The 60,948-nt window shown below is 41.8% G+C and overlaps 2 protein-coding genes across 2 annotated transcripts; one reads left to right on the top strand and one right to left on the bottom strand.

Moving 5' to 3' along the window:
- Positions 1–3,011: 3,011 nt before the first annotated feature.
- MBD6 (methyl-CpG binding domain protein 6) lies at positions 3,012–21,298 on the top strand. Its single transcript, XM_015822615.2, has 11 exons — positions 3,012–3,124; positions 3,220–3,322; positions 4,523–4,688; positions 5,887–7,140; positions 9,692–10,239; positions 10,837–10,978; positions 12,125–12,306; positions 17,651–18,142; positions 20,613–20,662; positions 20,771–20,846; positions 21,224–21,298. The coding sequence occupies exons 1-11, from the start codon at positions 3,012–3,014 to the stop codon at positions 21,296–21,298; spliced, it is 3,201 nt and encodes a 1,066-aa protein (XP_015678101.2).
- Positions 21,299–24,739: 3,441 nt separating this feature from the next.
- DCTN2 (dynactin subunit 2) lies at positions 24,740–40,340 on the bottom strand. Its single transcript, XM_015822614.1, has 13 exons — positions 40,257–40,340; positions 35,564–35,660; positions 34,879–34,940; positions 34,479–34,577; positions 34,104–34,264; positions 33,512–33,665; positions 32,173–32,238; positions 31,295–31,333; positions 29,973–30,050; positions 28,852–28,923; positions 26,956–27,058; positions 26,677–26,768; positions 24,740–25,246 (listed from the first exon to the last, which is right to left on the bottom strand). The coding sequence occupies exons 1-13, from the start codon at positions 40,338–40,340 to the stop codon at positions 25,160–25,162; spliced, it is 1,194 nt and encodes a 397-aa protein (XP_015678100.1). The 3' UTR covers positions 24,740–25,159.
- Positions 40,341–60,948: the final 20,608 nt, after the last annotated feature.

Raw genomic sequence — 60,948 nt, 5'->3', positions numbered from 1 at the left:
TAATTGGGCTATCATTTTCAGTCAGTTTTTATGACTGCAGTGAAGAGAAATATAATATGTTGTATCCCTATTGTTTAATCCTTGGCTAGCCTGATGAGTGTAGATTTTTCAGCGAATGTGAGATTCAGTTTAGACCAGAGATGTCAAACTTGCGACGTCACATGACGTTATGCAACGTATCGGGACGGTTTTGCCATTGCCAGCAATGGGGTGGGCGCGGTTTCAGGATGATGCGTCCAGCCCTCAGGCTGGCAGTTTGATACCCCTGGTTTAGACTAAGCTAGAAAGCGGGAGACTCTGAGTTCAAGTCCTGCCTTAGCCATAAAAGCCAGCAAGGTGACTTTGGGCTGGTCATTCTTTCTCATCCCAAGCTACAGGGTTGTTGTTGTGGGGAAAATAGGAGGAAGATGTATTGGATATGTTCGCAGCCTTGAGTTATTTGTGAAAATAATAAAGGAGGGATAGAAAAAATAAATAATGTTCAGAATTCTAAATAAGCATTTCTTCTAATCATTTTAGGTGACAAAGTTTTACCTTTGGCCAATCAGCCAAAGAGCTTTCCAAAAATAAATGCTTAGTTGTCTGTATAGGCTAACAGGTTTGTGTATGTGGAGATGGGCCACTAGCCCACAGGCATTTTGTGGGCTACTAACAAATGAATGTATTTGTAAAGCTCCAGTCCATTACTCATACTCTCTGAATTTTTCATCCCTAAGCTTCAGCCAGCATCAACATGTTTCTATAGAAGCTTTTTTTCTTTGTGGCATGGGAGAAACCAATATCTTGTCTACATCTTTGTATCTGCCTAGAAATGCCACTCTTATGAATAAGAAAAATTAGCATATGATTTAGATGTGCAGCCAAAGCAATTGGCTATTGGTTCGCTTTTATGCCAGTCATTATAAGTCATGCACTTAGGGAGGAGTATTCCAGATTAATAGAGATGATTTCAGGATTTTGCATGCAACATGGAATGGGCTGGATTGAAAATCTTTCCTCTGATTGGTTAAATGTTTATTTGCTAGGAGGAATATAGGAAGTTATTTTACATTAAATCAAGCCATTGGTCCAACTAACCAAGTACAGTATTGTATTATCAACATGGACTAGTAGTGTTTTGCCAATATTTTAGGCAAGATTTTTTCTGTCTGAACATGCCAGAGGTTGAACCTGGATTCTCCTGCATGTCTACTTAAGAGAATCTGCAGTGATGTAGTAGTCTAGTCCAAGAACTGGAGGTAACCTGGTGGTTCCCTCAAGATGCTTAGGGCTATAATGCCCAGAATCACTGATTTTGGTCATGTTAACTGGTTGTGTGGTATATACAGGAACTGTTACCCAAAATATCTGTGTATTCCAAGTTGACTGTCTCTTAAGGATTTACTTTTGTGCAGATTATGCTCAGAAAGCGTGATCCAATGGTGTGCAATATGTATCATATGCATCAATACATGCAGGTCAGTTTCCCAAGGGTTGCCACGGCCTTATATGTTAAGCTCTGTCCTGCTGTTACATTAAAGTTGGCAAATACTCAATTTTTTTTCTTTAAACTGGGATTTTAATCCTCCATAATAATTGGGAATCTAATGGTAGGCCTTGTTTTCCTTGGGCGTCTATCTACCACTTCCTTGTACCACACCAAATAGTAAAAGGTGATTCATTTTAAAGTAACAAGAACTTTTACTAACTCAGACTGGAATAGTAACACATTAGAATGGTGTCCTAACATTAGCCAAAAAAAGAAGTATTTGACCCAGATATTTTTCTATCCAAAAAATGGCAGAGAATCTTATCTCCCCTCTTTTTCCTCACTTGTGTAGTCTCAACCTCATGTTCTCCTTCCTTTCCAGGCGTAGGCTAGTGTGGCTACTGAGTGGCGTGAGCTTGCTGGACAGGTCACCATCTGGATTCTCAGACAAGAGGCCACTGGACTGACCATGAGTGCCTCAAGGGAACCCACCCAGTCTTAACATCGCCTGCCGCGAGGTTTGCAGCCATGAGCAGGTAGGAACCATCTGCATAGCAGAGCTGGATTAAAGGATCAGCCAGCTGTTTGCTGTTTTGTGGCTCTCTCCTGATTTTGTTTAGTAGGGCAGAGCTGCCCACTCAATTGGGGGAGGAGAGGGCGAGGGGGCTTGGATAATGCAGATCTGTTTACTCTCACTCCCTTCAGATCTTCTGCTGGTTTAAGTCATGTCTTACTAGTGTCCTAGTTCATGCAGTGCCACTTTTCTGTCTCCCTCTTTTATTCTCTCCAGCTACCATTCATGGCCTGCTTGCTGTCTTTCTTTTGAATGACCCCCAACCTTTGTGCCTCTCCTCATAATCTTAGAATAGAATCCTATGAGTTAGCTCTTCTATGACTGTACCACTTTGGACTGTATAAATTAATAGGGAGTTATATTGGGAGTTGTTATTATCCTTTTTTTAAAAAAAAATCCATTGTAAAAGAAAACAGGACTTCCACTTACCTGGAATCTGAGGTGGTGTAGTCCCCCAAGTGTGATTCTGTTGGTTTGTGTAGCTTGGCCTGAAGCCATTCTGTTGCTGGCTCAGCTAATAATAACTCTTACCCATGACACAAAGCCTCTCGCAGTCCTAGAGCTAATCTCACCTTTCCCAGATAGGAAAGGCTCAGTGGCAGGCTGTTTATTCTGCCAAAGGGTTTACCTGGGGAGTTGGGAGATTTAGAGGTAGGGACCCAGTTTCAGATGCCAGGCTTTTGAGCAAGGCTGAAATCTTATGTTTTGTTTGTAAAGGTAGTGAATGCCTTAAGCAGATGCCTTAAACTCCTCAATGCTGTCAGGCCTGTAAAAGTAGGCCTCATCCTTCTCAACTTAGGATATCCTGAGCTCTTGGAGCTAAGGACACACATCTCTTATGTTTTCATCCCCACTAATACTAGCTAGGATCCTCTCCTACTGCTGCTCTCAATGCTCTTTGACCACTGTGATGCCTGCCATCCTAACAACCTCGGGTTCTTCCAGGTGCCCAAGCGCTGAGGGAGCACAATGAATGGCGGCGATGATTGCTCTGGTGTGGATCGAGGTGGGCGCTCGGCAGTCACACCTGTGCCTGTGGGCTGGCAGCGCAGGGTGGAAGAGGGCAGAGTGTGCTATATCAGGTACAGCATGCCCCCAACCAATATATTTCCTTCTCCTCTGTTCTCCACTGCTGCTTTTGTGCTAATCTGGCCTGTCTCTCTTTTCTTTCTCCTAGCCCTAGTGGGACAAGCTTGGCTTCACTGGAGCAGACTCGTGCATATCTGCTGGCGGACGGCACTTGCAAGTGTGGACTGGAGTGTCCCCTCAACGTGCACAAGGTAGAGGACTTAAAAGAGAAACTGATTAGTATCTGATGTTGAGAGAGATTCTGGGGTAGAATTTTTTTTATTTGCCCGCGTGGAAACAAACTCAAGTAAAAGAAACTAATAACACCTTAACAAGAAAGGTAGGAAACTCTTAACAGCAAATCAGTGGGTCCTGCTAGGTTTTCTAGCTGGCTGATTAGAACTTTCTAGTTTCAGCCAGGTGTCTTTCTCAGTCTATGTGCAGGTGGCAGGAATGGAGCCTGGGAACATTTACATGCAAAGCATGTGCTTTATCACTGGGACATATTTCTTGCTAGTCAGGTGATAGATCAACTAAGAACATGATTTACCACCTTAGCGTTCCAGCTTCTGTTGGCTAGGCTGGTTTGGTATATATAGAAACTGAATTATGGCACATCTGGAGGACATTGTATGTGCTTTGGGAGGTCTTGTTATTCTCAGCAGGCCTGACATAGACTCCTTCACTCATTATATACTTGTTTTGGCAATTCAAGTCTGTGGGAGAGGCTCTTTTAAAGTACACACACACACACACACACACACACCACTCTAAGTCTCTTATAGCTGGCCAAAAAAGTCTGAGTCTTCCAGGTGGTGGAATAGAGTTTTTGAACAATTACAGTACATTTACATCCCCCTTCTTTCTAAGAGCAATCAAAACGCACTCTTCCATTTATCTTTTAACTGTCGATTTTAATCTCCTTTCTTTAATGGTTCATTTTATGCTGTGTTATTTAATTACAGTTAGCTACCATAAGTACAAACTTGTATAGAAAGGCAAAATGCTTTGGTTTGTGGTCCTGCACACTCTTAAACCCATGGGAGGCAACTTCTTCCAGGCCAAGTATCATACTTGGTCTTCAGGTAGCTTGCTGTGGCTTGCACTCAAAAAAGTAAAGGTTGAAGCCTAGACAATACTCAGTTGGGTTACATTTCATTCAGATTAAAATTAAACACAAGTTTAATTGATCATACATGTATTATCAGGGGCTGGAGATTGTGCTCCTCCACTTAAATCCCCCTGGAATCAGTGGAATGTCCTGCTGAAAAACTCACGAGGTTTCTGATATTCAGCTACAGTCCTGATTCCAACTAGAACCAAAAGAATGGGCAAATTCCTGCCGTAGCACCTTTTGTCAGCTGAGGGAAGGGCAGATGTTCAGTCATTAAACCTTTCCCCATTATGGTTAGGTTTTCAACTTCGACCCTGCAGCAATGGTGATTGGGAGTGAAGGCAGCAAGGGAGATCAAGACATGACCAAGCTCTGCAATCACCGGCGGAAAATAGTAGCAATGGCGACACTTTATCGCAGCATGGAGAGCCATGGACCGCTGGGCCTGCCACACCTGGGGCCAGGTAACTGTGTTGTTTGATGAATGCCCTGATTTGTTTTCTTGTTTGTACATCTCTTCTTCAGCTGTTCTTTGTCCCAGCGCTTCTCGTCTGGCCTCTTGCTTGGGGCGAGCAAGAGTCTGAGTAAGAATTCTGGATTAGCCTTCTAAACAGAAGCCATAGCAAGATCTTATTTATTTATAAAATTTATTTCTCGCCCATCTCATATCCAGCGATTCTGGGCGGCTTACAATAATCTTATTTATTTACTATGGCAGTGTAGATAGCTGTCCATCTTGCAACTGTGGTTCTGGGTGGCAAGCCTAGGATTAAAAGCAACAAGCAACAAAAATAAAAATAAATAACAATGATAGAAACACTGATAGAAATAATTCCACAATAATGGCATAATGACACGATTGTAAAAAGTATGTCTTAAAACTGGGAACAGATATGTATCTGAAGATGTGAAATGTGGTTAAGATTGGTTTTTTCTATCTTACTGCCAAGGTGGAAGAACTTGGAAGTTTGATTTTTAAATTACTTTTTTTATATATACCTACTATCTAATCATCATGATGTAAAAAAGATGTTGAGACTCTAGAAAGAGTACAGAGAAGAGCAACAAAGATGATTAGGGGACTGGAGGCTAAAGCATATAAGGAACGGTTGCTGAAATTGGGTATGTCTAATTTAACGAAGAGAAGGACGAGGGGGGACATGATACCAGTGTTCCAATATCTCAGGGGCTGCCACAAAGAAGAGGGAGTCAAGCTATTTTCCAAGGCGCCTGAAGGCAGGACAAGAAGCAACGGATGGAAACTAATCAAGGAGAGAAGCAACCTAGAACTAAGGAGAAACTTCCTGACAGTTAGAAAATTAACCAGTGGAACAACCTGCCTCCAGAAGTTGTGAATGCTCCAACACTGGAAGTTTTCAAGAAGAGACTGGACAGCCATTTGTCCGAAATGGTATAGGGTTTCCTGCCTGAGCAGGGGGTTGGACTAGATGACCTCCAAGGTCCCTTCCAACATTATTATTATTATTATTATTATTATTATTATTATTATTATTATTATTATTATTATTACTACTACTACTACTACTACTACTACTACTACTACTACTACTACTACTACTACTACTACTACTACTATAAATTGGGGCTTTCTGTTTGTCCTTTCTTTTGGAGAATAATAATCACCTTTTCCTCTATTTACAGGGGCTGGAATGACTCTGCCATCTCACCCGGCCATGCCAGGGCCCAGCACTTGCCTGCAGCAGACTCTTTCCAGCAAAGCTCCAACCAGCTTGCCCAAGGGGCCGGATCTCTCCTTGCAATGTCCCTCTGATCGTTATGGCAGTGCCTGGTCCAGTCCAAGCTCTTCCTTTCCCCGCCATCACAATGCTCTCTTTGGGGATGTCTTCCCAGGTCGCCTGCCGGCCACTGTCAATGGCAGCGCCCGCCCGACTTTCCCGTCTGAGCTGAACGCTGCCGGGGGTTCTTTCCTGCCCAGCAAGACCTCCGCAGATACATCACCCCGGCCCTATTCATCCAGCAGTTTCCTCTTCCCCCTGCTGGATGAGGTGGGGTCTGGTCAAGAGGGCAGCCCCTGGAGTGGTCGTTTCATCCCTCATGGGTCGCAGGCGAGTGCTGCCGGCTCGCCTGCCCCCACCAGCTTCTCCTCCGTTTCCTCGTCAGCAGGCAGCGCTGAGCCTTCTCCCCAGCGGTCCCGGCACTCCTCTGCCTCCTCCGAGCAGGGCCCCTCTGGACACCGCCTGGCTCCCAGGCCCTCCAGCTTGGACCCAATACCTCCGACCAACGCCTTAACCAACCAAAGCAGCAATAACCTGCCCTCAGTGCCCTTAGGAGCTGTTCCGGAAAGCAAAGGACCGCCTGGCCTGCTGCTCCTTCCTCCACAGGGCCCAGGCTCTTTCCCAGCCAGCAGTCTGTTGAGTGCAGCCGCCAAGGCCCAGCTGGTCGGCAGGGGGCGTCCTGACGAGCTGGCTGCCAGCACTTTACCCAACCGCTTGCTGCTGTCAGTGGTGGGCGGGCGGACACCTCGGCGGCAACGTCGCTCCCCCACTGTCCTGCGCCTGCTCAAGGATTCCCACGCAGGACAGACAGGGGTCACCCATCCTGAGGAGACACTGACCCGACACCCCTGGCCTCGGGACCAGCCCCCCGTAGGAGAGGCCAAGAATGGACCCCCAAGCTCAGCCACCCCGGTACAGCCGCTGGCCTCTCTGCTCAGTCTACTGGCTCCTCCCGGGAGTTCACCTGCGCCAGGCCTGCCGCCACTTCTCCAGGCCCCTGCTGGCGACAGCCCCAATTCTTTGCCCCCCTTCCAGGACTTCAACAGCCAACTCCTCAGCCTCTTTGGTCAGCTGGCCTCCACGTCTTCCGAACAGATCTCAGGGAGTTACCTGCAGCCAAAACCTCCCACCTCCCCGCTTGCATCCCAAGGACCCCCAGGTAGGTTTGTACATAGAGGTGGAGGTGGCTTTCATCATGTTTGGTCCTTCCCCAGACTGGGAGCTGCAGCTGAGTGACAGTCCTCTGAGGGGCCTGGAGAGTTTACTTCTTTCTTCTCTTCAAGGGGAAAAAAAAAGTCAGGGAATTGCCAGCCCCATGGCAGTCATGCCTCCTGATTGTCTTGCCTCCCTTTTCTGGGCCAGGAAAGCAGATCTTATCTCTGCTGAACCAAAAGGCCATGGCCCAGCTGGGTTGCCATCTGATCCTTTCTGATCATGCAACGTTCAGCCTATGCAATCCTGAATTTATAATTAAGGCTTGTCATCAGTTACAGATTCTGGTTAAAGCTTGGGCAAAAGGGCTATGTATTAAATGGTGGGGACTGAATAATCAGAGGTGCCCTTTAATCGGGCATTTGAACGCAGGCCTTTGTTTTATGTAATGTTACGCAGACGGAAATAGCTATAGGAGACGGTTAGTGGTATACCCCATTCTGTGAAAGTTTACTCAAACCAGCCTTTGTTGTGGTACGTGTGGCTTACACCTTGGCGTGGTTTAATCCTTGCCCTTTGCAGTTAGATAAATTGCTGCTTCTTACTGCCAGACTAGATGTGCCGGTTAAATTGTTTATCTTCCCTTCTGTGAAACTTTACAGATTGAGGAATGGAGGAGTAGCAGCGGCGAGGAGAAGCTTAGTCTTGCCATTGACATAATGCCATTACAACTACTATATTCCCCTCTACCTTCCATCATGGGAACTGGTGTAGGAGATGCATTCCCCCCCCCTTTCTGAGCAGTGGCATTCACAGTAGGGAAGAGTTAGAAAAGGAAAACAACATTAAGGAAAAGAAGCTCTCCAATGCTGCCCTGATAACACATATAACTATCTATATCAGTGGTTCTCAACCTATGGGTTGGGACCCCATTTGGGGTCGATCGACCATTTCACGGGGGTCGCCAAGCAAGGCTGTCCGCCATTTTTTTGTCCGCCATTTTTCCCCCTTTTCCGGCGGGTGCCTTACCTCCCTTGGGCTGGGCCAGCTGGTGGTCGGCCTGCTCCGTCTCTGCCGCTTGCCAGCTACGCCTCGGCCGGCGCAGGGGGCGGAACCACACATGCGCGGTGCTCCCGGGCAGGGAAAGCCCTCGACTTACGACCGGTTGGGTAGTCCTCGACTTACGACCGGTTTCATCCTCGACTTATGACCGGTTGGGGGTCGTGGCATTAAAAAGGTTGAGAACCACTGATCTATATAAATAAAAATGTAAATGTTCGTTTGTTCAAAATCTTAAATCTCCGAAAGTTCTTCACCGATTGCTTTGAAATTTTGACGCAACGTTGCATTCGAATACGTGCGTGTTTTTATATACCTACTATTATATAGATGTCACACCTGTGACAGGTAAAAACATGCTTTTTTTGAAAAACAGCGCCACCTGTTGGACATAAAAGCAACACACGCTAACCAGACTGAGCCACAGCAACGCGTGGCCAGGTACAGCTAGTATTATAATATAAAACAAACATTAATTGGATTCATGTGTTCAGTTTTGGTTTAATTAAGGCTTGCTGAATAAACCACGGTCAAGTGGGCTTATACTTTATGCTAACCCCAAAACAATGCTTTTACGAATCAGTGCTGAGAACCAATCCTGTCAACCCAAAGTATTTTTGTTGTTGTTAAGTCATGTCTGACTCCTCACGACCCATGGACCATAGCACGCCAGGCCCCCTGTCCTCTATTATCCCCCAGAGGTAGCTCAAATCCATGTCCGCTATGTCAATGACTTTGTAAACCACTTAGAGGGGGGCTGTAAAGCACTGTGAAGCGGTATATACGTCTCAGTGCTATTGCTACTTAACCATCTCACCCTCTTCCTTTTGCCTTCGATCTTTCCCAACCTCAGGTTCTTTTCCAATGAAAGCAAAGCCTATGATGGCTTAGTTAGTACAATCCGGCCCTTGGATTATGTGAAGTCTAAATATCTCCTCCTAATACCTATAGATGAAACTGCTACTGATGGCTGGCTTAGAAGCTGATGCCTCTTCAGAGGAGAAGCAGACAAGACCGAATGATTGGCTGATAGTGCCTCAGTGGTGATCTGTCTGGTCACAGAAGATTTCACTGGTCTCCGAATGAAATTGTTAGAATTATTCAAGCACAATTCCTAACTCTTGAGGTTGAAGGGTTGAAAGGATAAAACTCCTAAGCCTTTAGCAATTGAACAGCCTATTGGGGAGTTGCACCATGATGAATTTTCCCCTCTGGGTATCCCTTAAAATATACAGGAACACTGGCCCCCGAAAAAAAGTGGCTTGCAAGCCTACACTCTTACTATACACTCTGAATAGTGTAAGGAATTACGTGGAGTAAGTGTCTGAGTGTGAATTGCTGAGAGTTTGGCTACAGATGACACCGGGCATCTGCTCTGGCCTGGAGGCTTCACAAAGGGCATCTCCAAAGTGCAGTGCATTCTGGGAACAAGCATTCCCTTGAGGCAGGGGATGTGGCCATTCCTGTGATTGGTGATGCCTTTGTTTTCTTTCCCGCAGGTGCTGCTGCCTCAGCTTCACTCATGACTCCCAGAGGCCTTCCCACCCCCAGCCCTGTTACTCTCACCACCGGCACAGTGGAAGGTGGGGGTGTGGGCTGCCCGCTGCCCACAGGCACCGATCCATTCCCCTTCCTGGCACAGGAACAAGCACTGCCGTTTGGGAATGCTCTACCTCCTGGGCTGCTCCCCCTGGGCTCCTTCCCCTTCTCACTGACCCTGGGCCCAGAGACACCACTTCCCCCTCTTAACCTGCAGGAGGAGCCAGACGGACAGCCCTTGTTGCCTCTGGTGCTGCCCAGCCTGGATTTGCTACAACAGCCAAGTGGGCTCCTGGCATCACTGCTGGCACTGCCAGAGGCAGCTTGTGAAGGGCAGAGGGAAGCAGCAACCACGGAGCCATTGTTGGAGCCCTTTGCCAGCTTGCCCGAAAGTCTGCAGCCCCTGCTCTTCCCAGCACTTTCCACCCCTTCAGCTGTCCTAGCTTTAAACTCGGCACTGTTGGCAACCGGCCTGGGCCCTTCTGACACAGGACCGAGCCCCACACAGGTAAGAAAGGTTGAGCCAGAGGTCAGTTGCTTTTAGAAGGGTTTCATCTCACTTGAGATGTGGTAGGATTGGATGGAAAGCGTATCTAGTGGACCACCCCTCAGTCTTCCCCTTTATGAAGGATCTTGTGGGATTGGTCACAGATTGAAGGCTATCTTAGGAACGTGTAAGGTTGGGAAGAATGTAGTTGCTGTTAGCCGAGTTTTCACAAGATATATGCGGCTACTATAGGGATAATACTAATCTGTTGACTTCATCTATTAAGAAAGTGTGATTCCAAGGAGACCTTGCCTTAGAGTAGGGGTCTTCAAACTTGGCCCGTGCCTGGCTGAGGAATTCTGGGAGTTGAAGTCCACAAGTCATAAAAAGGCCAAGTTTGAAGAGCCCTGCCTTAGAGTTATAAACTAGTTGTTAGACAATGAGAAAACCAATATTTAAAGAGCTCTGTACCTGCTTTAAATGATAGAAACCCGGTTTAGGGTTAAACGAGGTGGCTGAACCTGAGCAACAGCTTTGAGTTCGCTCCTGAAGTCATCTGAGGGGCTTGTCCTGATGGCTCTGCTTTTGTCTCAGACCTTTCCTGTCTTTCCATCCCAGACTGGCCTGGCTAGCACTCCTGTGGCACCTACCTCCACTAACAACGCACCGACAACTACTGAGGGTACCCCTAGTGCCTCTGGGCGGCTGAATCCCCTATTGCCCCAGCTTGTCAACCCGCTGCTGAGTACCACACTTCTGGGTGAGTTAATAGTCATCTTGTTCGATGCCAAGCTCCTGGGAAGGTAAAGATAATTAAAGCCCAAATGACTGACCCTAAGCAGAAAGAGACTGTCCCCCCCTCCAGCAGATATCCTGTTGTTCTAATGCAGGGGTCTTCAAACTTGGCCCTTTTAATACTTGTGGTCTTCAACTCTCTGGCTGAGGAATTCTGGGAGTTGAAGTCCACAAGTCATAAAAGGGCCAAGTTTGAAGACCCGTGTTCTAATGTTTTGCTCTTAGCTTTCTCCAAGCTGATTCTTCCTGGCAGGAGATAATTGGAGCTATGCAGTAGTCTTCACTTATCAACCACAAGTGAGACCAACAGCACTATTGTAACCGGCTTAGGATCTCATTTCCTCTTTGGTTGTTAAGTGATTTCCCAGTCATTACGTGAGGCATCATGTGACCATGACTTGTGATTTTACTTCTGTGGTCTTCATTAACTCTGCTTGCGAGAACCTGCTTGTGAAGCAAGCAAATGGCAATCATGTGACCACTGAACACTGCAGTGGTCATACATGTACACGACTGAAGAGCCCAAATCACGTGACCGTGGGTTGCTACAATAGTCATAAATATGAGGATTGGTCACAACCACAAACTGGTTTTCTTTACACCATAACTTTGAACTGTCATTAAATGAGGCATCAGTAAGCAAGGACTGCCTATAGTTTACCACCTCTGGAGAGCTGCAGTTTGGGCAAAGGTCTTCCCCACTGTGGACATACCAACAATTTGCTTCTCCCTATCCAGCCCCTGTTGGCATTCCTCTGCTGATACGATTGGGTGGAGAGGGAATAGAGCTATATTTACTGGCTGTAACTTCTACCTGTGCAGGAATTGTTGTAAAGGGATGATTCTTCAATTCAGCTTGCTTTAATCCATTACAAACAAAAGCAGTTGCATGCACCTAGATGCCTCTTTCAGATGCCTTCGGAACTTGCAAAAATTGGATAGCAGATAAAATCCTCCTGACCTTCCAGCAGTTCACTATACGTTTGGAGGGGAGAGAAGAAATGTAGAAAAGCTTACTGCTAGTACCCACAGAAGTATTTGGGATTGGTGCTGATGATAGCTGTATGCCAGCAGCAGAGTTAATGTCCTCCTCGCTTTTGTCCATGTGAAGGTGATCTTCCATCACTGAACCCAGCCTCAGGCCCCTCGTTGATTGGGAGCCCTCTTCTCCATGCCCAGCAGCCTCTTCTGCCACCCAGTCTACAAGGGCCTCTCGGAATCCAGTTTTTCCAAGGACAGCTGCCCTTACTAGCAGGCTCCAACCCCCTGGCCTGCCTCCTCCAGACCTTACAGGTAAGCCGCGTGGCGCTATCAGCTCAGGGTAGATGGATGAGCAACGTTTAGCTCTTCTCTCACGCAGAAAATCCATACTTGGGATAAAAGAGCATGTTTCATTCGTAGATGTGTAACTCATAATAATGCATTTGCCAATTCTGCATGGATTAAGTTCGAAGCAAAAAAAAAAAAAGAAAAGTGTTGATATCCGTAAGGACAATATATGGCAGTTTAGAGGACTTCACTAAAACTATTGATTCCATTGCCAGCTTAGTGGTTGATTCCCTGGGGCTGATGGTACTTGGGGATTTTAACCTTCTCCTGGATGGTATTGAATCTGGGACAGCTAAGGAGCTGAGGGCAACCCAATCGTCCAAAGAACCAGAGGTCACACATTAAATCTGTTTTTTGTCCTTGGGGTAGCTGTGATATGATCTAAGATAGAGTACATTACACCAGTCCTTTGCCATGGTTAGATCACTCTTTGATTGTTATTTTGGTGAGCCTGTGCAATGTTCCCCTCCCACTACAAGAAAGTATGACCTATTAGGCTGTCTACACCAGGCACCTGATGAACCTGAAGGAGTTTCAGAGGACACTTGAGGTTTTTCCTGAGGGTCCGGCAGGTCATATTGTTGGAGACCTCTGTTTATGCCTGGAATGGCCAGGTCATGAGGGCCCTGCACCAGGTCGCTCTATGCAGCCTCTCGCTGCACTTAGGAGCTGTGATGGCGCAGGGGTTAGAATGCAGTATTGCAGGCTAATTCTGCTGATTGCCAGGAGGTTTTTTTTTTTTTTTAATTGAAAATTTTATAACATTTTACAATATAAATCCCTCCCTCAAACCCACCCTTCCGTCCCCCTCCCCCCCCACTTCCCAGAGCCAATCACAGGAATAATAATGAAATAATCATACTCTAAATAATCTTAAACAACTATAAAAATATTAAATCTATAATCTCCTTTAACTCTATCTGAAAACTGCTAAAATGACAAATCTATAACCTCCTTTAACTCTCTTTTCAACAGATATATAATTAATAAACACAATAATAATATCATATTAATAGTTAAAATTAAAAATAAGTACTTTAAAATTCAATTAAGATTCACTTAAACACAATGATATTAATATCATTTTAAGAAATAAAAAATAAAACTAAATCATTTAAGCAACATTAACATTCTGGACTTCACTAAAAAAAACCAAAAAAAAACCACCACTCTTTTAGACCCATATCCAGTTAATAAACACACTAATAATAACAACATCATACTAACAATTAAAAATAATAATAAGTAAACTGTTATAACATTTAAACAACAATAATGGTCTATAATCTACTCTATTATTAATATAATAAATTGCTCCCTAAACAAAATCAATCAAAGAAGAGAAAAACCTTATTCATTCTTCTTGCAGTTAGATTAAAAAGCAGAAAAAATAAATAAATAAATTAAAAAATTCTTATTTCCAAAATTAATATCTCAATTCCTACGTCCAGATTTTTAAGTACTCTCTTTATCATTTAAGCAATAATAACATTCTAAACTTCACTAAAAAAACCCACTCTTTTAGACCCATATCCAGTTATTAAACACACTAATAATAACATCATACTAACATTTAAAAATAATAATAAGTAAACTGTTATAAACAACAATAATAGTCTAAAATTCATAATCTACTCTATTATTAACATAATAAATTGCTCCCTAAACAAAATCAAAGAAAAGAAAAGAAAAGAAAAAAAAACATCCTTCCACAGCCTTATTCATTCTTCTTGCAGTTAGATTAAAAAACAAAAATTTTTTTTTTTCTTATTTCCAAAATTAATATCTCAATTCATACGTCCACATTTTTAACTACTCTCTTTCTTGCATCTATAAGCTGCACGGGTCATTCTTTAAGTTTTCTGATCGTCTCTAACTTGTTTAATTTCATCTTGATCTTGTGATTTTGTCGCACTTGATAATAGTATAACGCCTTCAACCGCTTAATCTTCATAAGTTCCTTCCTTCCTGGTATCTTGTCGGACAAAAGGGCAAAATCTTTTCTTCTTCTAAATACTTTGAGTGGTATTTTCTGCTTATAAAAAAGCTGAATGATTCCATTACGAATTGATTTTCTAGAAGAGTAGATAACAACATCTCTTGGAAGATTTTTCTGTCTTGCAACCCGTAAATTAATTCTATAATTTTTTTCCATTTCTCTCATAATATCTTTGGGCTGACAATTCAGAACCATAACCAAATCTGCTGCATCCTCTTCCTCCGATTTCTCTCGAGGATTTTCTCTTATTATCAAAGCATGTTCCAGTTCTCTATATTGTGGCATAACGACCTCATTTTGAATTAAGTCCACTTTTTCCTCCATTTCCAGTTCAAATTCCAAACTTTCAGCATATTCCTCTACTTCCTCCTCCCCTCCATCAACACATTCTTCATGACATGCCAAGCCTTGAAGGGCAAACAATAAATCTTTTCTCATCTCTGCATTTTTCTCTTCAAATTTCTTATCAATAATTTTCTCCATATCCATTTTAATCTGTCTTACATTGTCTTTCAATACATCCTGTATCTCTTTCAATATAAATACTAAAGTTAGGGGGGGAGGCGGAGGCATATCAAGTTTTGGTTGCTGTGATGTTAAAACAGCTGCAGAGGAGATCGTGCTTTTCTGAGAAGCAAAAAATCCCACACGTTTAGAGGCCATTTTACTTTTCTCTTTCATAAAATCTTATAAAAATCTTAAAAGAAAAAATCTAACAGTCTTATAAGAACCTCAAACAACAATGGAGGAGTAGTAGTTGCCCAAACAATCCAAAGTAGCTAAGTCTGTTACAATAAAATAGTCCAAGAGAAAGTTTCCAAAAAGTGAAAATCTCCTGTATTTCCAGAAAATGAAAGTCTCATAAGTTTCAATCAAACGGAAGGAAACACCCTTCCGCAGCCATATTCCTTCTTCTTCAAATTAGAATAAATATAAAGAAGATTCCAGAGTTAAAGTCCCGTTTCAAACAGTTTTCAAAAAAATCCTGTTAGGCTCTGTCTGCATATTAGATTCTACTCACAGTCATTAGTTTCCTAAAGCAGCAGAGATTAGATGCGCGTCTGGCTTCGTTCTATTGAACGAAGGAGCCCGAAGCACGGAGAAGTCCCCGACTCTGGGGGAGCTCACCCAGCCCTCACAGCTGGAAAAATGCGAAGGCTAAGGAGCTCTACCCCTATCGGGGAAGCTCGCCCCCTCCCCTTTGCCCGGGGAGGGGGATTGAGCCGCGGAACAGCTGTTCCTGCGGCTCTAGCGTGTCCTCGGGGCAGGCAGCCTCGGAGGGAAGCTGCCATCGGCGCCGCGATCCAACCGGAAGTGCTGATTGCCAGGAGTTTGATTCTGACCGGCTCAAGGTTGACTCAGCCTTCCATCCTTCCGAGGTCGGTAAAATGAGGACCCAGATTGTTGGGGGGGGGCTGGCCATAGGCTGACTCTGTAAACCGCTTAGAGAGGGCTGTAAAGCACTGTGAAGCGGTATAGAAGTCCAAGTGCTATTGCTATTGCTAATCCCATGGAGGAAGAATGGGGAGGAGCTAGGTTTTCCAAGAAACTCCAAAAGATGAAATGTCAGAAGAGAAGCCTGGAGAACCCTTGGAGGAAAACAACCAAGTGAACCAGCTGAGCATCATAAGAACCCATTTTAGGGATTAAATTGTTGTGTTAAGAGTGGTGACATTTAATTATTTCTGCGGTTTTATTGCATCGGTTGTTTGCCAACCAGCTATCCTTTTTAGAGTGATTCCTTCCTCAAAATCTTCTCAAATCATGAGCTTGTTTTAAGTCTACAACAGACAGATAATATTCAGAAGTGACTCAGACACTTCTTAATTTACTGAAATATAAATAGAAAGAGGAGGTACTACATAATCAGGCTGGCAAAATTCTGATCTGACACTGACAGATGTTGGGTATTATTGTATTTCCCTCAACAGATGTCGGGTACGGTTGTATTTCCCTCAAAAATTTAAAATATCCTATGGCTGTAAGAAATAGAAATAGGGTGGCCAGTTCCTTCTGATTTTGGTTAAATGAGGAAAGTTGAATCTAAAAACTTTGATTTGTAGACTGCTACAAGACTTTATGTTCTCACTTCACCTGTTTATTCAAGGACACCGAGAGAGATCATTTGTTGGTTTGGAGTCAGGTGTCATCAGTATGCAGGTGATACTTAGATGTATTTATCAATTCCTGACTGACCAACCGGTGCTGTCAAAGTCTTGTCCAGTGGGCAGATATCAGTGTGAACAAATTGTTGTATGCACCCTAGCAGAAGAAGCAGAAATTTCTGACCCCCCCAACCCTCCTGTCTTTTCGTAAGGGTCTAAATGTCTTTAGACCCTTACGAAAAGACAGGAGGGTTGTGCCGGTCGGCTTGGGACCCCCCCCCCGTGAAGGATCAGCACAATGGAGGTGGTTGATCAATAACAGATCCCGCCTCCCCCACCCTACTCTGCCCCCCCTCCCCATGGGAATTTGATTTTAAGATTTGATTTTAACATTTTAGTTTTAACTAAGATGTAACTGAAAGCCACCTAGAGTTATCCTATGGTAAAATGGGCAGCCAGTAAATTTTATAAATAAATAAATAATAAATAAAATCAATTTCTTCCAGAACTTTCAGTTCAGGGTGGTACCCCAAGGGTAAGCAAAACCTGAAATCAAGATGGGTATATTTCTTTGAACCCACCTAGGTTTCATTGATAATTCCAGGTTGGCATCCTCATCAACAGTCAAGTCATGAATGAGGGCAGACCTAGCATTCAAAAGCAACAGGCAGAACCCAGGGCCACTAAGGCTTCGGTTAACTGGTTGAATAAATATTAAAGTGAGGCCAATAGCTGTTTTAAAGGGGAACAATGCAGTGAGGCAGCGGAATCTCCTTATTCCTCTACTGGGGCCTATCCCTTCCCAGTTGGGATTCAGTTTTCCTAGTCTAAACAACCAACGTCTTCTCAAAGACGTTCCAATGTACTGCTTAGTTTATGTGTGAACTAACTAGACATTCTTTGTCCAGACCTCAGTCCAATATATTGTTTCTCTGAAAGGTTAAAAGATGAGAAAGGACCAGAGAAAGGACCAGGGTAAGCCAATTGAGCATGATATTGATGGTCTTGAGGAAGAAAGTCCTGAGAAGTTGAATATTTAACGGCAGTGTAAACATTCAAATATCCATCTACTTGGCAAAGTGTAAATTCAGAATGGCTTTGGGAGAACCAACCTCTGAATGCTGTAGAGAAGATAAAATGATCTCATGAAGGTTTCTCTCTCTCTCTCTCCCTCCCTCTCTTTCTCTCTCTCTGTGCTTGCCAGCTAAGCCCCGGCTTCAGTATCCCAGAAAAACTGGTGCTACCCGGTGAACCTCCAGCTTCAGTCTTGTCCAGCGTGCTCCCTGTGCCAGAGACTGAGCCAAGCCACCAGGCTATCTTGCCCCCTTGCACGGACACTGCCCTCACAAGTGCCTTAGAGACTCCCAGAGCCCTTGAGCCAACCCGGCAAGGAGAACAGGAGGCCCCTGCAGGGCAAGAGGCCTGTGGTTCCCACTCTCCCCACAAGCGGCTCAGATGTAGCCCAGAAGAACTGAACGGGGACTCTGCCAGCAGCTTTCCGCGAGGGTCATTCCGGGGCAGCAAGACTGGACGGCGTGGGGGTGGGCGGGGCGGCCGGGGCAGGCGGCACTTCAATGGCCAACTTCCTGAGTTGGGCGCAGGACATTTGTCGCATCCCACCTGGCGTTGCAACGGAGAAATGGTGGCTAGCAGTGCAGAAACCCAAGCAGGTCCATTTGCTGTTCAGGAGATAAAGGTATGTAGAAGTGCTTAAATGGTCCTCTCCAACTTGCTACCCTTCAGGTGTTTGGAGACTGCGTCCCCTAGAATTGCCAGTCAACTGGCTGAATTCCGGGGGTTGTAATCTCAGTATAACTGAAGGGTACCAGGTTGGGGAAGGCTTAGATCAGTGATGGCGAACCTTTTAGAGACCGAGTGCCCAAAACCGCCCCGCCCCATCGCTCCACCCCGCCTGCTCCACCCCCGCCCTGCCCCCGCCCCACCTGTTGGACCACCCACCACCTCCACGGCCCACTGCAGATCGCTCAGGCGGCCCTGCAGTGCCATGGTGGCCACGCCCTCCACCCGCGCTCCGCATCATCTGCCTGCAAGGGGGCGCAAGGGTGGAGTCTTGTCCCTGCTGCCCAGCTGCCATGTGCTTGACTGCACTGCTCCATACCCAGGGGCGACTCTCCGGGGGGTCTGCTGATGGGGCCGCGGGGGGACGCAGGGCTGGGGCGATGGCACGTGTGCCCACAGAGAGGGCTCTGAGTGCCGCCTCTGGCACATCTGCCATAGGTTCACCACCACTGGCTTAGATGGAACAAGGAAGGACTTCAAGGAAATTGTAGGGAAATTATTTTACTTCAGTTGTCCAGACACCCCAAAAGGAAAAAGCTTGCTTTCTGGGGGTACTTTCTTATTGACATCTCCACTGAACCCCAAAGTGCTGGACCAGGATGGACCTTTCACCTAGTCCACAAAGCAGTTATATTGGTCTGTTCTTTAGGTGAAAGATAATTCCACTTTGAGCCCACACTGGATCCCACACTGGCCACAATTGGGATTAGTATTTCCATTGCTAAGCAAGGCAGTTGTTAAGAGAGTCATGTTCAATTTTACATGGTTGGGGTTTTTTTTTGCCACAGTTGTTAAGCAAATCACTGCAGTTGATTCAGCAAATCTAGCTTCCCCCATTGACTGCTTGTTGGAAGTTAGCTGGCCAGGTCTGCAACTGTTGCAAATGCACGCCCGTTTGCCAAGCACACCAATTTTGTTCACATGACCCTGGGGATGCTCTGACAATGTCTAAGGACCACTTGTGAATCATTGTTTTCAGTGCTGTTGTAACTTTGGCCACTAAATGAATGGTTATAAGTTGAGCACTGGCTGTATACCATAAGTGCTCTTTTTACATCAGCCCAGATCCGTTTAAGATTCCCAGCAAAGAACAGTTTTTCCATAGTCCTCCAGAAAGTGCTTCATGGTGTATCTTTGGTTTTTTTCTTGCATTGGACAAATAGCCATATGATTTCATGGTACCAATTAGGTTCATACATTATGCTAAGCCATGGTTTTCTTAATCATTATTCATTAAATAATACAGTTAGCAAGAGTCATATATAATAAATAACAAGGCTAAATTTTTTGTTTGCAAATCAAAATTGCTTGCGTTTTATGTCACTCTAAGCAGGGGTGGGGAACCATGGCTCTTTTATGACTTATGGACTTCAACTCCCAAAACTCTTGAGTTAGCCATGCTGGCTCAGGAATTCTGGGAGTTAGTCCACAAGTCAGAAAAGGACCATGGTTCCCCACCCCCTGCTCTAAAAAGCACAGATTGCCCCCCCGATCTTCGCAGCACTTTCTACCTCTCCAGCTGTCTTAGTTTTAAAGTCAACACTGTTGGAAACCAGCCTGGGCTCTTCTGACACAAGGCTGACTCCACACTATATGGAGGTCAAATGAGGCTTTGCTTTTAGAAATTGAAAGCTGCAATTTTTCATCTCAGTGAGACAAAGACAGGTTGGGGAAAAAGGCATTTAATGCACCAGTCTCCCCTAATAAAAGGATCTTGTGGGATTTGGTCAAAGGCTGAAGCCTGTTTGAGGAACTTGTAGGACTGGGAAGATTGTAGATGCAAGTAGCAGAGGACTTGCAGGACATAACCTGCTTCTAGTGGGATAAGACTGATATTATGGCTTAGTGTGATGTGTGAACCCAAACATTGTTTTGTTTCCTTTGATTGCTCCTTCTTCAGAGGACTTTGGTTTTAAAGTAAAAGACTATTCTAAAGCTTACTCAGGAAGAATTTTGGACTCTTCAAACTATGGGGGAGGTATGTATGTGTTGCTGTTTCAATAACTTGCCCTCATTCTAACAATATTAAATATAAACCCGTGCATGTAGAAAACAGGAGAACCGCGTAGCGATGTGCCAGACTATCTAATATTGCCCATTTTACACGAGGGAGCATTTAAGTATGGGTGTCTCTGCACACTTTCACATTTTCCCACTTGGCCTTCACGCTGAAACGAAAAAGGTTTAGGAAAGGTTTACTATGTACGTAAGTTGAACGGATACGCTGATCCTTGTAGAATGGTTGTGAAACCATGGGTTGCCAATCAAGCAAATTGTGTGGAGGGTTTTATCACTAGTTCTGGAGTACTTTTGGGAAGCTGACATCTTCAGAACTGATAATACCCTTTAACCATTTCTTTCTCCAGGGCCCTCCAGGTAGGCGACCAGCCCGACGTGGTCGAAGGAGGAAAAGCAGGTGAGAATCAGTGCCTAGAAGGGATGGGATTCATAGAGGGAACAGAATTCAAAGCAAGCCTAGGATATCTCAGAAGTTATTTATTAGTCCACTGTTTTCTCTTTGCAGTGGTGTCCGGCCCAGTGCCCGACCTGAAACTACACGGATTCGGGGTCCTAGCATTGATCCAGGGTCCAGCCCATTGGTAATTTTTTTTCCTCATAGGTGGGTGGATGATAATGTGAAATAAACCAAGCCAGTATTTCTTGGGGAGGGGATTCCCCTAAGGTTTGACATACGGTATTGGTGTGTTTTGCCTCTTTTTAAATTGACGTAAGGGGCTCCTTCGTGGCTTATACTAGTTTCTACTTCAGTATGGAGGAAAAAAATGCCAGCTTTTTGGCAATTGTGACTGCAGAGAGCCATTTACAAGGACTGCAGAAAGGATGCTCAAGGGTTACAGTATATTATGTGCTCCTGAGGATGTCCCTCTTTGCAAAAGAAGGAATAAGGAGGGGTACTGTGATCCCAACTTGGGAATAGTGCCTTAACTTTGTCTTTCCTTACCTTTCCCCCTTGTAGGTTGACTACACTGTTGCTCGACGGCCTCGGCCTGGCCGACCTGTGAAAAACAGGAGGAGGAAATTGGCCACATAACACTGCCTGAACCGAGGGGGCTCCACCACTGTCCATTCTTAAGCAAAGAGAGCTTGGGACATCTGTGTCTCCCCATCCATGACCCCCTTCCATCTCTGGGGCCCAGCCTGTGGATGTGGCCCAGGGGAGGAGAGGAAATACCAACAAGAGGATCGGTTGTTGCTGATGGTTCTGAGCATCATGACCATGAATGTGTTTTAGCTTCACCACTTGCCTGGGTCCCGAATCTTTTACCGGAGGGATCTCTAAAAGCACACAGTGCAGCTCTGGTCTCAGCATTTTTTGGAGAGGGGTTGCTGTCGGGAGGAGGCTAAGGGGGGAGGGAAGAGGGCCATGCCCATAGCACTTCTTGAAGCCATGTTTGTAATGTTCCTCTTGGTGGCGCAGGAGGCCCTCCTGCCCTTGATTTTGTGTCTTCCCCACCCCTGGTGAGATTCCCCTACGGTTGGGTCCCCAAACCTCAGCAAGGAGTAGCAAGGGCTGGGTCCTCCTGGAGGGGGACAGCACCGCCCTTTCACTTCCCACCTTACCTCAGACCTGGGTGCATCGCACGCAGGTGAGAACCGGCTCAGGGTTTTAGTACAAGAATCAGTCACTTCTCTCTGCCTTGCCAAACATAACACACATGCGCTCTCTCTCACACACGCAGGCAAGCTCAGTCCTGATCCCAGTGGCCAAGGTACAAAGCAATAAGGAAAATAAGCCACGCTAGACCAAGGAAACATCCTTCTTTCAGTTTTCCAGAAGTTTCTTCCCTCCCAACTGCCTCTATTTATATGCTACTCAAAGAGAGCGACAATATGCCAGACCCTGAGTGGCAACTTAGCCTGTTCTGTTCTCCTCCTCAAGTCCAATTGGAACTCTGGGACTGTAAGTGCACCCTCCTTCCCTACACAAAAAATACTCCTACTTTTAACTATATATTATTTCCTTGTATTTTCCTTAAAAAAAAAATCCTTAAAAGAACACTCAGGTCACAGCGTATTGGGGTGGGGTGGAGAGTTAAAAAGGTTTTGTGCTCAAAAATACACTTGGCCCATCTTTGCCAGAGCAAGCTCCATTTTACCCTGCTCCTCTCCTCATTCATTCCCCAAACACATACACTACAATCCTCATCTCTAAATGACCAAATCACTTCATACCACCACTCTTCTCCCATCCCACGTCTGGTTGCAACTCTTGACACATTATGCAAAAGCACTGTGTAGATACTGTACAGTTGTGCTGTGTCTCCCCTTCCCTCCCATGCACTTCAACCAACCAACTTCGGCCTTTCTTTTGTATAAAGGGGAAAAAAAAGGAATGGGGGTGTGGAAAAACTATTTTTCCTTTTTTGAGCTTAAATTTTGTTTTGTAAAAATAAAAATACACAATTGTGAATTGTAGCTTTTCTATGGGAGCGACTTTTAATTTAACAGATGAAAATATTTTGAAGCTTAGATTGAAGTTACTGTTTATTTGTTTATTTTTTGGGGGGGTGTTTTGTATCAAGTATTAAAATATGTATTTAAAACAGCTGGATGCGATTGTTTTTGAGCAGCTGAAACTCTAGCCTTGGAACAAGACTATATTCTTAACTTAGGAGGGGCCTTGTCTAAAAGAAACAGTCTTAATGGGCAGGAAACTCTAACAAGCAATAACAAGAAACAGGTTGTTTGCAGATCGGTAGCTGCCTCCCTGCATTGTGCATCTTTCAATTCTCATTCGGGTCTAGCATTAAATTAGAAAGCGTTTTCTTCATGACTAACGGTAATTGAAATGCATTAGGTAACACAATATTACTAAATTGCCTCAGCTCACCTCCTGAGAGCATGACTGTACTGAGACCTCGTTGTCTTCTGTCAGCCAATAATCAGCTTGCCTTGGAAGCATGAAAGCAGCAAGTAGCAAATTAGCCAAAAGTGCTAAAAAGAGACTTTTGCACATTTAAAAATGCTATATATTCCAGCTTCTTGAGAGAGAGAATGTGAGACAGATTATTATGCAAAATCAATCATGCTCATTGATCGTCTCTTAACAGTTCCAACCAAAGGTTGCTTTTTCTTCCCTGGACTGGACATCTTTTTTTTTCTTTTTTCTTTTGCATTTGCCCAATCATTTTTTCTTTATTCAACATATCCAACATGAAAAAGCTATGAGATGACTCTTATAATTCTATCATACTGTTTTAAGAAGGTCCTGGATTTTAATCCCAATATTTCCCAGCTCATCTGTTCATTGAACTTAGAACCTTGTATGTACAAATTTGATATCATTACATTGGCTACCATTCTGTCCCTAAGAGGAGATGAACTGGTTTGATCCACATGCACAAAAATAATCCCTACATAATTTGACTAGGGCAGGGGTAGGCAACCTTGGCTCTTTTATGACTCGTGGACTTCAACTCCCAGAATTCCTGAGCCAGCAAGGCTCAGCTTGGAAACCTCCCTTTCCCCTCAGCATGGCTGGCTCAGGAATTCTGGGAGTTGAAGTCCACGAGTCATAAAAGAGCCAAGGTTGCCTACCCCTGAACTAGGGCAATGTGATCAATGTAACTGCAGTGTTTTAGATGTCAAAATACTGCTGGAAGGAAAATTGGGGGCAAAGTTCAGTGAACAAACTCCGAGTTGAGTCAGAAGTGACATTAAGTCACCTGTAAAGATTCAAGACAAATTTCCCCTTTCCCCAGTGGTATTGCCTGATAACCAATCTTCCAAATGCTTTTGATTTTCAAAGCTCAGTGTATCATATTGAATATCATTCTGGGAGAAATTAGACAAAAATAATGGAAAAACAGAAAAATCTTTGAACTAGCCTGGTAGCTGCATTTCATTTCCAGAGCGTTCACTACAATTCAGTATCTAAGAGGTACTCCATACTATACAGTAACTGCTAGGAGGGGAGCCAACGTGGCAGGCAGAAATTTAAGGAGGGTGATTTGTGCATTTGGGATTAAGAGATTCACTTTGCTTCTGTTGCTTTGTGTATCTTTGAGCTCTGAGGGCTCATCAGAAATGAATAGTGGTGTTACGTTGCAAAAAAAACCAAAAAAACCCACACCCATTCGTGACAGGCCCAAAGCTCTGCTCTCTTCTTCCTTTCTTGATACACAAGTGAGGCCCACTTCCAAGGCATCCCAGGTAACCCTGAAGCTGCTGCGTTCCCCAGAGGGAAGAGAAGAATGTGCGGCCTCATTAGCTTCCCGTGCCAGATGGCAAGTTTGCACAGCCCAACTTTAGACCATGAGCTGGAGGATCCCCCCCCCCTGCCCCGGCCTACTAGATGCTCACAGGCCTAGTTTTGCTGCGCAGTCTCCCACTGATACCTAGTGATACAACCACTCTAGGCCTGGAAGTAACAAAGGAGAGTTTAATCCCTGATGAAAACAGACAAAAATATAAAATCATCTGTATCGTGTCAGGTTTTTTTTTTTTTAAAAAAAAGACCAGCACAAAGCAGTAAGCATCAGAGTTTAATGACAGAAAATAATTATACAACACAATTCAACTCCATGCTGAGAGCGTTAAAGACACCTTTCCCTGTAAAAGGCCCTCGTTGTGGGCCAAAGAGGCAGCGCACCTTCCTCAAGAAATGGGCAAAGAGTGACTCCCTCACTAGGACAGAGCTTCCCCATCCACTAGGGTGTGCCACTTTCCCCTCTGCAACCAGCAACCTTCAGGGACATGGAAAAACATTGGGAGGAGGGAGGGGCACAGCTGCCTTTTAACATAGAAGCGCTCAGTCCTCTGGCCTGTAGGAAGGTTCAACTCCTGCTATGAATGTGCAAGAAAAGGGACAAAGGTAGGGAAAGGACCGAGCAATTAGTGTGTGTTTACAGAGTGGGCAAATCTTCCAACCCTGCCTTTCTGTTAAGGAGATTTATTTGGCCAGCTTCTGTACCCGTGAGTTGATGCTGGCAAAATTGTCTTCCACAGCAGCTAGATTCTCTTTCATGGCTTTCTGGACCTAGGGAGAGAAGGTGAGGGGAGAGTTGTCAGCCACGGAGGGGAAACAGCCAGGCACATTCACTTGAACCCTTAAGGGCAAGCTCTCGCCTAGCAGATCTTCCTACCGCCATATACAGTGATAACCCCAGGAGCACCAGGTTGAGGTTATCTACCATCTGGAACCCCAAATGCTTTAGGGTAGTGCTGATATCTAATAACCAGAGGCAATGTTTTAGTAAGCTAATTTAATACGTATCAAGAATAGCAGCATCTTCTACACAGAATAAATTGGGCAAATCCATTTTTTTATTTCACATTTTTCATAACACTTGCAAAATGTTGCATAATACCCTGTCTGTCTGTCTATCTGTCTATCATCTATCTCTATCAATCATCTATCTATGTGTCTATGTGTCTATCTATCTATCTATCTATCTATCTATCTATCTATCTATCTATCCATCCATCCATCCATCCATCCATCCATCCATCTATCTATCTATCTACCTTATCTCTCTCATATCTATCATCTCTCCATCCATTCCTCTCTCTCTCTCTCTCATCTCTCTATCATCTATTAGTGAATTTTAGTTTTAATAATATTAAACTCCCAACACCCAAGCTGAACATGGAATGCCAGGAAAAAAGCCTAACATCAACATATTTACTTGAACCCCAAATCCTCTGATGGGGTCACTGCCCTATCTACCCTTTTTTTCAGATTTAGATATAGATCTAGAACTAGAAAAGACAACCTCAGATTCATTGATGAACACTGTATTAGTACTTTCCCTTTTAATTCCACTACAATGTTTTTGCAACCCTGACTGAACTTCGCCTGGGAAAAGACACAGAGCTGGCAAGACAAGGAGAACTGCTGTTGGAGGAAGACAAAGGAACCTGACTGGTTCTGCCATATGAGAGGGACTCCAGTGGTTTCACCACTACAAGGAATAAATTGCACTAGCAGTGGATTCCTGGAATGGACCAGATGATCTATCTCCTCCATCTCCTCCATTTTAAGGTTCTGTAAGGAGGAACAGAGCTACTGAGCACTCAATTGATACTATTGGTCAGAACTGTTGCAAAACTAGGTACCAGCCCTCTTCCAAAATCTTACTCTCTGACCTCTGATGTTCAGGAGACATTCCTAAGAAAATGTTAAACATATTTTCACAATTATAATGTCTAAAAACTATATAATCTTGAGTAAATGTTGCATATCAAAATTCCTCCCTCTAGACCTCACCGTCATAGGATAAACAACTCCGTTATACCTTTTGGTGGAATGCAACAGCTGCTCCCTATTCTTAAACACTGTGAGACGTGCAAGCATGTTTCATCTGTAGAGGGACATGCAAACACCATCCATGCAGATCAGGTTGTAGAGATCTTAGTGACTACGACACTGGCACTACCCCGGGTGGCTCTGAGCGTTCTAAGTCTTACCTGTGTCAGCAGGGTTACGTTATCCTTCAGAGAATTAGCAATCATTTGCTGGGTAGTGTCCAAATGAGTCAGGAGCTGCCCAAATTGCATGGCTGTAACCAAGAAAAACCCAAGTCAGCTGGAAAAAAACCCCACTATTCAACAGTAGATTGCTCCTCGGGGCAACAAGGAGCGTAAAGGCTGATAATTTATTTTTTTGAATCCGTGACTTCAAGGCTGCTCCTTTCCTGGTTTTTAAGTAGAAGTCCTCACCATCATCCAAACAGCCCGAGAACTCACCTTGTTCATGCAACTGCCGCACAGCAACTAGGCGCTGCACCACCTCAGGGAGGGTGCTAGCCAGTGGACTCCACTCCTGCACAACTGCATACAGCTGATGAACCTATTAAGGAGAGACAAAGGAACATCCTGAGCAAGGAAAGAAGTTGAGTGAGGATCTGGCCCTAGCCTTGACCTTCTGACACTCCACAGTACTCAGGTTAACATATGCATGTATGCATACCTGGGACAAAAAATTGGCCCTCAAATCTGATGAGCTGGTTGGCATTAATCCATTATTAACCAACCATTAACCAACCAACACATAGTTAGTGCATAAATTACAAATATTCAGCTCTAGTGGCAGGCAGAACAATCAGCTTGTCCAGTCGTGCTTTAGTTATGATGCTATCCAGCAAAGTTCAGTTCACACAATCAAATGCTAGCCACTAAGTGCTAAGCAAACAAAGGGTGCACGTGCCTGTTATGACAGAAGCCATGTCACATGTCACACTCCCTTCTTCTTTCTCAGAAACCGTACAGGCACGTGAGAGTGCAATCTCCAATTTTTATAGGCAGAATCTGAACGTGGAATCAAAACTATTGTTTGCTCAGAGCAGTCATAAATGCTCTGTTTTCTCATCCGGAGCTGACCAAATCAACCCAGGAAACCACAAGATCTAGAGTCATCATGAGCTTTAAGCTACCTGATGCAACAGATTATTAATATTTCAAGCTATTAAAAACAAATCTGACTTAGGTGTAGCAGCTGCAGAGGTAACAGGCAGTACAAATCCCTATATACTTAGATTATCAGCCAGAAACAAATGTTGCCCTTGCTGAACGAACGCCAGGCATATACACCAGGATTGGGCTCAGGAATTCTGGGAGTTGAAGTCCACAAGTCAAAAAGGGGGGCATGGTTCCCTACCCCTGGCTTAAAATAAGAGGGGAAAGATGTGTTGGATATGTTCACTGCCTTGAGTTATTTGTAAAAATAATAACGGTGGGATACAAATAAATAAATAAAATAAATCCACCCACCATATCTTCCTGCTACTCAAGTCCAGGGAAAGAAGCAATTGCTTTAAAATTTTCCTGATATGGTTACTATGGCCACTGAGACCAAAATGGCTGTAGCTAAGCAACACAGTTATAAAGTGCAGTTCATGTGACCACAGCATTCTAGCAGTCTTGGTTACCATCCTTAAGGGAGGACCTGTCATAACAGCAAATTCTGTGGGAAGCCAGCAAGGAACATCAAAAAATCACAATCACGTGACTGCAACCTGCTGTGATGATGCAATAACCAGACATTGGGTACCCAGATTGTGTTCATGTGATTGCAGGGATGTTGCAAAAGGGGGAAATCTGAGGACCAGTCTTAAGTACAGGTTGTTCTCGACTCACAAGTTTATTTAGTGACAAAGTTATAACAGCACTGAAAAATGTGACTTATGACTGTTTTTCACACTTATGACCACTGTAGCATTCACCTGATCAAAATTCAGATACTTGACAACTGACTCCTATTTATGATGGTTGCAATGACCCCGGGAACATGCGATTACCTTTTGTGACCTTCTGACAAGCCAAGTTAATGGGGAAGCCACATTCACTTTACAACCATATTAATAACTTAACAACTGCAGTGATTCACTCTCTTCACTGCGGCAAGAGAGGTCGTAAAATGGGGCAAAATTCACTTAACAAATGCCTCACTTAGCAACAGAAATTTTGGACTAAATTGGGGTCATACATCGAGGACTACCTGTACCATTTATTCAACACCATTGTAACTCTGAACAGTGAACCTAATAGGCGTGATCTAAGGAGAACTTGTGTGTACGAACATCTTCTAAAAAAAGTTTGTGGATTTATCATGTGCTGTATTAGAAAGACTAAACAGAAGCTGACCTTGCTTTGGGTGTCTGCGTCCTCTACTGTGGCTTTGTGCTTGGCAATCTCATTCACCTTTCCCAAAACACTCTAGGAATGGGGGAAGAAAACTGATGTTAACAGAGCATGATGACTTGCCACAATATCAACATCCTATCTCACAAGCACAAATGTACTGCCTGATGGGAAACCCTAGAGAAACATTTTCCAACTGTTTGTCCAACAGTTCCACCACACAGTCCTCTGCTCTCAATTGTTTATTAATCTTCAAAAGCCTCCAAGTCAACATCTGGTGGAAAAAAAGGAACAGAACTTTGTTTTTATCTATGATAACTGCAGCCAAGATTATTGTAGGCACAAAGATGGAAACATTTGGCAATACCTATAATGGAGCAATGATTGGTGAAAGTGATGGAACTCGTTGAGATGGCCAGTTTTCTTCTTTGATTAGAGACAAGACAATATCTATATTTATTGCCAATTGAAAACTCCTTATGAACTTTTTCCAGAAAACAGAAAAAAAAAACCAGAACTTACGATTTAGGGTTTTGAAGATTAGATAGGATTTCTTTTCTATTTTTAATTTACTCTTTTTTCTTTTTTGCACTTTCAACTTTTCAAGTCAAGTCAATGCTTATTACAGTCAAAGAGACCAGAGCAAATTAAAAATACTCAAGGAATATCCAGTTAAAATTTCTAGAATAAAATAATAAATGACAGATAAAATCTATATTAAAATCACAATTTGGCATCCAATCTGTCAGTTGCACATGAGTAAAACACAGCATGGCCTAACTATAATATAATATTAATCCTTAAACTGTGAGGCCCATAGTCATTAAATACTGAAATGTAGAAGAGTGATAATGCAAAAGGGTTTGCTGCATTGATTGTGTAAAATAGCTATGATGGATTAATCACTTGTTTCTGATGAATCCCCAGTGCTGCTGCGTAGAATCTGACCACCTGTGCTGTCAGTTTTAGCTTTCTCTTTGATTTTTCTTTTCCTCTTTTCTTTCTTACTTTATATTATTACTTCTTTCTTACTTTATATTATTACTTACTTTATATTATTACTTTTAGAACTATTAATATTAAAAAACTATTATATAAAAAAGAAACCCTAGAATAAGACTCACTTGTAGCCTTGCCTCCACCTGGTCCAGAGTTGCCACATCTAAGGAGTTGACTTTGGCCTGCAAGAGTTCCACAGTTTCCTACGGATGGTTGGGATTGAAGAGTGTAAATCACTCAGCTGACAACACAGAGAATGAAAATCTAAAACTCCTTTAACTGCTTACAACATTCTGATTAATCAAATATAGCCTTACCTGCAGTCTCTAGGCCTTACATCACGGGTGTCAAACTCACGACATCACGTGACATGTCGCGACGTATCGCAACTTTTTTCTCATTGCCAGCAATGGGGTGGGCGCAGTTTTGGCATGACGCATCCGGCCCGCAGGCCGGCAGTTTGACACCCCTGCCTTACATGATATTTGTCTCAGTTTTCCCATTCCTTTCAGAACCTGTTTTGTTTCTAAATATAAGGATTTCTCTCCTGTCATTAGTTCTTAATGTCCAGAAATGTCTATTATTTTGTGTCATTTTTAGAAAACAAAACAGACTGGCAGTGGAGAATAATATACTTTGAGCTATTTTATTTACGACTGATAATACTGTGTGAGGTTAATGTGTGTATACAAACTTAAAGGTGAGGAAGCTTTCATATCCAGAAATACAGATATGATTGAGATTATGTCACCAAGAGCTTAGCCATTCTAAGTATGAGGTTATAACTGATCTTTTGATCCCTATATAGCATTTAGGAAAGATGAGGTCCTTTTAAACCATTAAATAACATTGAGGGTCCACAGGATATGGTTAAAAAAAAATCAAGAACGCAGGCCTGAAAGTGCATTCAAAGCTCTGCTTGTCACATATAAGAAAAACAGGCAGAGCTTGGATCACACCATTGTGGTCATCATTTTTACTATTTGACTGCAGACACCGCTGAAACAATAACATTTATTACATTTTACTGTCATGCTGCCTTCTGCAGGAGATCAGAAAAAAATATACTTTGCCAGACCAAAACGCTCTTGGCAATTTCTCTTTGTCCCTTTGATTTTTTGGCTTGTAAGATAGATAGCCAAGTCTGGACTACCTGGTCTAGAACATCTTGCAAAGGCAAAAAATATGTGCCTCAATCATACCTTACTGAAATCTATTCCCCCCACCCCCATTTCTTCGTTTCTCCTACCCTCCCACTTCCAGGATTTCATAACAGGCATACATCCAAAGGTTTGTACAGCAGCAATCACAATATGGTTTTGCAACCATCCACAGTATAAACCATTCTACAAGATTCCTTCATGCTTACTCCTGAAAAGCAGACATCCCATTTAATTGCTTCCAAGTCACAGGAGGCCCAAGATAGAAGACCGAATCAGTGTCTTACCATTAAGCTAGCGCCCTGCAGTCCAACAGACAGAGGATTCTACGGTAGATAGACAGGGGGGAAATGGTGATTTAATACAATGCCATTCAGTTTGTAACAAGGATGTTAGTCTGCAATACAATATATGCCATTGTTTTAATATAGGCCAGCGTTTCTCAACCGTGTCAACTTGCAACGCTAACATATATGTTTCAACTCCCATGCTGGATGGGGAATTCTGGAATAACAATCCAGATGACAGTGACTAAGGCATGAGAAACTGTCAGTATGGAGGCAATTTGATTTATAAAACAGACTGTCAAAAGGCGCTCCAAGCCATGGCTGCTATCTGCTGTTCAAACTGAAATTATGAGTCAGAGGGGACCCCTAAAAGGCACATTTGGCCTATCCAGAGTAGTGCAGCCCCATCCAGAGCCAAAGATGATAATTCTCTGTATCTGGGAAGGCCCCAAATCTTCAGCCACTCAGCCTGAGTCTGAATTGAGTCCAAGTCTGTTTCCCCCCATTTAGGCCACTACAACCTCCTTACAATGTGAAGTCCTGCTCCTCCCCCCTCCCTCCTGAATTAAAATTGAACTCTAACAAGTTTTTGCTTCATCTATAACATAATTAGATATCAGAATTCACCTAGTAAGGAAAGCAAAGAGCCCTAGAAAGAGCCAAAAGAAAGCTCTTCTTCACGCAATCCATCCATTGCTGCATTTTAGCTGTTGACATAAAGTACAATATTTTTCCCTATGCTTCTCCGTAAGAAAAAAGAAAAAAAATCATCTCAGGCCTGAGTCTATGGGATCATTGCAATTTATTAAATTTATTAATTTATTAAAACCCCCAGCTTTGTCAGGCAACCTGCCAGTCTACTGCCCCGTGTCTCTCACCTGCACATCCTGTTCACAACGAACCGACACTTCCAATTCAGCCAGACGCTTCTCCAATTCTGCTATCTGACAAGGCACACACACACACACACACAAACAACAAAAAATTGAAATATTTTACTCCCCAATTCTGATCGACAAATCTCTGCTAGCTTGCAATCAAACAGGCAAAGTGCTTCTAAAGTTTTATTTTGAATTGAGATGAGTCTTCTGGGAAGCAGGCACTTCAAAGAACAGGTTTGGTGTTTTTTTTATGCCACTAAAAACAAGCTAACGGGCCAGGCAGTAGGAAATTGTGGCACTGAAATATCACTCCCAGCATCCTTTCCCAATGATCATGCTGGCTCCTGCTACTGGAAGCTGTCCTTCAGCAATTTCTGGAAGAATACCCTGGATTTCTAACAGATGAAGAAATCCTTCAGTATTGAATACATCAACTTTATGGAGCTGATTAGAAATGGGATCGGCCATGGCTTCATTTTAAAATGTACACAGTGCCAGCAATAAGGAAATAGCCCCAGAAACCTGGAGAGTCTGGAATTCCAGTTCCCCAATGTTACTTTTCCTTTCTAAAGTCAGCTTAATATTTTAGCAGCAAGCAGAGCAACAGTGGCTGTGATATCAGCCAGGTTCTGGTCTTAACAATTTCCAGAAGGAATAGTGATTCTGGTTCAGATGTCAATTATTGTCAATTATGCTTCTGTTACTTCCACTATCTGCCATATTTTGTTTTTAATATCGCACACATATATAAACATACACAGAAAGCAAGATGTGTGTGTGTGTGTGTGTGTGTGTGTGTGTGTGTGTGTGTGTGTGTGTAGGTTGTTTGGGGCTGTTTTGGATTGGTTGTTGGGGCATCCCAAGGGGATAATTGAAGCAGTGGGTTTGGATTCTGCTTCATGGTTTTTATAGTACTGTTTTGTTGTTGTTGTGAACCATTCAGAGGTGGTTTTTGAAGATGGGCAGTCTTACAAATCATTTAAATTAAAATGTAATTTAAATTAAATTAAAAAACAGAATAAATAAATATCCCTCTTTTCAACTTACAAAAATATTTTTTTTTTAAAAAAATGGCAGACATATTTTAAAACATTGTTTACAGATGTCCAAGCATTCTGGAGAACGGGCTGTTTATGAAGTCATGAACATTAGCCCATCAATGCAGCTTTTACTCATTTAAACAGTTTAAACACCACCTTGGTCACCCAAGACAGTCCTGGAGAAAGGTAACTCACCTCTGTTCTACATACTTTGCCTCCCACTATTCTAAGGCATTCCCCCCCCACCGCCCCCATCTCAAGAGAGGACCCAGAGAACAAGCATTTCCCATTCTTACTTTAGCAGCTTGAGAGAACTTGTCTTGCTCAGGTCGAGAATGCAGTTCGTATGTCACGGTGTTTTCTGGGCCCGCTGGGACTTTGGCCGCACCTTTCCCACCAACAGAAACGCTTTTAGCAGTTTTTGTCGCTTCCAGTTGAAGAAGCAAGCGCCTGAAAAAGCAGAAGCCCAGGAAGTCTTACGGAACTTAAGAGTTGTTAAGTGAATCACTGCAGTTGTTAAGCTAGCCATATGGTTAAGAGAATCTGGCTTCCCCCATTGACTTTGCTTCTCAGAAGGTTGCAAAAGGGGATCGCGTGACCCCCGGGGACACCGCAACTGTCCTAAATATGTGTCAGTTGCCAAAGGTCTGAATTTTGATCATGTGACACTGGGGATTCTGCAACGGTCGTGAAGTGTGAAAAATAATCATAAGTCACTTTTTTCAGGGGCGCTGTAAGTTCAAATAGTCACTAAATGAACTGTTGTAAGTGGAGGACTACCTCTATACCCCCTCAGAGAGTCTGAGAGAAAGAAAAGATATATTTGACCTTGAGCTTGCCTGGAAAAGCTACTCCCTGAAGGAAGTCCTAGTCCCCACCACAACCTACTTGGCCAGAGCACCATCAGGGTCCGTTAAGTTGATGGCCGCCTCTGGTCCCAACAGTTTCTCCAGATGGGTGGAGACGAGCTGCTGTTTCAGGCCAGCCACTTGTTTTGCAAGAGCGACTGGTGTCAGTTTCTCCTCTGCTGAGGACTCCTTTACGCTGTTCTGAGGAAGCAGGAACACAAGTGTTAAAAAGTCTAATAATCAACAGTTCCCTCCCCTCCAATTTTAATGCAAGAATATTATCTGAGGGAGCACTTAATTTTACACACGCAGAAATTAAAGAATACGCCAAGTTCTGGACCAGCTTAATCTGGTCCAACTCAAGAAGGCCCCCTCAGCAGGTTCCAGATTGCCTTTATCGATCTTCGACTTTTACCTTGATCTTCTCCACTTCAGCAGTCAGCTCCTGAACTTCATGTAGTAGTCGCTGATATTTCTGCTGAGGGGTCTCTTTCGCATGAAGTCCTTCTCCTAACTTAATGAAAAAGGCAGAAAAGCAAGGTTAGAACTTTGGGATATCAGCTGATAATATAATAGAAGATAAGATAGCAGTTTCCACCTTAATCCAATTGCTGAGTTAAAAGTGGGCTTTACGGAAATGTTTTCAAAAAAGTGCCTGGATTTTTCTCCCTGCACTGTCACCTAAGTGTGTGTGGGTGTGGGTGTGGGTGTGTGTCTGTCTGTCTGTCTGTCTGTAGGGAGGGGGAGAGCTGAACTAGAACTGGACTGGATTTGTCCAGTCCAATTGAATTTGTCCAAATAAGTCAACAACTTACAATTTCATAATCTCCAGACTCGTAGCCAGTTCTTTTGGATTTGCCAATACGATCAGAGAAATCTATAGAACAAAAAAAAGGGGGGGGACATTTAATTTTGCATTTTTAGACCACTTGAATTGCAGGTTCATATATTTCCATAAATTTAAATTAAAGCAGATGAGTATTACACTCCCTTCTTTTCAAATTTTGTAATAATTTCCTCTTGTCACAATGTGTCTGGAATCCCTGGCTGCATTGCTGACTCTGGCATAAACTCTAATGTTGGTACTCATCATTTGCAAGTCCTCACATCACCAACAAAATCACCCAAATAGATATATTTCAGTGCACGTAATGTATTACGACTGCCATTATCATGTGGGTATTGCCCTTTTTTTTTTTGCCTTTGTAGGCAATGATACTGTGATTTTCAAATTTCAAAAAAAAAAACAACCCCTAATGAAAAATTTGCAGAAAATATATTTTGCATATACACAAATAAAACACAGGATAATAAATAATGCAGATTATAATTTTAATGGACAGAGATGTATTAGGATATTTTTAATCATGACCTTTAGATCCTCTCTGTGGATTACTGTAAGAGTTTACTACTACCACCATTTTCTAGTTTAGGGGAAGAATCTGAAACTATTGCTCTTCCCTGGATATATTGTAAGTGCCCATGAGAAACATTACTTACCTAGCCCTTTAGTACCCACTCTCTTGTCCTTAAATTTGTCATAAGCTGCATTAGGGTTGACTATGATGTGTTCCACACTGGTGCTAGTTAGCTCCTCCTATGCAAAGAGAGGAGACATGTATTAGACAGTGAAGCCTTCTTTTCTCTCCCCCTCTCCAATCCACCCTCCTAATTGCATCCATCACTTTCCAAAAACTTGTCTTAAAGGTCCACAGAACAGAGGAGGAGAAGCTCCATCAGCAGCAACCCTATCAAGCTGCAGTGACAATGTTGTTTTTGACAAAAAAATATCAGCCCAAGCAACAATTCACTGGATATATAGTTTGAAAAGCTATTGCTGGAGTCAAAAGTGAATTCCCCAGGTTAAAATCAGCTCTGCATTGGTCAGCTGCAGGGAGGAATGGATTTCTCCTCATTAACACAGTTTGGTTTATTGGAGTTTCCTAAAAGAAACTACTCTGTGGTTAGTTTGGATCAGGGGTCTTCAAACTTGGCCCTTTTATGACTTGTGGACTTCAACTCCCAGAATTCCTCAGCCAGGAATTCTGGAGTTGAAGTCCATAAGTCATAAAAGGACCAAGTTTGAAGACCCCTGGTTTGGATCATTTTGGTCTCCTCTCCACTACAGAGAGATTCTCTTTATCCAAACAACTCTGTGCATTCATTTAAGGACTGGGCAGTTCTTGTTTCCCTTTCAGACTACAACTTTGTAACTAAATAAGAGATGTTCATACAAGTAGATGTTAGCAGGGTATACAAATGACTTGTGAACATGGACGGAAACAGCTAATTGTCACATTCTATTTCAAAAAGGAAAAAATATTCAAGTGTTTAGATTGGCACAGTTCTAGCTGTCTACATTCCTTGGTCTCCAAATGTTGACCAGAACCCTATTTGCAAAACCAAGATGACTGTTGATGTTTAACTTTGTCCAAGTCCACGCGGCTATTGAATAAACTCTGTTTTTACTCCTGATTTTTTTTTCTTGAAAGATGAGTATGTAAGTGTGTATATGGGTGGGAGGACAATGCTGTTTACTTCTGAGCCATTTATTCATCATTATAGAAGGCCTTTGTTCTTCTACTGACCAGGATAGAATAAAATATTGTCTATATACAAATAAACATATAGAATTGTTTTTTTTAATGACCCAGTCCGTCCTTGCTTTGATGACCAACAGAGAAAAACAAGCTTGTGGAACTCACATAGCAGCTTTCTAATTCTTGGCTTTAGGTCTATCAAACATTATGATGATTAAGACAGTTTTAATTATGAGTTTTATTGATATTCTAGTTTTATGATTACTGAAGTTTGTTTTACTATTTTGCAAAAACCACCTTCAGTCTTAGATGGGGGTGGCATAAAAATAAACCCATCTATAAATAAAATAGCAAAATCAACACTGTGGGTGGAGACCTGTTAAGTGCACATTTAGAAGGAAAATCTGTCTTCATGGTCAAGACACTGGCACGTTAATTCTAATGCTAGGATGCCAACAACTCAGCTCTTACCACTAAGCAATCACTTCCAAGTAGCCTTACAAACCCAAGAATATACTAAAGGCATATTTAGATATTACAAATAGTACCTAAAATGATGGAAGCTACTCCCATTACAGGAAAGATAAAATTTTAGATGAGGAAAAATCAAAGCAGTTGACTATTATCAAGTATTAGTTTGATTTACTGAGTGTTAGCTTGGAAAATTGGAATGGCTTTTAAAACAAAGGAATGTGCAGGGTTAAAAACAAGAAGTATGTTAAAAAAGACAAGGAAAGCTACCTGGGACTGATAGCATAACTACTGTTATAGCATCCCTCCTTTTTAAAGAATTATATCCCCCCCCCCCCAAAAAAAAATAACAACGAGGAAGGCAGGGAATCAAACTGAAAAGTCATTTTGGTTAGTCTTCCACAATAGGTTCCAGAGGAGATTAGTAGAGTAAGGTCAAAATTCTCATCATAGCCTCATTCTCCTGCTCCTCTTTGGGTCTTGAAAGATAGTCTTCCAATGACAGCCAATCCCCGCACTCAAAATATGAGAGAGGAGAACCAATTTGTACGTGAAGTAACTCTGTGATGAAGGGAGAATAGGCTTGCAAGTAAGACTTGCCTTAGCAGTAACAACTGCAGAACATAAAGTGACGTATGCATGCCACAAGGTTACGGGATAATGAAAACATCCAGAGGCCTGACTCACACTGGCTAAAAACATAAATGATCGGTAAAAGGTTTACACCATGAGCTTAAGCTGGTTCCATTTATGGGAATTTAAGAATGCCTCACGCCTGGCCACAACCTTTCTGGCATTCTCTACATAGCACAATAGAATATATGCCTTGCAAAAACACAAGGTGGGGCTATGTTCACATGGTGGTTTATCCAACTGGGAACAAAACATTGCTTCTTCTCTGCAATGCACTCAGCCTGGGAAGAGAGGACTGCAAGGGCATGGTGCGTGTGTGTCTTGTGACACCCCCCCTTGGGAACAGGTCCCCTCAAGGAAGCACCACAACCTGCCTGGCCTAACCTTTGAACTATTTAGCATCTTACTCTGAAGGAGGCAAAGTTGAGGGCAGTGCCCAGTTGATGCCCTGCTAAAGGATGGCACACAAAAGCATGAGCAATCAATGGTGTGGCTGGGTTCATTCACTAAAGCTGGAGTTAGACTTCTGCATCACTGCACATCAGGGAATGTATGCGTCTATCGTTCAGAGACAGTTGCATAGCTGTTCCATTTACACTTCTGCCATTGTTAACAATGATGTCTGAAAGTGCCTTGCCTTCCGGCCACCTCCCAACAGGAAATTGGAGGAACCAATTACCATGCAGGACACATCTCCACACAGTGCATAATTGAGTTTTGGGAGGTGTGGCTGTCAGCCCGGCTGCAACCATCCACAACTGAAGCTTATCCATCAACCCCTTTGCAGCGTATAGGCAGCATATAGGCAGTTGTGGACAAGTCTAAATCAAGCTTAACCCCGCAACAGTAAGCCATGGCTAATGAGGCCCTATTCATTACAGGTAGTCCTTGACTTACAACAGTTCATTTAGGGACCTTTCAAAGTTGCAAGGGCACTGAAAAAAAGTGGTTTATGACCGTTTTTCACACTTCACACTTTGTAGCATCCCCATGATCGTGTGATCAAAATTCAGATGCTTGGCAACTGGTTCATACTTATGCCAAGGTCATGTGAGCACCTTTTGCAAGCTTCTGACAAGCAAAATCAATGGGGAAGCCAGATTCACTTAACCGGGTTACTAACTTAACTGCAGTGATTCACTTAACAACTGTGGCAAGAAAGGTCGCAAAATGGGGCAAAACTCACTTTAAAAATGTCTCACTTAGCAACATAAATTTTGGACTCAATTGTGGTCATAAGTCGAGGACTACCTGTACTAGGCCTTATTATGCTGGGTGAGGGTGACTAGGCGTGCTCAATTAGAACTTAATTCCTCCTCCCTGCACCTTATGCAGCTTCTTGGGAAGGCTGGAAGAGATAGACAGAAATGGGGGTGGGGGGGAGAAGCAGCTCCCTTGCAGGAGTGGAACATAACTCTGTTCTTTTATGACCCTAATTCCCTTCCTCCAGGCTAAGAGATGTCAGCCCTTTTGATTTTAATGGACTCTGATGGGAAATATATGGCTGCATCAAGGCCAGATTGCTTTTGAAGAGCTATTACAAGATGCTCAAACTTCTGCTTTTATTTCCCTTTGCTTTCTCACATTAAATGCCTCTGGAGTAATTGTTCCCAAAATACCAATGGCAAAAAAAACAACAAAACATAAAACCCATTGATGAAAGCAGCCCTAATGCCACAACATGGGGGGGGGTCATGGTAAACAAAGAGAAAACAATAAAGGCAAGCTTCAAAAGCAGGTGGGATCCCTCAAGACATGATTATGCTGCCAGCAGAATCTATTCTGTAAATTGTGCCTCATCACAAAAAGTAACTCTAATCTATTTTACAAAAATCTACTTTAACGTGGGAACGTGGCAGAAAATATTACACATATTATTTGGAATTGTATGGCTTGGTAATGCAATTAGAAATTATTGTTTTTCTTATGCTAGCGATACCAGAAATCACAGGAGTGTAAAACTATGGTAGCCATTATAATAGCTAGCTAACAACAAATCTTTTAATATACCTATTTAACTATATAATATGAACTCTCAAAATATTACAATCGCAGAAAGATTACTTATGTTAACCATGTGGAGCAATAAAAAAAGAATGACTATTATTGTCTTTTCCAATGTGTTGGCCTGCTTCTGATGAACTTCTCTCATCTTTAGTCATCTGGGAGAGCTCAAAAGCATAGGAAGGGTGAGTTGATTAAAATCTGAAAGATGGCTTAGCCTTATTAACAGTAAGTAAAAAGTTATTAATTAAAGTACGAGCTGAAAATAGCTGAAGGATTTGCTATGCAGTGAATAGCAAATGGATGACAAATTTCTAAAAGGCCTAACATTGATGGTTAATGGTATGACAAATACAACATAAATAATAATAAATATAGTCCTCGTTTAGCGTCACAATTGGGCTAGGCAACTCGTTCATTAAGCAAAGTAGTTGCCAAGTGAAACTGTGCTGATGAACTTACTTCAGCTTTCCTTTGTTTTACAAACTTGCAAAGGTCATAAACGTGAGGACTGGATGCAGAGTCGAAGGAAAATAATATTTTACTTGCATTTGCGTGTGAGCTCCAATGTCATTCAAAAGCACACAATGCCAGGCTTTTGCCCACTGGCAAGCCTTTTGCTGCTGCATCATGTTAAAGCAAAAGTCTCACTCTTTAGCAGTTTAATTTCTAGCCTAACATCTTTAAATTGGAAGATAGTTATATTTAAATGTCGAATAAAAAATATATATATTCTCACTCCCATCTCCAAGGGGCAGGATTGGAATGCTGAAGTGATCTGCAAGCATCCCCAAAGCAGTCAGTGCCTAATAACAATGGCTCAGCTAAGTATAACTGAATATTTCTACCACTTTTGTGCTGAAAGGGAGGCAAAAAAAGAAGTCCCCCCCCTCCAGCCAGACTGTCTTAACCTGCTCACTTCTGCAGCCAGTGGCAACTAGCAGTATAATGGAGTCGCAGCAGTTTTCTGCAGAGAAGCAAGTGTCTTTCAAATCTGCAGTTGCAGTTGCAGTAGTTATGCTATTAATAATAAAGTAGCTTAGGAATACCTTTATACAGTGAATGTAATATTAATGAATTTATATGAAGAATAGAGGAGGGGGACCATTCTAAGAGCTTTTTGAGAATCTGCCATGATCATCCCCATTTGGCAGTCTGATGAAGTGGACTGTTACCCACAGATCCCGCCAAAAGAAACTGAGAAATTGCAACAATGTTTAGGGCAGCGGTTCTCAACCTATGGGTCGCGACCCCATTTGGGGTCGATTGACCATTTCACAGGGGTCGCCAAGCAAGGCTGTCCGCCATTTTTTCCCCTTTTCCGGCGGGTGCCTTACCTCCCTTGAGCTGGGCCAGCTGGTGGTCGGCCTGCTCCGTCTCTGCCGCTTGCCAGCTACGCCTCGGCCGGCACAGGGGGCGGAACATGCATGTGCGGCGCTCCCGGGCAGGGAAAGTCCTCGACTTACGACCGGTTGGGTAGTCCTCGACTTACGACCGGTTTAGTCCTCGACTTACGACCGGTTTAGTCCTCGACTTACAACCAGTTTAGTCCTCGACTTACGACCGGTTGGGGGTCGCGGCATTAAAAAGGTTGAGAACCACTGGTTTAGGGGAACCTCCCAGGAGCTTTCCAGAGGATGCTCAAATAGGAAGCAAGTTGTAGAAGGAAAAATTGGAAATACAGGGACACCGTACTTTGAAGTACATAAAAAAGGGGGGGGGGAGAAAATGCATGATCAAAAAGGGACAAATGAAGATAGTTTTGCCTTTCTTGTTTTTGCCCAAGACTGCATAGTCATTTATAGGTATACAAAGAAACCTGTAGCCAGTTGACTTGTATCCTATCTCAGCCAATTCTCTAGAATGCCACCTGCATTCGGGCAATGTCCAAGCATCCTCTCTGGTCTCAGACAGCCTTTCTTGACATATGGCTAACCTAGCCACTTTATTCGAGGGTAAATTTCATCAAGCACAAACAAGAGGCCCAACAGGCTGTGAGAACTTGACCTTAGGCCAATGAAATGATTATCAGGATTCTGACAGGAAAAAAAATGTGGGTTTAAGTCAATATAGCAAGGATTCTCTCAATTTTATTTTATTTGTATTTATTTATTAAATTTATATGCCACCCATCTCACCAATAAGGCAACCCTACTGTATAACAGACATTGCTTTTCTTTTTAAATGGGCGCAGACTTTTTTCTTCTTCTTTTTAGACTGTAAGTTTCAGTGCAACTTTTTCCTTCCTTCCTTCCTTCCTTCCTTCCTTCCTTTCCTTCCTTCCCCTTCCCTCCCTCCCTCCCTCCCTCCCTCTTTCTTTCTTTCTTTCTTTCTTCTTTCTTTCTTTCTTTCTTTTTCTTTCCTTCCTTCCTTCCTTCCTTCCTTCCCTACCACCCTCCTTTCCATCCTTCCCTCCTTCCTTCCCTCCTTCCCCTTCCCTCCCTCCCTCTCTCCCTTCCTTCCTTCCTTTTCTCCCCTCTGGAGACAACTCTGGACAGCTTGCCAAAGAATTATAAATTAATGATCCTTTAAACCAGACATGTCAAACTCGCAACGTCACGTGATGTCACGTGACATATCGGTGCTTTTTTGCCATTGCTGGCAATGGGGTGGGCGTGGCTCCGGTATGATGAAACCGGCCCGCGGGCCGGCAGTTTGACACCCCTGCTTTAAACTATGGAAAGTATTTCAGGCCCTAGATTTTAATATCCAATATTAAAACTGCTGGGCTTTAATAGCAAATATTAATAGTGTTAATCAAAAATATTTAGTGTTAATAGCAAATACTAATACAGTTGTTAATACTATAACAATTGAAGTACAATTCAGAAAAAAATGTTCTGCTGCAGTGGTCCATGGTTTTGATGCATTATTGTACACAGTTTTCTAAGTAAGGGCTATTCAAATACTCCTGCCTGTGACAAAATGTTTCATTTGTGTGTATTTGTGCATGTGCCTCTGTATATGCATGCATAAATACTTTCTTCTTGAGATTTCCTACATCAATGCCATTTGTAAAATTGAACTTAATAACCCAGTAAATGAGTTTGCAGAAGTAAACATGAAATGCTTACCGGTAAGTAATTTTTGGCAGTATATTTTAACTGGTCAAACTCGCAATGTCATGTGATGTGTTGCGATGTATTGTGACTTTTTTGCCATTGCCGGCAATGGGGTGGCCGCGGTTTCGCTATGATGCATCCGGCCCGCGGGCCAGCAGTTTGACACCCCTGCTCTACTATTTTGGATGAAAAATATTAATTCATCTATTTCAAATATTAAATAATAATGTGGATATACCTCCTTAGCATTGTCCCTTTACAAATAAATTATTTACAATTTCTAACATACTCAGGCAGCATAGCCAATTATGCAGGTTGTAGTTAACAGATTTGGAGAGCACCCAAGTGGAAAAGTCTATTTTGCAATAACAGGACATTCAGCTTTTGAAGTTAAAAAGGAGCCTATAGTACAGATAATCCTCAATTTAAGACCACAAAATGGGACCAGCATTTCCATTGCTAAGGAAAACAATTGAGTCACACCCAATTTTACAATGGTTACTAAGCAAATCACTGCAGTTGTTAAATGAATCATGTGATTGTTAAGCAAATCCAGCTTCTCCCCATTGACTCTGCTCACCGGAAGCCAGTTGGGAAGATGATGACATGACTCCAGAACGCTGCAAACCACCTTAAGTATATGCCAGTTGACAAGCGCCCAAATGTTGATCAAATGACCATGGAGATATTGTTACAACACTTTTTTGTTCAGAATTGTTGTAACTTTGAACTGTCGCTAAATGGATGGTTGTAAATCCAGAACTACCTGTACTAATAAATGAGCAGTCAGAAAATCTGTGCCATTTGAAATGTCGACAGCGGTACTCCAATTCTACTCTCAGAAAATGGTTGGACTAAATTATGCAAATAACTTTTTATATATTAATAGACTCATTTTTGAAATGTGGAACCAGCTGTAGCTACGTGGTAATCACCAGCTGGCTGAGTGAAAATCCCAAATTTAAAAAAAAAAGGTTTTTTTTAATAAAGACTGGCAAGAAACCATTTTTCCAAAATTCCTTACATTGGCCTTCAATTGATAAATAAAGCACAAAGCAAAAAACAAAATGACGCATTTTCTTGAACCAGTAAGAAAAATAGTGATGGTTTGAGTTGCAGAGGTGAGGGTTGAATATCTTTTTCCACAGATTCTTCCTGGGAAAAATCAACTGGTAATTCATCTAGCCCCAGATGGTTCTACCAAATTTCATTCAAGCTTGTCTGAGTCTCACTTGTAAAAGGGAATAGAATGTTTTACATTTTACTTTGCATCCAGTGGTATATTTCGGTTAGTGCAGTGGTTCTCAACCTTTTTAATGCCGCGACCCCCAACCGGTAGTAAGTCGAGGACTAAACCGGTCGTAAGTCGAGGACTACCCAACCGGTCGTAAGTCGAGGACTTTCCCTGCCCGGGAGCGCCGCACATGCGTGGTTCCGCCCCCTGTGCCGGCCGAGGCGTAGCTGGCAAGCGGCAGAGACGGAGCAGGCCGACCACCAGCTGGCCCAGCTCAAGGGAGGTAAGGCACCCGCCGGAAAAGGGGGAAAAAAATGGTGGACAGCCTTGTTTGGCGACTCCCGTGAAATGGTCGATCGACACCAAATGGGGTCGCGACCGATAGGTTGAGAACCGCTGGGTTAGTGGAAGCAATTTTATGGTGACAGAAAGAAGAGGAGGAGCTATTTCTCCTCCCCTTTACATTTTTCCTCTTATATACCTGTAAAGTTCGTTTCAGAAGATATTCCCACCCCAAGTGCAGGGATGTGTGTGGGCAGAGAAATCTGTTGTGCTAATATAAGTCTTTGTGAGATACAGCCCAACCTGACCACACCAAAATGTTTCAAGGCATGCCGCAAGAGGACTCATTTTATTACTGTTATTTATCTAGAACAAAAATACAGTTCACTTTCTCTTCAGGTAAATATGACAGTAAAAGGGTCAGTCCATCCAGCAAAATTCAATTCCTTCCTTTGGACTTTTCTGACTAGAGTAAGATCATCTCAAATACAGAAGATCAGAGAGTATCCCAATTAAATACTATATATATAAAGCTGGATGAAAAATATTACCTAATGAGATCCTATTAAAGAGTCAGATTTGGACTATGTAAAGCAGGGCCTCCCTTGTGGTGGGGCCATCCCAGCGGTAGAAGTTTGCCTAATACCTTTATTATGCTTAGGAATAGGTCTATTTCCTGCAAGCTTTTTAAAATTCTACGGTCTTAGTGTTGTAAACCATTGTCTATACACTATAATTTTGATGTCTGATATTCTCTATTTTAGATAGCTAGAATTTTAAATTACACCTTTGCTGATATTGCATCATTAATTAATATAATTTATAATATATTTTACTGCATTTCAGTTTTTTATGATGGTACACCACCCAGAGTGTGCTATTATTAAGCATACTTATATATAAAATAATAAAGATTGTATTCCCAAAATATTGTTCCCGTTGATTTGATAGATTTTGGCTTTTTTTCATGAACTGATCACTGTGAGTCATCTTTATACAGTCAAAATGAAATTCACCCCAGACCAAATTAACAATCTTGATTATCCATCGATCTATCTGTAGGCTGTGTGGAATGACAATGGATTTAGCTCTATGATAGATGTGTTAGAGATTGCAAGCAAAATGTTATTGATTTATTGATGCATAATTTTAAACAGCTGTAATAAGGTGGCTAGTGAAATGAGAATTCTTGGGATAACTGGATAACCAGGACTATATTTCTGCTTGAAAGAACATCAAGCTGCTTTGAATCTGACAATCAAAATTAATTTCCAGGCTCAAAATTTGTTAATCCTATCAGTAACAATTTAAAAAATATATGATAGGGAAAATATACAGAAATTGGCTTCCAGAATGCCTTCTAACTTCCTATAAGTTCTTTCTGTGCTGAAGGAGCCGTATTAGAAAAGAAGAGTTAGCAACAGCCAATGCCTAATTGCTCCTCCCTCAGGGACACAATGGGGAAATATGATTATATGGATCAGTTTGCTTCTAAACTCCATTTCTCTTTCTCTCTATGCCATATCTTGCCCTGCTTTTCCAGAGTTTGTACCCTGCTGCTAGTCAGAGGGCTATATTTCCTTTCCAATAATCTGTTGGGTTGGAAAGACTATAAAGAAGATCTATTCATCCCAAAGACTAGCTAATCTAGAATTTACCTCTTGAGTGCCTTATAATCCAAAAAATATCCTTTGGTGAAGCTATCCTGCTGGATACTGCTCTCTGTTTATAAGCCACTAATCAAGGTAGCACAATCATTATGTGAAGGGACCTTGTACTGCTTTACTATGACTCCCACCCCTACCCCAGCAATTCTTTCCCTCTCTTAATAATCAATTTAGAATACTGTACGCTGTTCTGGTTATCCAATTTTGAGAAAGGATGAAAGGTATCTAGCTTCTCTTCACAGATTCCACCATAACTGCATCTTCATGTTCAAGGGCCACCAAAGTGGCCTACTGCTCTAAGCTCTTGCTTGTAGGTCTTCAAGGAGCTATGACTGGCCACCATGCAAAAACTGACACTAAGTTAGGTGGCAAAGGGTTTCATCTTCTATTTTGAGGCAGTCTGCTGGAAGGAGTCTTTGCCTAACTGTAACAGACATAAAATGTAAATGGCTCTGCCCTTCACTTGTTTGCGATGGGTTAATGAAAGGGCCAATATAAAGAGCACGCCACCAATCAGGTCTCTATGAAAACTGAGTGGCAGTTTCTGGTATGGTGGCATGGTATGAAAAGCCGGCAAGCAAAGCAAAAGTCATCTTATTTCTTAATACTGTTTTACTGTGGTGTGGAAGAAGTAATCGTGAGCATTCTTAGTCTTAGGTAACAATACAGGTAGTCCTCGTTTAGCAACCGCCTTGTTTAGTGACTGTTTGCCTTTACAAATGAAAAAGTAACTCTATAACCAGTCCTCACATTTACAATCTCCGCAGATCTGTAAAGCAAAGGAAAGCTGAAGGAAGACTGTAAGCACAGTTGCAGTTTCACTTAGCAACCACTTCACTTAATGACCAAGTTGCCAGACCCAACTGTGGTCACTAAATGAGGACTACTTGTTTATATTTCGGCAGCCAGTGAAAAATGTATGTGTAAAATACAGAAGGTTCAGTCCTTTAAAGCAGGGGTGTCAAACTCAATTTCATTGAGGGCCGCATCAGCATTGTGGTTGCCCTTGGGGGGACAGGTGGGTGTGGCCAGGGTGGGTGCGGCCTACTGGGTGGGCGTGGATGGAATGGGTGTGGCCTACTGGGTGGGCATGGCCAGCTCTACATCGTTCGCATCAAGGGTGCCTGTGGGGGCCTGGGCAGGAGTGGGACAGATCTAAGGGTCTCTGGCAGGAGGGGCTGGGACCGGGGCAAGCGCCAAGGCATGGTCCATTTCTTCATTCCTCACAAAGGGTGACACTTCCCCAGCATGCACCCAGGGGGCGGAGCTGACACGGCAGGGGCTGGTTCCTCGCTGTTTCCAGACGGTCTTGTGGAGCTAAGACTGAATGTGCTTCAGCATAAATGGCCACTACAAAATTGTACATTGGCTCCCGGCCAGCCAGGGCCAGGGCCAAGGCAGCGGGGGCCGTTCCCTCACTGTTTTGGCTTTGCGGGCCACATGAAACCACTTCGTGGGCCGCATCCCGCCCCCGGGCCTTGTGTTTGACATGTCTGCTTTAGAGTAGCAAGCACTGGCAAAGATAAAGAGGTTAGCAGCTACCACTTCTCAGCACAAATACCAAAGCAGACGGAAGGTGAGGCTTCTTACCAGCTCCTTGCGTTTTCACCAGAGATGGAAGAATGGGAAGGGAAAGTTAAGAAGAAGAGGGGGGGGGGAACGAGGAAAAGGAAGGGAAGAAAAGACAAAAAAATTATTAGAAGGCTTTCTCATGCACTACATACCAAAATTTCAAATATATTCATTGATCAAGGTAATAATTTCTGTTAAGCTTGCCCCTCACCTGATTTATTTCAATTTTCAGCACCTTGGGGGGAAAGCCCCGTGAAAGGGAGATGTTTTGAAAAGGTGAATTCACCTGTTACTGAGAGCAGTGCAGGCTAGGTAGAGATCACGAGAAAGAGGCCTTAAAAATTCATCGGCAACTGGGTTTCTGCCACTGCATCAAATTAAGCTTTGCTAGACTAAGCACCAGTGGCTCAAGATTTCTAAAGCAGCCTGTGAAAATGTGGACAGCGTAAGTGGGAAGCTCCAAGGGGAAAAGATTATCTCCCCTCTTTTGCTTAGAAAGCCATCATTTATAAACAGATAATAGTTACCATGGTTAAGGCTGAGTTGTACCTACGGCTCTGGAGGTTAAATTAAAAAAAAGCAGAGACTAAAAGTTGTAGGGGTATTCCCAAAGTATACATTAATTAACCAAGGTCACTTTTTCTTTGTCCACAAGAAAGAGGCAGATAAGAGCAGGCAAACACCCCCCCCAAAAAAAAATCATCCTGCTCAACTCTCAGTAAAATGAAGCAGGTCTAAAGGCTGCAGGTTCTGTACTCCAAGGTGGCTTAACTGATTCTGTGTCTGGTTTCTACACTGTACCCATCAGGAGGAAACAAGTATCTTTGAAAGAAGCAATACTAATACACAATGTGCAGGGATTTTTAAATCCCACATTGCCCTTGAAGGCTGCTTCGCAAATTGAGAAGCACACTGATAAAATAATGACTCATCAGCATTACATCTCTGGAAAGTTCAAATCCATACAGCCATCGTCAACTTATTTGCAAGGCAAAACAAGCCTCTAGCTGCCTTCAAAACCCCTTCTCAATTTTATTTGATGCTCCCCAAAATTACTATCCGATCATCAAAGGTATCCAGCACATTTCAATTTTAATTCAAACCTCAGGGAAGAGAACTAGGTTGGCTATCAGGAATAAGCCAAACACTGTGTGGTTCGTGTGCAGCTTAGAGTGCTGAATCAGCTCATGGTCTACAAATACAGTTTTATAATGCTTCCCTCATAGGTAGGAATCCAACTTTATTTCTTTCTCGCCTTGCCATCACACTCCCTTCTTCCCAGTTGTTCCGATATAAGAACATGGGTAGGGATATGGCAGTCTGGCTACTGTTTTTGCCCCCTGCCATTGGCAGTTAGAGGGGCCACTACCTGGCAACATGAGAGGACAAAACACCAAGAGTGGTCCATTCATGCAACAGTGGGTGTGAACCTGCAGAAATGCATAAGAACGGCAAGATCATTGGCTATGTGGAAATTCCCCTAGAGCAGGGGTAGGCAAGCTTGGCTCTTTTATGATTTGTGGACTTCAATTCCCAGAATTCCTGAGTCAGTGTGGTTGGCTCAGGAATTCTGGGAGTTGAAGTCCATGAGTCATAAAAGAGCCAAGGTTGCCTACCCCTGCCCTAGAGTAACTGACTTACATAATAAGCCACAGAAGTCTTTTTTTTTTTTTCAAAGCCAATATAAGAAAGCCATTTCTCCTTTGGTAATGCTACGGCTACTAAACACCTGACTGTCAAAATAGAAGAAAAATCAGTAGGGGCTATAAAAAGCCAAGTAGTAACTTACAGATCTAGAAATCTACCACTGGTTTAACTACAAGACAGCAGATCTCATAATTTCAAGAAACACTAGAGAATCAGTTAGCTAATTAAACATCGCCTTAAGATGCATGCAGAAAAATTCAGAGATGACTATTTTCTGCAATGGGATTTTCTTTTAATGGAAGTGTCCGTGGATGTGCTAGCAAAGGTGGATCAACATTTTGTCTCCTCTTCTAATTGCGGCATTTTGCAGACAGTTCTCTGAGGTCTTACACAGAAGATACTGCCTGCTAGCAAGTAGTGGGGGAAAAGTGCTCTTCAGCTAAGAAAGTTATGCTGATATCCTACAAATGCTTTAACTTTAGCCCCAAGACTTTTCCTGCTGAAAATTCTGGAAGCTGAAAACTATATTCAGTGTATTTAAATGAAGTCAATACTGTAAAAGGTTGACAGAGTCCAATTTTGGTACTTAGAATTTGTATATTTGCATATACAGTAGTGGCCAAAATTGTGGAAACCTTTTGGGAAAAGTGTATTTTTGAGGTTTGATGGCTAATAACACCACTTTTTTTGGAGTAATACCACAAAATTATATATCAATGGAAAGATAATTTAATCAAGAATGTAATGCAATGAAGTTTGTTCAATTATCTGTACTTTATTCTTTGAAAAGTTTTAGCCAAATAACCAGAAAAAGGAATCACAACTTGCTTAGGTTGATATCAGGTAGCTTTTCTTCATCTGATTGTAGCTAATGTGCATGAGTGTTTAGAGAGCCAATCAGGTGTCATCTTGTTTTGGCAATGAGCCAATCAGATCACAGTAGGATTCAGTTATTGATGTCATGTATTGAAGCTGAAAGGAGGACATTTGTCAGTGTGTTATGTGATTGCTATCAAGTTGTTCGGGGTTTTTTGTGTTCTTTCATTTAGTGAGCTTGTAAAACATAATAAAATTAAAGTAATGGTGCAAAGAGTTGACTGGTTGCCCAGAAAGCGATGTAAAATAGTATTATTAAGTGAACAAGGCTACAGTTATAAAGAACTTAAAAGAAAAATTGGTGGAAACTTAACCAAAGGTGGCATTTCTACTGTACACTTTTCCCAAAAGGTTTCCACAATTTTGGCCGCTACTGTATGCCTTGGACCATCAACCCTTTTCTAGCTAATAGGAGTTTGTAATTAGATTGGCCAATCCTTAGTATTTGATCAGGGTGGTTAGGTAGATGGGAAATTGATGGTGTCAGCTTTGTTGAATTGTTTGAACCCTATTACTAAATAACAGTAGTATTAGGTAAGCAAGCCACTCTGATTGGAGCAGCATATAAGCCTAATGAATAAACAGTGAATACATTAAGGCCCCACTGAAATCATCAGAATGCCTATCTAATTTTACTGGGGTTGCATTTTTTTTTAATTCAGAAAAATGAATCTCCTATTTGAGCTGTCTTCAGATATTTTTCCTTAGATAATTCCTTTGGCAAGCAAGGAAAATGCAAATTAGATCACTACAGCTACCAAGAGAGCATCTACCACCTTGGCCAAGTATACAATCAAAGCCTGAACAAGGTTTTCACTAGATCTAATGAAAGGGAGCTAAGCATGGCGACCATAAAACATGAAGGGAGCCAGATGCATCAGCAGAACATCACCTGATAATCATAATGGGCATTAAATGTATGTCCCGTCTCAGTGTGAGCTTTTTAAATATTCATTAAAATGTTCAACTTGGGGCAGATTCCAGCTTGATTTCTTTGAAAAAGCTTTAACAAAAGCAATGACAAGGGTGAATAAGAAATAGATAGTCCTCTCTGTGCTTCTGCAAAATGACAACTTCCCAAAATTAATAGAAATCAAGTACTTTAGGAGAGGATGAGTTGCATCTCCCATCTTCAACACTTCCACTTCACCCAATCACTTATTTCCCACAATTCAATTAGATTTCTAAAAATTAGATTAGATTTTTGTAAATCGGGAGCTTCAATTTTCACAGTCCAAATTTGATAAAGCCATACAGGAAGCACATAGAAGCTACTTATAGATCAGATGAGGAAAAAAAACACCAAGGTATAAGCAATTTTCTATATCAGACTTTTGTTCCAGATTCTCCAAAGTCAGAGCTGGCTGTTACACTTTCCATAGACTTGGCACCTTGAGCCATCAGTTCTCAGGCTAAGGAACTACCCTTAGGAAAGTGCATACTCTTCTCTCCAGCAAAAATCCCTCTTTTGCCTTCTTAGCTCAGTTCAGTTAAATATTATACTAAGCATCACTAATAACAAGTGTCCCCAAAAAATCATAATACTTTGCATGGTCCAGAGCTGATTACTGCTATTAAAATGCAGATTTCCATCAGTGCTCTGTTATCCGATGTCTAATTCAACATCTTTATTCTAGAATCTAAAATGTTCCTCCTGCCTTACTTGCATTTGGGGCATTTTTAATGCTGGTTTTCTACAACTTCCAGAAACTGCCACTCTGACTTTCTTTACTTTCAGAAGTATAAAAAAAATAGGGCCTAATAATGCAAATATTTACTGGTCTTCTCACTCTTTCAATTAATTCCTTTGGGTAAGTTATCTTGCTCTTTAAAACCTATAATTTAGAATGTGTTGCTCTCCTCTCTTTTATGTAATGACCCAATGAAAAGATAACAGTGCCATAAAAGTACAAATAATATAGATTATAAGAGATTTTTAAAACTGATTTAATTTTATCTAATGCAGATTTAGTTCCATGCAAACACAGATTCTAGAAGCATGCAGAAGGAAAAAAATATAGCATTTTTAATGGTCTTACTTGTGCAAACTAGTATCCAGGCAAGGTGGTGTGAAGGGTGATGGGGAAGAGCATTAGGAAAACTCAGATAAGTTCAAGTGTACAATAATTCAATATAAACACAATTAAAACAATGATAAGGCATTTTCTCAACATCTCAATCGATTCCTGGAAGTGGCTGTAAAAGAAAGGGCCTTATAACTAGCAGAGGACGGTAAAAAATATGATTGTTAACAAAGCTGGATCAAATCTGGAGGACTCTTAGCAATAACACTGGCTTAAACATATAGGAGTATTAGTACACATCTTCTTGGTGAATCTTCCCTACAGCAACTTCAGGTATGATGACACTAACAAATATAATGTATTATGGGAAGAGATTGGTTTGGACGTTCAGAAAATAGAATCCAAATGAACACTACTTATCATTTGAAGTGATAACTTTTTTTGGTTACTTCATAATTCCCCTATATTATCCTTCTGCATGAATGCATCAAAGCATAGAAAGGAAAGCTCCTTTTATCCCAGTGTTTCTCAAACTTAGCAATTTTAAGATGTACTTCAATTCCCAGAATGCCTCAGCCAGCCCTGCCCACATGTCTTAACGTTGCCAAGCTGGAGAAACACTGTTGTATAAAATAAATTCCACTTTCTGAGAAGGCTCTTTTTCTTCTCCCCAACACCCTTTCTAAGAAGGCAAGTTCTTATTCCTTACCCCTGAAAAGAAAGTCTTGAAATAATTTGGAAGAATGCATACGGATAAGGTGCAGCTTCAGGTTAGCTTGGCATTAAAATGCCATGCCTGTAACAAAAATCCATTATATTCCCAGTAAGACTGGAAGATTTATATTAGAATAGAACAGAACTGGAAGGGACCTTGGAGGTCTTCTAGTCCAGACCCCTGCTCAAGCAGGAGAACCTTACCATTTCAGACTAGTGACAGTCTAGTCTCTTCTTAAAAACCGCCAGTGATGGAGTACCCACGATTTCTAATTGTCCTCACTGTTAGGAAGTTTCTCCTTAATTCCAGGTAGCTTCTCTCTTTGGTCAGTTTCCAACCATTGTTTCTTGTCCTGCCCTCTGGTGCTTTGGAGAATAGTTTGATGCCCTCTTCTTTGTGGCAGCCCCTCAAATACTGGAATACTGCTATCATGTCACCTGTTTCTTTATTGTCCAATTCCCCTCACATCTGGAATCTACCATAAACTAGAGCACTTACTAATATGTTTTCATGTCATGGCTACTATTAAAAAAGTTATATTCAGAAATATGCTTCTTCTCATATGGTCATGATTTTCTCTAGAAAAAGGCTCACCTCAGGAAGTGGAACAAATATACTCTATGATGAACATTTTGCCAAATAATCCAAATTTATATTAGGTCCCCTCCAATTTGATGGTATAACTACACAGACCTTTAAAAATAAATTTAGATTCAATATAGCTCATTGTTGTAGAGCACACTCAAATGGATTCCTTCCTATATAGCAGATAGACACACTTGGGATTGCAGGTAGCACCCAAAAGAAAGTTCTAAATTAGAGTCCAAAAAACCATATCCCATTATATCCCATGAAAGGATTCTAAGTAACTGTTGGCTGGAGGCCAGAGTGGGCAATGGCCATTTAAGAGATAATCCAGGAAGTTCTCATCTGATTTCTTTAAGTCAGGGGTAGGCAACCTTGGCTGGCTCAGGCATTCTGGGAGTTGAAGTCCACGAGTCATAAAAGAGCCAAGGTTGCCTACCCCTGAGTCAGACTATATAAAATCTCTGCAATGCTTGATTTGCAATATTATTTTCACACAAGCAAGATATCAGTAATGCAACTAACCAACAGGTAAAAAATCATCCTAAAGAAGATGATAAGGAAGTTCAGTGAGTTCTTCTCCACCACAGTCCCTTTTTTACACACCAACATTAATGTTCATGCCCGCATGCACTGTTAATTCTATTGCCTTAGCATCCCGCTTGCTAAGCCCAAGGCATGGGTAGCAGAGAAGGATGCAAATTGCTAATCATTAATTCAAGCTGTCGTTCATTTTAGCCAAGACAGCACCTTGATCCATACCGGAGCAAACAGAGCTGCTAAGGTTTTTTCCAGTTGTTTAGAAGTAGACATTATGGGCAGAGGTTGTAAAATGTGGGCAGGTTTTCTCCCCCATTTTGTCCATCAAGGGTAGATGCAAACAACACTGAACTACATGAACTATTGCTCTAACTCAACATTAGGTAGCTGGCAGTGTGTATATTTATAAAAGATCATAAGATCATAAGAAATAATAAAAAATCAAATATAAAAAAGCCTGGTTATTCATCTCTGGAAATCATGCATTAAAATTCCTTTATCATTTTCAAGCCCATGAAGTTAGGCATTTGAATTATTTTTTTTATAATTAGCTTTGGATGGTGGTCTTATTTTTTCCCCCACAGTATTTGTTACTTTTTACAGTTTTTATTAATTTATTAATTTAGAATATTTGTAATTCTACTCTATAACAAGCTTCTTAGTGGGGCTCACTTTTTCTGTATGGGAGATGAAATATAGAAATGCACCGTTTATTCCTAGCTTACAGTGTAAAATCTGTAGATCTGATTCTATCTTACAGCAGATCTGATTAGAACTAGAATCTAGTAGCTCCTGGAGGATCAAAGGCTTAAACTTCACATCTGGGCCAAAAAAGATAACCAGCACCAAAGATTTCAGTGCCCAAATTGCTTGAAGCTTTAGAATTCGATCATCACAAAATGCAGCTGAACAGAAGTTGATAACATTCACACTTCTATCAGTTACTAGAATTCCTACATAAATAGGACATGGAGCCCAATGATCAGAATCCAGTGATAATATAATGAAAATACTTTAAAAAAAACTTTGATAATGTGGATGTAAATTAAGATAGTGCAACTTCCTCATTTAACACATATGCACTGCCAGTTAATTAACCTGAGTTCACAAGTGGAAGTATATTAAAATTAATTTATTTGTTAATCAAAATCATTATTACCTGAGTTTTAATTGTACAGAGAGTATGGAAGCTGAGAACAGAATTACCATCTGCAAACCCATTACACATATTGCTGTTCTCTTCTCAGGTATAACACCTCAAAAGAAATTAAGTAAAAACTATTCAATGGCTATTCATATTCGCCGAGCTATAATCAATACATCAATAAAATGAGCAGGATCTATAAATAAAAAGCTTTTAATTGACTTTGGAAAGGACCTTTGCTGTAGAGTATTTATTCGTTATAGGTATTATAGAAAGACTTTGACTATGAATGCAGGACAGCTGAATAAAATAGAACCATATAAAGAATTTGTCATTTTCTTTTTCAAATTTGGTTTTCAGCTGCTTTTGGAAAAGCAGGGTTTCAGAACTGCCAATGCAAAAACATGATCCCTCACTTCTTATTCACTTCTTACTCCTTAACGGGAAAAATACACACTTACCAATGAATATTATGAAACTAAAATACATCTAAATTATGACAATGCATATTTATTACACAGTACAGTTGTAACTGTATCAATAAAATTTTCAATAAGGCTTCTGAGACAATGCAAAATCTATTTATTTTTCATTATGGACCAAGGTGAACCTCAAACTCATTCTCCTTGAAAAAATATGTGATTTGCTTATGATAAACATCTTTCCATCCATATTCTTCCATAGAAAAAAGGCTGTTTGATATATGCAGTAATATGTATAGCAAAAATGCATCAAAGCTGCATTTTACTTAGCACTATTTTCACAAGGTTTCTTCCATTTTGTCACAGCTCAATAAAAAAAAATCACCAACTGATTATATCAGATGTAAAACTACAATAGACTTCCCCCAAGGTGACATGCTTAAGGATAGGGCGATCTTTTTCTCCTGCCGATGCACAGCTGATTTTGCTGCTAAAAGCAGGTTCTTTTGCTCCCTAGATCTGAACGGGAGCAGGAGTGAATTCTTCCAAAATTACAACTCTATCATATTGGTTGCAGTAGAAATTTTAAATGGGCTAAAAGAATGTGTGAATATCTCAGCCAATACAGGTATCCTCGCCTTACAACTGGTCGCTTAGTGAACATTCAAAATTAGGGCAGACCCTCCAAAAGCTACTTATGACCCGATCCCAAAGTTATGGTTGCTGCAGTGCTTCAGGGGCTATGGGAGGCCTAGGGCAGGGCCTTTACTAGACCTCCAAGGGCTTCCCCCGGGGTCCTGAGGCACCCTGTGCTCTACTTAACCCAGACGTTCATTTAACAACTGCATGAGGAAGAATAGACATGGAGGGGGGAGACTTAAGTGAGGTGATTGCTTGGGTGCCCCACTCAACAGCCGTCACAACTTCTGATTATACTGGGCAGGCTCTATTATAATTATGAGTCAAGGACTACCTGTATTTAAATAATGCTTTGTAGTTTAAGCTCTGCAAAAGCTGAACAGTGGGAAATGCTTAGCTGTGGAGTGGGTGGTTCATCTGAAAATGGGCTATAAAGCAATCATTCCTTGTACAATTACAACTTCTATATTAGTACATCTGGCTTTCATTACAGCAGAAATGGCTTTGGATCCTTGGTCAGAGGAGTAAGAGGAACAAAATATTCAAAGGTTTGTATGGAAACTGAAAAAAGGTGATCCTCGACTTACAACCATTCATTTAGTGACCATTCAAAGTTACAATGGCATTGAAATATCAAAGTGACTTATGAGTGTTCCTCACACCTATGGCCACTGCAGCATACCCACGATCACATGATCAAAACCGGCATGTATGTACCATGGTTGCAGCGTCCCAAGGCCATGTGATCATCATTTGCAACCTTCCCAATAACGCCCGACAAGCAAAAACCATAGGGAAAGTTGGAATCAGTTAAGAACCGCATGATTCACTTCATTGCAGTGATTCGCTTAGCAATTGTGACAAAAAGTCATAAAATAGGGTGCAACTCCTTTAACAATTACTTTGCTTAGCCATGGAAATCCTGGTCCCAATTGCAATTGTAAATCAAGGACTTCCTGTACTATGTAAACATTTAAATGCATGTCTTTCTACTGTTCCCTCAGAATCAAAATTTTACACTTTTAGCACAAAGATCCTCTGTTTATGGTTATAGTGTAAAATACTATGTACAGAGATAATATTAAGAATACATTTACATATATTAAAAATATAACAGCAGGGGAAAAAACAGCCAAGCGTGAAGGGCAAAGGCTCAGAAATGAGGCATAAATTAAATGTGAAGACAGTATTTGGATAAATAGGGTAAAGGCAAACAAATACAACAGGAAGAGATATAAGTGGACTGGAAGTTAATTCATATTTATTTTGGAGCTTCCATAATAACGCATGCTAATATCTTACTTTTTAGTGTTTATACTGCACCACCATTTTAGAGCACTGTCTTCAGTGAACAATTTGAGAATTTCAGTAAATATTATCAAATGCCTATTTTTTTTTTAAAAAAAACCTCCTTTTCTCTACTTAACCCCCATCTCACTGAAAAAGTACTTCCTTCTTTAACCAAATGAACAAACCATTTAGATATACATGTTATATGATGAAATCTTTATATTAATTCCCATCAAAACAGGTTATGTATTTCAATGTATCATTTGGACATCTTTAATGGCAGCTTTTTTAAAATCCACGGCAAAGAAAACATCTCTCTTTTTTCCTCTCTGGTAACCTTTCCTCTTCAATGGCAGAGATCTGATATTTTTAGACAGCATTTACACAAAGCAAAGAATCTCTCTCATTTTCATAGCAGGTAATGACAGGCTAAAAGTATAATGCTATTGTTCAAGCTAGATAGGCAGCTGTTTCAGTTTCATTGGGGCACTCTGTGCTAGAAGCTTCAGCACTATTATTCTGCAACAAACAAGTGGAGCACAGCTGCCTGACCTTTAAGGAAGCTTAACATCCTTTTGATGCAATTAGCTGGAGTGGGAAGCTATGCACCTCTATATGGTGCTGAAGTTCAACCCTCAGCGGCCCTAGCCAACTAGATCGAATGATGAGAGAGGCTTGGAGCTGTAATTCACCAATACTTGGAGGGTCAGATTCTCCACTTTTGGGTTATAGCACCAAAGATTGCCTAGAGCAGTGGCCCCCCCAACCTTTTGGACACCAAGGACCGGGGTTTTGTGGAGAGAGGTTTTTCTGCAGACCAGGGGGGGGGGGCATGGTTTCACGTGCTGCCTGCATTCTGCAGATGGGGCTTTGCTTGTTTGCACAGACTGGTATCTGGCATACCACAGATGCCGGTCCACAGACCGGGGATTGGGGACCCCTAGCTTAGAGGCTGCATCTACTAAAACCCACCTTACAAGATAAGCCTAGTCAAGCTTGAATTAAATATAAACAATTGCTTTTCATTTTGGCATCTTCAAGGCAATCTCCTCTTTTATTTTTTCTCTTCCTACTTACCTTTTTTACTCTAATCCCTAACGCTATGATCGCTGGCTTAGATCTGGGTGGTCCCCAGCTAACAACTGGTGGAATTCAGTTACAGCAACAATGGAGAGTGCCAGGATTGCCATCGCTAAGCGATGAGGTTATGTGACCTCATGCTTTATGACCATCTGTATTGCCAAGGCCACAGTGACTGGAATTCCGGTAACTACGACCCAATAAATCTGAATATGTCAGTTGAAGTAGGCAGCCTTTAAACTGCACCCAAGTGTCTTACTGATTTCATACAGTGTATTAGGCACAGTGAGTTTTGTGAAAAGAAAAAAAAAGTACAATATTACAATATTACATTAGGGAGTCAGGACCGTCGCTGTAATTTTGAAGATGTGATATGAGGACCATTTTACCCATAATTGTTTTCTGTCAAGAGGGCTTCTGGAGCTTTTGCTGAAGCAAAAAGGAGAGGGTCAAATGCAATCCCTACCTTTTGCTTTCTACTCTGTGTCTGTATTTTTTATTCTATCAACATACTTTTTATTCTGCCTCTAACAAACATGCATATTCCAATTCAATGTCTGATTCAAAATAAAAGGTTAAATTAAAATAAAACCCGAAGATGATACATTAAGTTCAAAGATGTACAAAGCACACAGTGGCAAGCAGCAAATTAAATAGTTATGTAAATTAACACTAAGATAAGATTTTTCATATCAGTTGGCACTATAACTGAGGCTTGAATATCAGGCATTATTAATCTCAAAAGGTTGGCTAAATTGTTATATAACTTCCATCACTAGCTGTAGATTTTATTAAGCCTACAGAAAGGAACCGCTACTTCAGTGTGCTTTTAGCTAGCATTACACAGGTAATGCTTTGTTGACCTGATTACTCCTCAATCCCTATGCCCCGTTACTATGAGACTAAATGTACCTCCCACAATTCCCTTTGGGAACGCTTGCATGCCAAGAAGAGAAAAATAGCTTTTATGCAACTCACTGCAAAACATTTAAGGGCGTACATCAACGCTATCTATTGTACTGCAGGAATAGGCAAGCCTTTAGCAGGAGATGGGAGGAAACTTTAAATGTAAACTATATTGTTTTGAGTTCCATATTTAGAGGATGAGACATATTGTCATAGGTGCTCATGGACCCAACACCTGCAGAAAAACACAGGGGCAGTGTGCTTTCTTCAGTCAATTACCTATGAGCAGCTCTTGTATTTGAGGCAACAATGCACCTTATTTACATCAGGCACTTTATTATGTGTTACTTTATGGAAAGGCCAACTAAGGACTGTATAAGGCAGTGCTTCCCAAAACTGGGTAAATTATCCAAAATTTGATAAAAGTGGGTATTGTTTTTCTTTGAGTAATGACAATGGTCCCATTACTCTTTTACAACAGGGATATTAAATAAAGCCTTTCTGATAAGCAGTAAAAAAGAATTTCTGGTGGGTTTTGGGTAATGAAGGAAAAAGCTGAGAAACACTGGTATAAGGGCTTTATAAAATTATAAATGATATAAAATTATTTTAAAAATCACTATCTTTTTCGCAATATTAAAGGCTACATCATATGTATTTTGAATAGGAATGATGCCAGAATGGATCCTTTAAAAAAAAAAAACATCCCTGAGAGGAATTTGGGCATGCAGTGTCCATACCTACCACAATTGCTTTGCATTAAGATTTTAATATGACGCACCCAGTCTAGATACAGTAATCTCTAATGGTAGAAGGTGGAAACTTCTTTTAGTGATAATCTCAATGAATCAAATCGCATTTTGCCTTTAAATTTGTGACCTTTAGATGCAAAAGTCACAAATTGCAGAATATGAATGGTTCAGATCTGAATAAATGGAAATGACAAAAGGCCTGAAACTCTTCAGTCAAAATTTCTTAAAATAAGTGTCCTAAACTAGTCAATAGTATTCTGCCCTAAATATTCCAGTCTGTCTTATCCTGAAGAAAAGAAATTGAGTAAGATATGTGGCACTGTGGCTTTTCATCCCAATTAACCGAACCCTTTGCATCTAAAAATACCAAATGATGAAATTGGGCATGGGTTTTCAGTATCAATCATGAAAACTGCATGGGTCCTATCTCTTTCCCACTGGAGATTAATAAGAGACCCTTTACTTCAGCAATCTGCCACATATGAAAGACAACTTCTCTGTAGCCACATTAAATGCTTTGCTATATTTTCCTTTCATTATTACTGGAAGGAAAATACTGTAAAATCCCAAGAGCAGAGCAAATGTGCCCATGTAGACTAAAGCAGAAACAAAAGACAATGCATTATTTTGTTTCCATTCTTTTCAGGTTATCACAATAATTTAATATAATGACTCATTGCTATGTACTCAAACTCTTGAGCAGGTGACTCAAATAAAAGTAAATCCTTTTTCCAGGCACAATCCCATAAGGATTGCGAGGTTTTGATATTTGTTCTTGTACAGTGTGCAAGGAAGCATAA

This window comes from Protobothrops mucrosquamatus, unplaced genomic scaffold (genome assembly GCF_001527695.2).
Source record: "Protobothrops mucrosquamatus isolate PMUCROS unplaced genomic scaffold, P.Mucros_1.0 scaffold1628, whole genome shotgun sequence".
NCBI classification, from domain to species: Eukaryota; Metazoa; Chordata; class Lepidosauria; order Squamata; family Viperidae; genus Protobothrops; species Protobothrops mucrosquamatus.
This window is presented reverse-complemented; position numbering and strand designations above follow the sequence as displayed.

What these genes read in the sequence shown, in the direction of transcription:
- MBD6 (XM_015822615.2), top strand. Translation starts at nt 3,012, where the DNA reads ATGAATGGCGGCGATGATTGCTCTGGTGTGGATCGAGGTGGGCGCTCG. An exon ending in GCTGAGTACCACACTTCTGG is followed by an intron (nt 10,979 to 12,124) that starts GTGAGTTAATAG and finishes GTCCATGTGAAG; the next exon opens with GTGATCTTCCATCACTGAAC. An exon ending in TTGCTGTTCAGGAGATAAAG is followed by an intron (nt 18,143 to 20,612) that starts GTATGTAGAAGT and finishes TTCTTTCTCCAG; the next exon opens with GGCCCTCCAGGTAGGCGACC.
- DCTN2 (XM_015822614.1), bottom strand. Translation starts at nt 40,340, where the DNA reads ATGCAGCAGCAAAAGGCTTGCCAGTGGGCAAAAGCCTGGCATTGTGTG. An exon ending in TGCAGGGCGCTAGCTTAATG is followed by an intron (nt 30,051 to 31,294) that starts GTAAGACACTGA and finishes AACCATCCGTAG; the next exon opens with GAAACTGTGGAACTCTTGCA. An exon ending in ACGCAGACACCCAAAGCAAG is followed by an intron (nt 27,059 to 28,851) that starts GTCAGCTTCTGT and finishes TCTCCTTAATAG; the next exon opens with GTTCATCAGCTGTATGCAGT.